This window comes from Euwallacea fornicatus, chromosome 15 (assembly GCF_040115645.1).
Source record: "Euwallacea fornicatus isolate EFF26 chromosome 15, ASM4011564v1, whole genome shotgun sequence".
Lineage (NCBI taxonomy): Eukaryota > Metazoa > Arthropoda > Insecta > Coleoptera > Curculionidae > Euwallacea > Euwallacea fornicatus.
In genome coordinates, this window is record NC_089555.1 from 3416035 (window position 1) to 3488123 (window position 72089).

The following is a 72089-nucleotide window of genomic DNA, read 5'->3' on the forward strand; positions in this document are numbered from 1 at the left end:
ATCTAGACTTATTCGATGCTGTGCTCTGCTGAATTAACCCGACTTCATTTCCTCCATGTTCTTGTTGCAACATCGTGCAAAATCCTGGCACTTCTCGCTAGTCTAATAACGCTAAGACCGACTCAACCATATTCATAATTTACCCGGCGTGCAGTGGATATGCCTCAGATTCATATAATAGATATTCAAAATGTTATACGGCACTTTGCTCCTGAAGTTATTTTATTTATGGCTCGTTCATGACTCCGATATTTCCCACTTAATCACTAGTTTTGCGCATTGGATTTATGGCCACATTCGGTCGGTATGCTGATTTTTCAAGATTTTGAACGTCGGCGGCCGGATTGCAAATAGACCTCGGATTCGATAGCAAAAAACCGTAATTGACCGTTGAATTTGAATTGTAAAAATGACGGCATGACAGAATGGAAAAAATTACCCACAATGGCTGTTCAGTTGCAAATTATAACGCGGACTGTACGCCAGTTTTTGTGACGATGTCGGCTGCTTTGAGCCACTTGCATACATATCTTCAACATTTAAATAATTTATATGTATGTACGCATTGGAGAGTCACTTTTTCAATTGTGCCGCAAACAATGCGTCGGACGAAGACATGACGAAGAGATGACGAAGAGATGTGACGGAAACTTGATGACGGACTCTTCGGATTTTGAAGCAGAGGCGTCCGGCAAGGCCTTTAGCTAACAGCAACCCCCGTCCCCCTTCAACCCCACACGCTTATCGTGAAGCTTTAAATCTAAATCTACTTAACGTTATGCAAGTTACCGAATGAAGTAGTCTTTGGTTTGATCGTGGAACCTCCTAAGTCGAGCAATTTCGCCTTAGCCTAAATGGCCGCCCCTGGAGCGTAATGAATCGGCAGCAAAAAACTGCACCTCGAAAGTACCGAAAAAAGTAAACGAAGAAAGAATGGCAAGAAATGAAGAAAATAAGGTAAAAAGCATAAAATCGCCGCTGCAAAAAATCGCCTTTTTCTGTTTGTGAGAACCGCACGTTGCTTGTAAGTATTTGTTCTTAATTGAAACTCAAATCTTGATAGCTGCTGTTGAAGATTGGCACGTTTCTTCATTCTGTACAGTCCTTAAACCTCCAGATTGCTTAATGGTTTATGTATCAGAAGCAAAAAAAACTATTTCCTGGTATGACAATTCGTTTAAGAAATTTAGGATTTTTTTCTCCATGGCGGTAGAGACCAAATGCTCTCTGTCCACCGCGCATTGTTTAATATTTATGAAAATATAAGTTCAACGGATCCGTCTCTCGTCTCATAACTCCTTGTCATTCAGCAAGTTTTTATCCGCATCTTGAAAATCATTATAATGAGCTGCATTATGCAATTAAATAAACATGGGAGCCCCATTTCGAATTTAAAATTAGTTTTTTGCTTCTGAATTTGTATTTCAGTAATTTTAATTAAGAAAAATATTGTTTTATGGTAATTCGCGGCTGAGAGATGACGAGAGAAAGTTTATTTGCTGTATCTTGAAGATTAGCTCAATGACGAATAAAGGAAAAAGATTTTAAAATTCGCTGCTTTGACACAGTTCCAATTTCATGCAAAACACGTTTTGACTGAAGTGTAGTTCAAAAAAATGTTTGTGCCTCTCCGAGATCTCCCTTCACTGCAGGCTTCAATCGCCATAAGTAGTGAAGGTAGCAACGGCTACTGGTGGACTCCTCTTCGAGGACACGATTGCTGTCTTAGCTACCACGAGTGCTCTCCTCGGGTGCTTACGGAAACTGTAGAGGCTCCGATGGTTCGGGTTCTGACAACCTTTGAAACCCATCGATCAACAGAAACCATCATTAGTCACGTTATATTCTCGCATTAGTCCGTGGGGTCAAGGACTCTAAAAAAAATCGTCGTATCGCAATGAGTGAATTGGGGGGGTCAACAAATCCCCCAGAGGCCTAATAACAGAACTCCAACCATCTGCTTTACAACTGCTAGTAGCCCAACCAACCGATCTCAATCTCCGAAAGGCTAGTCCCGACGGGGAAAATTAATTTTTTACAAAGTTGTAAAATTTGTTTATTAAGATGTAAACGGCACCTAAATAGACATACAATTAATTTCTCATGTATCGGCGTTCCCTAGGTCTTTGTGTGCCGCAAGAAAACCGCCATCAACAGCATGCGAAAAGAATTTTTATAGCATTTTGTGGTCTGCAATGTTGTTCAGTAATTTTGCATTTTATTAACAAATTGCGCCAATTCACTGGCAATTAAAATAGATTTGAATGGTTTATATGGGCGGTCTGCAAGCACTTAAGACAAAGGTAATTTTTATCGTGTGGAATTACCCCCGTTTTTAAATTGCAAAATGTTAATACTGCCGCTAGTAAGGCTGGCCAGTTCGTCGGAATATGAGTTAATTGTTTCGAAGGAAAACAACAGTACCGACATAGTATGTTTATTACCCCGATCCCAGATCATTAAAAAAATAGCTTTTGAATACTAATTGTGAAATTGATTCTAAATTAGCAACTATTGAATCGGCCAATGCTGGGGGAAACCCTAAAAATCGCTCAATTTAACAGTTAGCTATGTTGAAAAATTCAAATTTTCTTCATCATATATACTATTAGCTCTAATTGCCTGTAATGCACTGAACCATTATAATAGCGCCATGAGGGCGCACCTTGCAGAGCGAGAAGGGCATAGTCTGACTTATTTAAATCACCGAAGTTTTTGTTAAATTAAAAAAAAAAAAACAAAAAAACAAAAAGGCGTTTTGTGTCGGGATATGATTCTATTTATTCGGTCGTTTAGGGCTCAACATTGTAGGCGTTAAACTGAATTAAAAATTTCCTCGACAGATGTTATGCGATTTTGCACTTCTTTACGGTGTACAGGTACAGAAAACCACTCCGAGCTCATCATTACCGAAGGAAGAACATTTTTTGTCATAGTTTTTCTTGCAGAATTTGAAGATTGTTCCATTTTTTTCTCCAGCAGTCAAGATTTCAACATCTGCGAAGCACAATGGATATGGAGTATTCGAAACGTGTATCGAACTTACTGCCTCGAGCTATCTCGGGCCGGAGCGGGTTAACAGAATCACCTTGCGCGGCGCTAGTCAGATTCAAATTCTATTAAGGATATACTCCCTTCTGGCTGAATCTATTGTCTTCATTTTTCTCTTGCTTCCTGGTTTCTGTGGATCGTAGCAGCCACTTCAGCCTATAGTTTAACTCCAATTCGAGTATTCTATTGCGCTGGTTGTCAAAGGATCTCTCCCTTGGGCCTAAAGAGGTTTTTTCTGTTAAAACCTCCCCTGCAGCCCGCTGCTGTACCGACACCAAGTGGTCCTGGATGTTGTTCTTCAAACTGAGATCGTTTTTTTGCTCTTCGATTTATGAACTGAAGTTAACTAGGAGGATCTGCTACTAATGGTATTTGCGGTAAATAATGTCGAAGATTTTGCACGGATACCTGTTTTTCAAGAGTTCCAAGAAATCTATGGTCGAAAATTTAATAGGATTAAGAATATTAAAAAGTGGGTAAGTAAATCTGACGTTTACCAAATTTTTTGACATTTTTGTGATTTCCTAAGGGACTTTGGTACCTTCAAGATATGGTACTTGACCGAATTGACCAACGCATTGTTCAAATCGTTCAGAAACTTGTAAAGGAACAGTTTACCAAGAAGGCTCTTTGAATATCATAATGCAGTCGTATGACGGCTATCTTTTAAGTTTTACATATCAAGAATGTTTCGTTCACCGATATATACCCGAAAGAAGGATGATACATAAGATTATTTTTAACGTATTAGGGGTACAAATAAGTTTCCGCCGTTTTCTATAAAAAAATTGGAATTAATTGTGAAAGAACGGGATATTACGTTTTATTCAAAGTATTGCCCATCAACGGCCACTACTTTTTCCCATCTTTCTGGCAGCATTCGGATACCACGGCGAAAAAACTCTTCATCTTTTGAAGCTATCCATGAATCGACCCAATTTTTGGTATCTTCATATGATGTAAAGCGCTGCTCAGACAGACCGTGTGCCATTGATCGAAACAAGTGGTAGTCGGATGGGGCAAGGTCTGGTGAATATGGCGGGTGGGGTAGGACTTCCCAATTAAGTGTTTCCAAATAGGTTTTAACCGGTGCCGCAACATGCGGACGAGCATTATCATGTAGGAGAATAATCTTGTCATGTCTAGAGTAGTAATGAGCGCGTTTTTCCTTGAGTGCTCGGCTCAATCTCATTAATTGTGTTCGGTAGAGAGTTCCAGTAATAGTTTCGTTCGATTTGAGCAACTCATAATATACAACACCAAGTTGATCCCACCAAATACACAACATGAGTTTTTTTCCATGAATATTTGATTTGGCTACTGATGTTGAAACATGGCCAGGTGGACCCCATGATTTCTTCTTCTTTGGGTTATCATAATGGATCCATTTTTCATCCCAGTGACTACACGATGCAAAAAACCCTTTGTTTTATGCCTGGCAAGCAGCATTTCACTCATGCAAAATCGGCGTTCGACGTCTCTGGGTTTCAGTTCATAAGGAACCCAATTCCCTTGTTTTTGAATCATTCCCAACATTTTTAAACGATGTGAAATTGCTTGTTGCGTCACTTCTAATGTAAGTGCAAGTTCTTTTTGTGTTTGAGACGAATCTTCCTCCAATAACACTTCCAATTCCGTATCTTCGTACGTTTTCGGCCTTCCACTGCGTCCTTTGTCTTCCACGTTAAACTCACCGTTTTTAAACTTGTGAAACCCCTCACGACAACTTCTCTCACTCAAAGCAGCCTCACCATATGCTTCTACAAGCAATCGATGCGCCTCAGCTGCAGATTTCTTCAAATTAAAGAAGTAAATCAAAAGTTCCCGCAAATGACGCTTATTCGGCACAAAACTTGACATTTTTGCAAGAAAAAAAAATGTGATGCTGATACGAAACCACTAATACTTCTAGGTTATGTTGTTACTAGTTGATCAAACTTGCGATAGTAAGATTTACATCTAGCAATTTCAGCATAACCTTCTGGTGGGACCATGCTTTGTTAAACGGCGGAAACTTATTTGTACCCCTAATATTTCAACACATACATTACTATACAAAGTGTTACACATTTCGACATATCGTCATTTGTCCAAATTCGCTGCTTACCTCCATATAAGTAATAATAAAAATTTAGTAAAACATTTCATGAGGCAGTAGAAGTAATGAAGGCTGAAATGAGGGTAGGAGTAATCACCACAGAGATATAACGAGGAAGCCAACGTTATATCAGAAACGGTGGTTCTCATTTCAAGCATGAAAATTAATCATAAGTAAATAGTATAATTAATGCGCAAATAATAATTACTTATTAATTTTGTATTCAACTTGTTAAACCACCAAATGAATATTTCTGATCTTTTTTTAATTAAATACCTCATACAACATTAAGTCTGCGTCTTTCACTACATCATTGAAAAGAGCAATGGTCAAAGAAGTGTTTAATGATATTTGAACGACTTTGCCATTTGCATCTTTCTTTTTATTCGCTTATAAAGTTGGGGTTTGATATTTAAGAAATTGATTTTTGGAATTTTAAAAGACCACTATTTTTCCCATATGTAGACCCCATTACGTGTTTGATTTCGATAAAATACATATCCAAGTTTATACGAAAAAGATAGGGTCAAATCAAATATTTCTGCAAATTCTTATTATAACTTATATGGAAGTAAGTAACGAATTGGCAAAATTTGAAAAAATTACGATATCTTGAAATTCGTAACACTTTGTATATAGTAAATGGAAATAAAATGACAAATGCCTTCAAAATCATCTTATCCACCACGCTTTTTCGGACGTGCATCAGTGAACCAAACACCCTGCAGAACTGAAATAAAAGGGTAGATAGCTGTCAAAGGCTTTATTGTTTTTCGAAATATTCTCCATGAAAATCAATGCCCTTCCACATGCGTTGGAACCATTTGTGGAACCAGTTATTATATTCGTTCGTTGGTACTGTCAAAATGACGATTTTGAATGCGTTAATTGCTTCTGGCAACTGGGACCTTTGACCGGGCAGACTCCCTTCTTGATTTTCAGAAAGGCAAAGAAATCATTAGGGTTTAGGTCGGGACTGCACCAAGGATAGTTTAATAATTCAAAGTTTTGTTGGGATCAAAATTCCATTGTCTTGCAAACTGTATACGGACTTGCATTATCTTGGTGTAGGATAATTCGCCGTTTGGGATTGCTTTTTCTACATTTGGCGATGACTTTTGTCAAATCAATAGTTGTATGCAAATTGGCAGTAACGGGTCTTTGATCATGTGGGCTACATTGCCTAATTTTGAGTCGAATGTTGCCACCCTCTTTTTGGACACACTTTGAAATCGGATGGTTTTCTTCATCTTGGAACACCCAAAAAGACAACTAGCGCTTATGTTCGGATTCGCATAATTAAATCCACAATTCACCACCACTGACGATGTTGGACATGTTTTTAAAGTTTCCTGTATTGAAGCGATCTAGAGTTTCTTGACACCAGTTGACATGAGCTTTTTTCCGTTTTTCTTGTGTTTTCACGTGTGCGCTTCCGTGTTTCTTCGATCAACAGATGTGGTATCTAACGAAACACTATATTTTGAAAGCCAATTCTTCATGCGAAGTTTTTTAAATTAAGGACTTCGAAATCACCAACGACGCCTCAATCTCGCAATATGACACATGTCGATCTTCTTTGATGTTTTCCTCGACGGCTCCAGTTTTTGGTGCACCTGTCCTACCATCGTCGCTGAGACTCATCAGTTCACGTTTGAATTCTCCATACCAACAAAAAAATGTCAACTGATGAAGTGGTTCATTATCGCAAACAGAAACGAACTCAACGAGAGATTCTTGTTGCGATAATTGTCGAAAGTTTTCTCGATTTAATTTCATTGTTCGAACAATTGGTCAACTTTGACAACTGACTGTATCTACAATGTTCTACGCATCGCACTGAAACTATAGATTTAGGATAGCCAAAGGTTGACGTTAAATTTTATTAGTGACATTTTAATAGTGCTGTCATCTATGTACCTATATGGAAAACATAAAAGACCGCTTCTATGGTGTTATGCACTAGTGTCCTTTGTAGTTTATTACTCTTTAGTTCACCCCAGAGAAGAGCCACCACTTCGAGGTGAATCAGTATAAAATCTGAGTGTTTGCATGGGTATTAAAAGAGATCCAGTGTGGGCTACATTCCAGGTCTCAGAAACTATGAAAAGGAATAGAACACAGTCTTGGCAACTGTATAGTTATAATAAAAATTAAGATTAACTGGCAAATAGACATTTGTTGCAAATTCAGAGCAAGAAATTGGATCTATGCCATTCTGGATTCAAGTTTCATTTAAAAGCAAAACAGAGATTACCAGGCTTTTGTATTTTCCCTCCCATCTCTCTATAACTTAATTGCAATTTTTCAGTTTGGACTATTTTCTTTGTGTTGTTGTAAAACCTTATAGACATAAAAAGAAGGTTTTCTGCCAGATATTCCCTCACAAACTTTTCCCTCCTCGGAACTCAACCAAGCATCAAGTCCCCATACGGTCGAAAGCACGCTCTCCCATCAACCCAAAAAGCTGATGCGGAATATACAAAGCTCCGTATCAAAGATTTATGAAACAAAGTTATTTTGACGTGAAACCGAAACGAGATATCCTTTCCATCTAAGTTTTTCCCTCCATTTTCCGCTTTTGTATGAGGAAGAAAATAATAACTGGCCGCAAAAAGTTCCCTGAAAAATGACATACCGCAGCGGTCCATCGTAAAACAGAGTTATTCCTTCATATGAGCGATCCAAGATGGGACATTTACATACGACCTTTGTGTTTACAAGAATAGATTAAAAGCGATTACACGGTTTAGGTCGCCTATAATGCATTCACGTGGCGTGTGATACAGAGTATCACGTTTCTGGTGTAAAGAACGCATGTTACAGAGGGATCAGCCACCAAATCGTCTCTTTGAAGTCGCCGGCGGTTCTTAGGCCCGTTAACATGTAAAATACATGTTATCTGGGTGAGAGATTGGTGTGTATGTGAGATGCATTTATAAGTTTTGAGGTTACAGTAAAGTTTCTCACTGAGAGTTTAGGATTAAAGAAAAGAGTGTTAAGGAATGAAAATTATTGGCAGCGGCTTCCAACTTCAAATTTCTGTATCAACTTACTAAATATAATAAGCGAGTTCAATATAAACAATTAGCAAGTGACAACGTGGAAAATAAATGCTTTTTTCTGCATCACCTCTAGATTTTGAAACATTTGGGCATTTTTGTCGAATGTGGCATTGAAGCAAACAAATCTATTTCGTTATTTCTCATAGGCAAGGTTAGGAAAGACTCACTCGTGAGTTACCCATGAGTTTGAGATTGAAAAGTGGTTATTTATTTTTGATTCATGCTCACGATTTATCCACAACACTCATTTGATTTAGACTCACTCTCATAAGTGAGTTGTTTTCAAATAATTCATGTGTCAATTCTATAACTCACATATTCACGACCTATATTGTATAAAAGACACTAACGTTAAAAATTGAAAACAGGCAAAATTAAAAAGTTTAATGCTTACAAAAAGAGCAGAAAAAATCTTTAAGCTTAATTTTTATTCGTATTTATGATATAAATTAATTTAAAACATTAAGTACATAAGTGAAAAAGCGTTCACTGAGTCGCGCGTGAACAACCGCGCGTGATTCGTGAATCTTCCTGAACCCTGGCGCATGAGCGATTCACCTGTGAGTGACCATCTTGAATTTTGTGAATGACGTGTAAATCTCAAAGTAATTTGCGAATTGTATTTTATAACTCAAGAGTGAGTTTTTTCAAATTCTGCTTATAGGACAGGCCGACGACGATTTTCGCATTGGAGAGAAAAAGTACAGGTGTGGAAAAAAGCACGTTAGATCCTCACTTGCAGGCACGAACAATTATACTCTATCCAAATATTTGAAGGAATTAGTCATCACGATAGGTCCCACAAAAATATATTTGTATATAGGGTGAATCGGAAGGATTATGCCAAACTTCAGAACCGTATTGTACATGAAAAATAAATTTAAAAGAACTGAAATATTGTTATACGGTTTTTATTTGTGTAGAAGTTCTAGTGCAAATAATTTTTTTCTAGCATTCTACTTACTACAAAACTACTTTTTTTGTTATCCGTTATTTGTATATCTCTAAGTTTTCAACAATATTTGCGATATCGAAAAGCTTTCCAGTGCGAACACATTATCTGAATGATCTAGAGAACAATCTTAGAAGAAGTAGAAAATATTCTAGATCTAGCAGAAGAAAATGGAACGGTCAGCCCATGAAGAATTGATACTCAATTGGGTATTCCACAAAAAAGAGTAAAAAACATAGTCCACGAGCAATCCTTATATCTATATCATGTATGGAGAATACAGCACCTACAATCGAAAGATTATGCTAAACGTAGGAAATTTTATAGATCGATCAATAATAATCATAGTGTTGTATCAAGCATTAGCAACATTCGAATGACGAAAACTTTCAACATAAGTTTTCAGTGTGATATGATTGAGAGTTTTTTAATTGCCCATTTTATTTTGGAGACTCGCCTCACAGGAGAACACCACTTGAAATTCACTCAAAATGAATTACAGGGACTTCTAGAGAATGTTCCTTTAAACATTCTATTCTAAATGTATTATCAGCACGATGGAGCTCCTGCACATTCTGCTCGACATCTTGAGCAACATTTAGACGAAAGATTCCCAGAACGTTGATTGACGAAGATTAGTCACGGTGGCACTCCTATTAGTTGGCCTCCAAGATCTCCAGACCTTATACCATTAGACTATTGTTTGTCAGCTGGTTTATACATGGGGTGAACCAGAATAAAAGTGGACGCTCTTGTTGAACCAATTCAACATATTAGAAATGCTGCAGCTGGTATTAAAGGAATACTTGAAACAATCAGAAGCGCAATGGATGGTCTTCATCGACAAAGGAGACAATGTTTGAAAGTCAATGACGGTATTTTGATCATTTATTTATCTAACACTATCATAATCAATATGCTAATTTATTAAACTTCTTATGAAATTTGTGAGTTTTAAAAATTTTATGTTTTAATATTATGTACTTTATCACTTGTAAAAAAATGAAAATCGAATAACAACATTTCAGTTTTTTAAATTTATTTTTCAAGTACAATACGCTCCTGAAGTTTAACATGATCGTCTCGACTCGCCCTGTATAGGTAAACACATTTTTCCATTAGAGTGGGTCAAAGCTTTTGTTAAATGGTAAAAGGTCAAATAAATTCAATATCATCAAATTTCTTTAGTGTTTTTTGTCAGCAGCGATGTTCTACTCTTCATGACATTTTTACCACATATAGTTTCATCAACTTTAGGAATATCCTGAGATTCCATTTTTACCACAAACTTTCAACCATTCAAAAATAAGAGCAACTACCTTACTCGTAACTACTACCTGTATAGATTTGTGTATTTTAATAGAAAACATGTTTATTAAGGTATTTAATTAAAAAAAACTTTGTGAGAAAGACATTGTATTGAAATTTTGGATTAATATGAGAGACTCAAAAATTTATATTACTTTGAATCACTGTACGGTTTGTGGACCATCATAGACAGATTTCGTAAATCTTCGTACGATCTCTCACGATGACTAATTTCTTCAGTATTTAGATGTTATATACGTAAATTTATGTAAACTTCAAGAGCTTCCGTTCAGATTTTCGTGAATGAATAGCAAAAATAAAACCCAAATTTTGAATTTTCCATTTTCCAATGAAAAATGTGTTGTTTTTAAAGTAAAATTATTTCGTGCCCCATTTACAAAACAAACCCCAAAGTGAGGGACATCCGAAGAATTCTGGCACCGAATCGCCCCATTGTTTTTCCCAAAATATTAATATCTCCGGTTCGTCTTTTTATCCGGGATTTTCGAGTCCGGAAAAGCGGGTATGATATAGTGCCTTCGTTTCCCATTCAGGGAATACGCACACAACGTCGACGCTCATATAGCGTCTTTCCTGCTGACTCGCCTGATTTATGACCGTTTCAGGATTACCACCGCCGCGCCTGTCTGGACCTATTGTTTTATTCCAGACGTCGAGGTTGGAAATGTAGAGATTCCTGCGACTGCTAATTAGACCACGCCAGTTAAGCTGAAGAATAATAAAATGGCTGCTGAGGAGAAAAACCGGTATACATTAGACATTAACCGTGAAGATCTATGGTGGAGCAAAAACCGCCACAAATGTAAATAAAACCAAATAGATTCAAAAATATGCACATAAAAATATCCAGCGCTTTGAAGAATTGGCTGGCGGAAAAAGGGCAGAAGCAAGAAATGGACATAACTATAAAGCATAGCTGTTAAATGGTCATTAGATACAATTAACATCGACGGGAATTTCGCGTAGTGGTTAAATATCTCATAAACTACATTGATTTGTTAGTGCGGGAAAAACGACCTCAAAGAGCGCAGGTTTTTCTTGGTGACTTAATTTAATGAGAGCAGCGAATTTCTACATTATAGAACAAATTGTATAATAGTTTAAATTAAAAAAAAAACGTTTAATTTTAACCGTTCGTTTACACGCTTGACGACGACTAATCATCAGCATCCCGGCGGGGAAAAACCACGCCCGTAATACACAGCGAAGTAAAGCAGATCTTTTTGGTTAAATTTGTTTAATGAAGCATTAAAAGCGTTTTTGTTTTCTCACGATGCTACTTTACATTTTCACGGTTCATCTATATTTATAAACTGCGTTCTTCGACTTGATGGGTTTCTTCAGTACCAGCGAAAAACAATGAATTGGTATTACGGTAGCTCAAGTCCACCTTCTACCAGCTGTATACAATTTGTTCAAACTACGTGTCCAAAGCACGTAATTTTTGCCATTTTTACACACTTTGGGCGCCGATAGCTCGAGAACACGTGGAACAATTACTTTGAAACGTCCCCATGAGCTCTTTAAGCCCGTCTAAACTGGATTGCAATACCTATTTAAAGTTCTGCGGGAAGGGATCAGAGAAAGGAAGATCCCAGAAACTGTATTTCCGATATTTCTTTCTCTCAAATGAGCTATTCGAAGTCCGTATACCGTGTGTCCCCGAATAGGTGAATCGATTCTTGCAGCAGATAAACAATTTTTGATTTGAATTTTAATTTTTTGGGGTTCAACCCTGCTACGTTGAGAAGTAATTTCTAAAATAATTTTACTTTTAGAAAATCAAATATGTCTTGGAAATTTTCAAAAACCTATTTTTCCGTAAAGTGTCTTTTCTGTGTCAAATAGGGCATTTTGCTATTGAGTAAAGTTGTTTAGAATAGAAATCTAAGCCCATACGCCAAACTTAAACTTCCTGGGGCAACTTTTATTTCTCACATTTTGTTGTAATTCCCAAATCACAGGATTATCTTTAATCAATTTTGGATCTATTAAAATGACAAACTATTATCATTAGATGGATTAAAAAATGTATAATCTCATATTAAACTTAAAGCTCCACTAAATGCCTTCTTTAACACACACATTTTTCACTACATTGTCGAAATTCTTTAAATGCTGCCTGTAGGTGTTGCCTAAAAATTAATCGAACTGCCTGTGTTATCCTGCTCTTTAATATTTCTGCATCGTTTGAAATGTGTTCTTCGTAAACTATTTGTTTCATTCTTGTCCACACAAAAAAATCCGTTATCATTAGGTCTGGGAATCTGGGTGGCCAAGTTGTCCGGGTCGTCCTACCAACCCTTCTTTTACGAAATCTTTCAGCCAAAAATAGTTTGATATAAGATTATACATTTTCTATTTTATCTCATGGTAATAGTTTATAATATTAATAAATCGACAATTGATAAAACTAAAATTTTATAATTTTGGAAATGCAACAAAGTGTGAGCAATCAAAGTTACCCGAGGAATTTCAAATTTGGTGTATGGATTTAGGTCCCGATTCTAAACAACTTTTTTTAGTAGCACTATGTCGTGTTTGACACCGAAAATACACTTTATTCTACAGGAAAACAGTTTTATTGAAAATTTCGAAGACATACTCGATTTTCTCAGAGTGAAATCGTGTTAGAAATTAATTTTTAGCCCAGCAGAACGAAACCTCTAAAAATTAAAATTTAAGTCAACATTTTTTTACCTTATACAAGAGTCGGTTCACTTGTCCGGGGACACACGGTAGAATCCAGACTTGCCATTAGAGCGGAAAGTAGCACCTTTCACTCATAAACGACCAACGACCTCCTTAACAAAAACAATTTCTACAATACCGAACGCAATGGAAAACCACTACAATTTTAAGTGTGTCATCCAGCTTCAACGGATCAATTGACTACTGAAATGCTCGATTACTCGACTATTATAAATTCATCTTTTTCTTTCATTCATGCTTTTGCTGCCTCGAGCTAATCAATTGGTCGTGATTAAGTTTTTGCCCATGGCCGGAGTAAATGGTATGACCGCACAATTTTTCGGAAAAAAAAATCAAGTTCATCAGAAAGAATGAGAGAGACGGGGTTCACCCTGTTGGGTAGATTATGGGCATATGCGGGCTCATTAAAGGCACCAAACAAGAAACGCTGTCGATTAAATTTTTGCTCGTTTACCTCGAATTGGAAGAAAAAGTGTACGGTTAGAGATGGATATGCGCAGAGATAATAATATTTTCTAGTGGTGAGCTTAAAAACAAGCTACTTAGCAGACCATGTAGGATCTAAGAGCCCATAAAATTTTATGAATGAATATGCCACGAGATATGGCAGTTTAGATACTGTCTTGTGTGGAACGTGGGAAAATGAGACGAATGCATCATTGTCGCAGGAAACACATTATTTGATTTCAAGCATTCCCGATCGATGCATTTTAAATATGAATTTGGCATCATCAACTTTATGAGCTTTTTGTGATGTTATCAATCTCAATTTCCATCCAAAAAGGCGCGATTGGTTACGTCAAATTATTTTAAATTACATTCTGGCACCCATTCATCTATGCGTGAATACGTAATGATGCATGAACGATGCGATGATGATATTTAAATATCGCCCAAGGGCCATTATAATATACCTACTTGTTGATTAGGTCTCGCATCAATCCCCGGCTTCCTGCTAATTTCTGCAGCAAACTAAGTGAATTTTCTTCTTGCTGCAACAGTACAAGAAAACTAATTACCCACCGGCGAAATTTAAACAGAAACAATACAAATTAAGGTCCTGTACAAACCTACCTCTACGGAAGACAAACCGAAGTTTCAAAGGGGGGCCAATCAAGTCCCGGATTGAATTGTGTCCATTGTTGACATTGTAGAATACACATTCGATTCATTAGGTGGACGTGGGGCGTTGGCTTTCTTTATATTCCTGCCTTCGCATCACAATCAGGAAGTCCTGAAAAATATATTTACATTGGACCGTCGGGATGGATCGGATTTCAATTCCGCTGAAAGCCTCGTTTTAGTTCCTAAAAAATCAATATGATCACGTGGGAAATTGTGGATATTTGAATGTTTCGGAAAAGTGTTGATTTTAATACCAAAAAGCAGGAGCTTTTATAGCGATAATCCAGGAATCATCTAAGGGAAAAATATACTTACCATCTTGAACCCAACCTTGTGGAGCCTCTTTTACGACGAGATCCTCGGAGGAACCCCAGAGGAAGACGTGCAAATGGTGGCACATGTGGACGATTAGAAGATCTGAAAGATTACACGAATTATCAACAGACAGAAGTGCTAGAAGAGAGGGGCATAAAATTACGAGGATAGTCTCAGAAGTACCCGACTAAATGCTTGAAGGAAAAAAAAATTGGAAAATATTACGTTATTTCTCAACGTAGTTTCCTGTGAGGTTGACCCACTTTTCCGAGAGGTCATCTATGACTTCCATACCATGTTTATAGTAAAAAAATTCGAATGGTTCAAAATAGGTATCAACTTTGGATTCCACCTCTTCATTATTGGCAAATCTCTTTTCAAGTTGCGAAACAGAAAATAATCTGAGAGGGGTAAATCTGGGGAATAGGGTGGGCGAGGAAAAAGTTCCAAACTAATGGATTTTGGCTATCGCGATGACGGAAGTGTGGAATGGTGCGTTCTTCTGACGAAACAAGACTTTCTTTTTCGCCAAATGCGGTCACTTTTTCCTAATTCCTTCACTCAAATGTTGCAATTTGTATAAGATTCTGCGTTTATTGGTTTTCCTTTAGGGAGATAGTCAATAAAAATTATCCCACACGCAACCCAAAAAACTGACGCCATCACTTTTCCTGCATATGGGGCGGTTTTCGCCATCTTCGGTGCCGATTCTCCCGTTTGAGTCCATTATTTTGACTGCTCTTTTGTTTCAGGTGTGGAACAATGGACCCATATTTCATCCATCGTTGTGAATAGACGGAAAAATTTGGCTTTATGGCTGCGAAACTTTGCCAAACACTCCCTTGAAACGGCCTCACGGCGCTGTCTTGCACACAGGATTCTCACGTTTAATCCTTCGGTCAAATGCCCAGTACTTTTTGGAATTCCCGTTTGCCAGTACGGTTTTGTGGATTTTCACCACAATTTCTGGAGTGATCAGATCTGGAGGGTCGGTCATTGGGTCGATCACTGAGGAGTTCGTCTTTGCAGCTGGTACGGTCGCGTTTGAGGTCTGTCACCTACTATTTTACAGTTGTTCACGAAGTACCAGGTTCCTCTAGAGCAAAATCTAGATGTTAGGTAAGCTGAGACCTTCAAAATGACAGTAGTGAATCACGTATCGATGACCGATTTTTCGCATTTTCACAAAATCTCCAAAAGTATTCACTAGAAACGCCTCGAAAACAATTCAACGTAGCACCCTAAAACTTTGGACTTACGCTTTTTAAGGTTAGGTCTTTGTAATATAATAAAAAAATCATCACTTATATGACCAATGGGGCACTCCCAGAACTGCCCTCGTACCTAGATCTAAGACAGGGACGTCCTGGTGCTATTGAATGTTTAACTGGTGCAATTTCGAGCACTGGGTCAAAATTGCCCTAAAAAAATCCTAGAACTCTTTAAATGAAAAGCGACAAATTTCCTTCTGCTTACACCCAAATTACCGCACGTGCTGCAAGGAAAGAAATTCTAATACCGCAACATTCAAAAATTCCATAATATTATAAGTAAGGCGCCTTCGGCTCAAACGCCTCCCGAATCTTAAAGAGTCTGCAGGATCCTGCAGGATTTGCGGGACACATGTGGCCGACATGGAGCGTGTATTCCATGCGTTGTCAGTTTCAAAACGGAAAATGTTTCCACCCCTATTTTGTGTAAGCTTCTTGCCTCGTGAATCCACAGGGGAGAAATTTTCTTAACATTTCAGACGCAGGATTATATCTCGTGTATAAAGCCACAAGAGGAGAGTTTCCCTGGTTATTAAGGCCCACCTAACATGAATATGAATGATTAACGGAAATGGCTCGTATCGCATCAAGTGTCCGTCGTCGAAGAAGAAACGCAGTTTCGGTTAGTTGGCATGAGACTAACGAGTAATATAAACGCAACTTTGAATAAACAAGCAGAGATATTTTAGCCTTAATACGGCCATTTATTAATGCTCAATGTTTCCATCCCATTGTTATCTTTCCCATTAAAATTAAAAGGCGTGAAATGCCCTTTAAAGGAGTTTTATTCGAGGAACCGAGTTTTCCTGGTGCTCGATCCATCATAGTCCCAATCCGAAAATCACCAGTGAAAACAATAAGCGACAAATCGTCTAAGGAGCACCAGAAAGGGCATTCAAAGCGTAGGTCCACAGGGGGGGCCCCATTTTGATGGAAAACCGGGGGTTGAGGTCCTACGAGGATTCCGGACAAGCTCCCCGCAGTCCCCAAGGTTCGATCTGCAGGAAATCATGCAGGACCGAGGTTTCCTCCTGGTGGAAATGTATGATTTATTCGAGTGTCAGGAAACGAGGGGCGTTATCATAATTATTGGAATAAAATTGTTACGAGTGATAGATTGCGGCCATCGACAATCGATTTTCTGTCTCACGTTGAAGGGTCTTTCTGCGAGAGTAAAATAACTCGAAAAATATTTGCATGTGTTCAAATTTAAAATGCTTCTTATGCGTTTTGCTGAGGAGAAACTTCGCAGTAGTTCAAAAAGGGCTCTTATTCACCTCAATTGAGTCTTGAATCGAAAATCGGAACCTCGATCTCGAAGACAGCAAGCACGCTTCGGAGTGTGCGACCGTGACGTAGCATCATCGCACGCGAACGGGAAAATAACTATTATGTACCATCGGAAATTTTTCGAAGTCTTCTATGAACTTGAGACTGCCGATAGAACTTCAAAAAGTCAATACGTACCCCATGTATGGGACCAAAAAATATCCTTCACCAGACACTGTCACACCAACCCTTTCACTAACCTCGTACCCTTTCGAAACATAAAAATCCTAACCCTATGCAGAGTATAAACTGAAAAAATCGGCCACCCCTTCTCCTGCCTTTGCACCCCTTTTATGTATGTAAATCGCCCCTTCCAATAAAAAAGCGCCGAGTTATGTATGTAAAATACCCTTTTTGAATGAGATGGCGCAAGCCCGTACCTTAAGGGAGAATTTTCTTGGCCAATACCGACTCGGCATTTCCACCCTATTTTAAATTGTAAATTCGCTCCTGCTCGAGGGGAAAAGCGTGATTGAACGATTAAAAGTTGAAGCCAATTACGGCTCCATTTTGCTGCCATCGACAGGGTCGCTGCAGCAGAGATTTCAATTTCTTGATACTATTAAATCACTCGATTTAAGTTAATTTTTAGGACGATTGTGCCATGGCGAAGTTTCCATCCCTCAACTCCCAGGCCATTTTCCTCGACGGGAAAAACGCCCATACATGCTTGAAGGGATAATAAATCACGTATAATGCAGTCAAAAACAAGCCAAATCGACACTTTTTAAGCTCATCTTCTCTCTATAGAAGATGATTTTGCAAAATCCGGGCCTTTCAAGCCCGGAAAGCGGAGGCGCCTGTAAGTAAATCGGGGAAAAAATTGATAATGTGTAAGTCAAGTTAGGATGGAGAAGGGCCATTTATCATTCTTTATAAATTCCGCATCGGTTTGGGAATATCGGGATGGAAAGTTAAATATGATATAATAAATTGTAGCTTTTTGGGCCCTTTTCATGATTAATACTTGGACAGTGACACCGCTAATTACACCACTGTAATGGAAGAAATAACGGTACATAGAAGTCTAATTAAAACCATATAAAACAGTCAAAACATGAAAAAAAAGTGGTGCTCACCCGAATGAATAGTAATCATTATAATTATTTTAGTAACCGCGTTATAAAACTGCTATATAAGGAATCATTAACCTCTTAAATTAGCCGGAGTGATATTATGTAGCATGCAATTTGCAAGCGAACATTGCTTAATTAGATTCGAAATCTTTATAGTATTTTTAATATGGGTGTATTCTAATAGACACATTAGACTTGAGCAGAAAAAATTGCCTTTTAAATTCCCTCATTGTAAATTTTTATTGTAAGTTTTATGGTAATTACTTCGATCACGAACACAGGTTGGCTTTGACCAGAGCCGCAAAGCAATTAAACATAAAATAGGCAAAAAGAGATTCATTTTGTTTATTAATGCCCCTCTTCCTAGTTAATTGTAGCAGTTCTAGATCTTCTCAGTTCAGTACTGATGAAATACTTGAGTGACTCATCATTCTACACTTTTTTTTTTTTGGGCTTATCGGTTTCGATATATTGTTGTTTTAGTATGTAACGGACGTTATTTCGGTGCTTTTTAAAATCTCATGATGAAACCCCATTTTTCTGCTTTAAATTGTTTCGGTTTTGTGAGGAGGAGGAGAAGGAGGGGGGGTTAGAAAATAAAAAATAGGCAAAAATAACATCGCACAAGTAGTCTTACTCTTTTATAAGCTTGCACCAACCGGGTTGAAATATCTCTTTTCCGTTTTGACTTACAAGGTGGACACATATCATTACGTACAGGATGTTCAAATAAGGGAGGACGTCGGCTATATCTGGGGAACTACTTATTATGGAGTCTTGAGAAAAAAATATTATGACTAAATCAGTCATTAGAAATCTCTGGAACGTATTTTCAAGTTAGTAACTATACCCCTAGAGGGCATTGTTACATGACTTTCGAATAAAATGCTATTTTTTGTCAAATTTTTCCGAAAAACGTATATTTTAGACGTAAAACGACGATTTTTAAAACGATTTTCCATATCTTTTGTATAAAAAAATGTTTTTTTTAGACTAAAGAATTGGAAATTCGAACTGCAGTGTGGATATCTCCTAACGTAATTGATACTACAGTATTTGAGATCCTATTTTTTACGTCTTCTTCTGTAATCGCACTACTTTGAAGAAATAGGTCTCTTAATCTACTCTATAAATAAAAATTCAAATACGTAAGATGTAGTGAACTTGCCCGCCAAGGAAAACATATAATAAAATAAACAAAAACATCAATAAAATGATTTTATCCACAAATATGACGTTAAGTGAAATGGTTATTCATTTGTTTCAAATATGTGACGTTGACGAGTACAGATGCGTTCACGTCCTACTTGATTCATAAGCGAGGCTTGTTTACTTTATCCGTAAGAAAATTATTTTTTCAAATTGTCATAATTTACTACTACGAAAAAATATTTGCACAGGATTTTGACTATACTGAATAGAAATTAACGTTCGTTCGAATGGTGCAACAAAAATTATACCTTTCAATCTGAACTTTTCGAAATAACTTGAAAAATTACCATGGCTTTCAAATAGCGCCACCTAGCGGTTTCTGTGTCATACTAACGTAACCTGCTAAAAGACCTTTCTAATAAGGTATTAAGTTCTAGTTTTGTGCTTAGCTAATGTCGAAAAAACTACATTTTTTGAACTGACATTAAAAGCTTCTCCCACTCTTTAGTTTAAGAAAAAACTCTTCCAGCAAAAGTTGTAGTAAGTTGTCACAAAAATTGATATTTTATATTTGAAATATACGTTTTCTGAATAAATTTTGCTGAAAATCTCATTTTATTGATTAGTCATGTGAAAACGAATTTTTATTCTTAGAAATAACTTAAAAATGCAAATAATAAAATGTTGGAGAGACATATAGGATTATTATTGATGACTGCATATGCTGAAAGATAAGGACCATCTTAAATTATAATATAAGGATTGACCGGTTTACTGTGCTTCTTTCAAAACATACAGGGTGCTACAACGGTGGTATTGGTGATGTTCAAATGTAATAAATAATATGGGAAACGCTTGATATATTCTTATCATTGCATTTTTGAGTTCGTCGTGAAATTCAACGATTATTTCATGGAATATGTCCTATTAGGATGATTAATTCTTTTCAAAGTATTCACGTTTGAAAAAATTTGTAGATAATATACAGAATGTTTTATTAAAGAAACACCATGCGTATCTTACAGCCTGTACATTAAGCAAGAAAATTAAAAATAAACCTGAATATTTAAGACCCGCTACTGTCCTCTTCCCCATAAAGCACTGATCCAAACTTTTCCATCCAATTCAAATCCCATGTTTTTGGTGTTCCCAGAATTTTTAAAAATAAAATTTCAGAGCATCATTCAGAAATAAAATTTAAACAGAAAAAGCAATTTCACACAAAAGTGTCGAAAAGAAAGTATTCCTATTCCTTAATTCCACAGATGGTCTTTTATTAAAGTTGCATAACGAAGAAGAGCTGCTGGAGAAATAAGCAAACTTAAAACAGTACAAATAAACCAAATTTAGTATTTCAAGTTTTATTTGTGAAAAAAGTTGAAACTTCCCGCCGCCGGGGCCTCAGCAATATTTTATAAGACCTGGGAAATTTAGACGGTAAGATATTACGCAGGAAAAGCAAAATATTCAGTGGCGCACCTACCAGAAAGAAAAAGAATGCCATGACAGGTATATATTGTCGGGAGAATTGGCCAAAAATAGAATTACAGCGTTTCCTAAGTAATTCTAAAAAAGCCCTACATTTTAAGCCTAAATAAATGGCAACGATACTTTGTTCTTTTGTTTATTGACCACGTATGGCATAGTCAGCAATGACGTTGTTTGACGGAAGCTGTCAAACTGCAAACCGAGTTTCCGTGTCTAAAACGTTTCCTTCAAACCTACTGAATTATCACTGATATTTTAACCTGAAATATCCGAATTTAACCCGAGCTAACCTGATCATCCCTCGAAAAGAGCTATCCAAAAAGCTCACAAATTGCCACCTACGGCTATGACTGAATACAAAACAAAAGGAAGGGGTGGCTCGGGGAGGCGCTTTGTTCCACGTAAATTGAATTTGAAAATTGGCCCCGTCTCCGTGCACTTGGCTTCCCTAGATATGATACACTGCGCTCCGTTTTTATTTCCCCTCCCCCTCCCCCCCAAATGGCTACATTCCCCCGACCCTGTCGCCCTTCTTAACTGTATTATTTTAAAATATCACCTCTAGTCTTAAAGGTTTTTGAAATTGTTTCTGCGTTTCGTTGCGAAGGCCGTTCATTCATTAAGGCCGGCAATAAAACTCGCATCAAGTTAAGGCATCAGCTCTTTTACACCACGCGCCCCCCGTTTGTCAGCTATGGGGTCCGCAACCACCCCTCATCCCCCTTACCCCACCTGCACGAACGGTCCACGCGCTGCAGCCAGACTGAGGGTGAATCTCTCAATATCGAGTGTGTTGCCAAATTTCATTTTTCGACCCTAAATTAACATGTTAAGGTGGTTTGAGATTTTTCGAGTTTATTCTGGAGATAACCAAAATTGTGCCAAGAGGCGAAGGACAATTTCAAAACGTTGTCCCTCCGCGATGGATTTCGCGAATATGTGCTCTAAACTACGTGATAGTGACAACGTTGTTATCGATCAGAAGGAGCGTAAGGGCAGTCCAATCAAACCCTGTGCGTGACAACTCTCACTCTTCGAGCCCTTTTTGCATCCCTTCGTTCCTTATGCGCCGCACGAGCCCCCTCCCCCGCCCGACACGACCCCTCGAGACGTGTTTCCGCTTTCGTCCGCCGCTACCCTTTTTGTCTCCCCACATCCCTTTCAATCGCTACCCCTTGCAAAAATTTCTATAATGCGATATATAATATGATGAAATGTTGCTCGGCCTTTGTCCCTCCCGGCAGCATTGTTTGTTTCTGTCAAGATGTGCTTCGGAACGTCCCTACGTGGTTGCCCTATGTCTCTGCATACCGAATAAATATGAAGTTACCTCCGTGGCCATTTTCATAATTATTCATTTAGCGTGTCGAATGACCAAAGAAACTAAACGAAATTATTTCTTCAGGTTGGTTTGATGAGAACCTCGAAGGAGAACAATTCGGCGCCCTGTTTAACATTCAACTCGAGATGAGGCGGCTTTGTCAGCAACACAATTGACTAACGAAGGCTCATTAGCTTCAAGGTGGACGTCGCCGGTGGACTACTTGATTATCGAGTAACCATTAAAGTTAAGAGATCACCGATTGCGTATTGTGGTTTAATTCCTCGACAGTCGTGGACGCAGCAAAAATCCACCCCCATGCATTCTAAAGTTGTTCACGGATTATAAAGTTTGGGAATGAAGTCCGCAAATCCGCGCTGATATATTCGACAATATCCCGGATATTCCCCCAACATTTCCACTGAGAAAAACTATGAAAAAATGATGCAGAACCCCGGGCACGTTCATATTATTGATGCCCCTCGTCGCACCCGGATATATAAAACTTTTTAAAATAATGCTTTCTGGCGTCCAGATAAATAGAGGCGCTCTCTTCACTCAGCAGGGGATTAGGCTATGTACGGGGGCAGGATTGGATAAAAGATCCAGAGATATACGTGTCGGTATATACCCACTGAATTACCTAATTAAGACCTTCCTACCTTATGGCATAATCGCGGCAAATAAATCTATCAAAACCAAATGAAGGGGCACGAGCCATATGCCGCAGGGTGGCCATCGCCATTGGAAGCCCATCTAAAATAATTGCCGTATAAATTTCCATCTGACAGGTAGGACACGTGACCGGAGTAATAGGTGTCATTTGGCACATGCAGTGTTCAGTCAACAACATCGGAAAAGTTACCGGGATGTTTTTCCGTGGAAACCTCATTTGTAGTGAAAATTTTCAGGATGTCTAATTAATTGTGATGTTTCGTCAAGCGTTTATGATCCAAAATTTCGCGTCTTCAGCTGAAGTTGGCACTTGATCATAAGCGATATGTTTCAAATGTGTCCACGAAAAAAAATCTAGTGAAGACAAATCTGGTGATCGGGTTGGCCAATTAACTGCAGTACGACGCCCTAATCTATCTTCATGGAAAATGTTAATTTAAAAGTTCTCTAACGTTGCTGGCATAATGAGCAGCGCAGCCATGATACTGAAACTGGATGGATGGATATGGATACTCAAATTTGCTTAGCCGGGCATATGGGTAAAAAGTAGTTAAGTACATGGGCGTAGTAGAGAGTGCGTTACGATTTATGAACATTGATAACTTCTTGATATAATTATTATGAGAAATTTGACAAGACCAAACGCGTGTCTTTAAGTCTAAGATCAAAGTAACTAAAAATGTAACCTTAAATTTTTAAACTTATACTTAACATAAACAAAATCGTAATAAAATTATTTTCCAGGTTAGTTGAGTGCCAATAAAGAAATGTCTGATTACAGTTTAGACTAAACCTAAACATACATAGAAATGAATTCAAAAATGAATGACAGGTGAAGATGACCTTGAAAAAAAGACAGCATAAGAGATTGAATTCTCGAATATATCAAAAACTTCATTCGAAAATTTTGTTGTAGATATTCTCGTTTTGAATATATTTGCTTATCCCATTTATATGGAATCTCCCAATATAATAAACAAATCCACCCCACTTTGCATTAATAACGCCGACCATTCTTAAGGGGTTTCCATTCAATACTCAATTTCATCCAGAGTTATTATTGTGCTGGGGCATTCTAATGCCGAATGCAAGGTTACTGCCCCCATGTCGTTAATTTGGCTACGTTCCTAAGCCTAAACGCTCTAATGTATTCACTCACCCCATGATGAATCATCCCTCTGCAAGGGGGCCTTGACCAGCATCCTGCGAAGCCTCCCTTATGCTAATCCGGCATATTTCAGATTACGGACATGGAAGGTGGTTTATCGCCTGAAATTCACCCTAAAATGAACTTTTTTTTAACCTCAATTTAAAGGAGTGATGTTCACATGGGGTTGTGTGAGGGTGAGGAGGGGTGTTAGGGAGCAGATAGATAAATGTTTTTAGAAAGACATAAAAGTGCAATGTGCAGGAGCATTTGCTGGGGGGAGATAGCACGGATCTGAGATGTTCCTCAAAGCTCAAATGTTTTCTAGATTAATATAAATTGTTTGTAGTCACCTGTTTCAGGTGCAGTTTTAGTATCATGAAAGCTCTCGAATATACCAATGGCGGAAAAGCCGAACATCAAATGGCCAATATCACACGTCATATGGCATTGTATACACAGGGTTGGTCCTTATACAATGCTTTCATAAAGCATGGAATAACATCATTAATGTTAATGCAAACATGTTTTGGAAAAATTCTCGAACACGTCCATTGAGCTTTTAAAAAATTATTATTTTTTAATCTTGATTATATTGATGGCGTCATCACTGTCCGAGATGTGACGTCATTGGCCATTTTTTATGACAACTTCCGTTTTTTTATTCGAAACGTTAAAGAGTATATTTTTGGAATAATAAACCGTAAAAAATTAGGAGGTTACAAGAAATATTTTTTCAAAAAATAACATTGGTGTAACTTACTAAATTTACAAAAATGAAAAGCAAATTGGCAGATACGATGTTCAAACTGAGCTCCATTCGCTGCCTGACAATAAATAAGATGAAAAATAAATTCCTTTTGACCATTGTCGATGACGTCTGGAGTTATAAGTCGTATTTCTTCAGGAATTCGTATTTGTAAATAGTCAAAATTTGAGAGCTTAATGGAGTTACACATTGCTTTTTAAATATTCCCACAAAAATAGTCGAGTGGTGTCAGTTCAGGTGAACGAGCTGGCCACTTGATACCTCCTCTTCGTCTTATCCAGCGATTTAGAAACGATTCGTTTAAATATGCTCGCACAGGTGCTGCATAATGGAAAAGAGCTCCATCTTGTTGAAATAGAAAACTTAAATATCGTTCTCCAGTTTGCGCACCGTTCAAAAAATAAGGGCCCATAATCCTAGTCCGTACTGGGGCACATCAAACATTGACTTATTGAGGGTGTTGGGTATGAAAACACATCGTTCAACAGGGATCATTACAAGCCCAATAACGACAGTTTTCCCGGTTAACGTGGCCATTTAAAGTAACTATGGCTGCATTAGAAAAAAAAATTACAGAAGTTTCATTATTGTTGTAGAGTTCTAGCATTTGTTAGCAAAACGGATTTCGATTATTTAAATAATCTTCGGAGAGCTCATGAATTAATTGCACTTTATACGCATAGTACTTATTCTTTCTAAATATTTTGTGCATAATGAAAATATCCCTATTAAATAGAGATGGAACGTCGTTTATTGTGGAATGTCGATCATGAATCTGCAATCAAAATATTAATTTCTTCGTCTTCTGATATCGAGAATCTTAAATCTCAGACACGTCCAAACGCTCAAAACTTTTTTTCAATTTTTGAAATTGTGCTTTAGTGAACTGGTTACGGATCAAGATGATCGTATTAAATAATTCTGCAAATTCTGTTTGGATACACGCCTCATCTCAAATCCGATCATGCAGAGGATCTCAATTCTTTCCTTTTCGGTTAGCTTAGCTATTTTTATTAAAGAAATCTAAATGGTAAGTACTACACAAATACTTATACACTCAAAAGGTAAAATTATTGGTTTTCTTATTTCAATGCTATTTTTCTAAAAAAATTTCTTATGTAACTTCCTAATTTTTTTTCATGGTTTAAACTAAAAAAATATGCCCTTTAATATTTTGAATAAAAAAACGGGAGTTGTCACTTAAAAAAATGACCGATGACATCATCAATATGACCAATATTAAAAAAATATATTTTTTACAAACTAAATCAACGTATCCGAGGATTTTTCATACTTTACGAAAGCATTATATTAAAACAACGTCTGCAACTTTTATTATTAAAAAAAAGGACTAAAACTTTAAATACAAAAGTTGTAGGATTTAATCTAAATCGCCAGAAAATATTACGTATCACAACATACATGTTGATTATTGCAAAGTAAAAAAAGAACTTAAAGCCGATAAATTTATAATGGAACACCCTATATATTTTATAAAAGGCAAATAAACCTGTATTTTCTGACTTAAAAAGTATACAGGGTAAGTCAGGAAGATTGTGCCAAATTTCAGGAGCGTATTGTATCTGAAAAATAAATGTAAAAAAACTTAAATGTTGTTATTCGATTTTCATTTGTTATAGCGCATACGTATTTTTTTAACTAGCGGTCTATTTACCATAAAAATATCTTTATTATTAGCGGTACTGGTACTGATTTGAGTTCAATCAGTGTATTCCAAAATACCAAACATTTATTCGAATTTAGAATATGCAAATGTGGTGTTTGTTTATGGTTTTTGTAATGGAAATACTAAAGCTGCTGCTAAAGAATATCATGGAAGATTTCCACATAAAAGTGATCTCTCCAAAAACGTATTTACCCGCGTTTTCAACAATTTGTACAACATCGGAAAGTTTTCCAGTGCGTACATATCTTTTGGATGATCTAGCGAACGAAACTTGGAAATAGTAGAAGATATTCTAGAGCTACTAAACGGAGATGCAACGACCAGCTCTCGAAAAATTACTACTCAATTAGGCATTCCACAAAAAAATGTTATAAACATATTCCATGAGTAATGTTTATATGCATGTCATGTATGGAGATGACAGCATCTAAAACCGATAGATTGTGCTAAAGGTAGGGAATTTTGTGGATATACCAATAATAATCATAGTGTTGTATCAAGCATTAGCAACAATCGAGTGTAGAAAATTTTCAACATAAGTTTGCGGTAAATGTGTGGTATGGTATGATTAAGAATGTTTTAATTAGTCATTTTATTTTGAAGAATCGCCTCACAGGAACAAACTACTTGAATTTTAGTCAAAATTAATTACAGGGACTTCTAGAGAATGTTCCTTTAAACATTCGAAATCACATGTACCATTAGCACGATGGAGCTTCTGCATAGTTCACTCGACAGGTTAAGAAACATTTGAACGAAAGATTCCCAGGATGTTGAATTGGTCGCGGTTATATTAGTTGACCTCCAAGATTTCCAGACCTTACACCATTAGACTATTGTTTGCCGGGCTGGTTTATATATGAGGTGAATCAGAGTAAAAGTGGACACTCGAGATGCACTAATTCAGCGTATTAGGAATGCTGCAGCTGATATGAAAGAAAGACATGAAACAATTAGGAGCGCAACGAATGCTCTTCATAGGCGAAGCACAAAAAGTTTGGAAGTAAATGGTGATATTTTTAAACATTTATATACGGAACGTTATGATAATTAAATTTTTAAATTATGAAGTTCCTTATAAAATTTATGAATTTTAAAAATTTTATGTTTTAGTTTTATTTACGTCATGACTTGTAAACAAATCAAATTCATATGACAACATTTGAGTTATTTTACATTTACTTTTCATGTACACTTCGATCCTTCCGACTCAGTTTCTATAGGTAAACACATCTTCTCATTATAGTGTCAAAGCTCTCGTTGAATGGTAAAAGGTCAAATAAATTCAATACCATCAAATTTCTTTAGCGTGTTTTGTTAGCGGCGATTTTCTATTTTTCGTGATACTTTCTCCAGGTACAGTTTCTTTAACTTTAGGAATATCTTGAGGTTCCATTTTCCCACAAACTTTCAAGCGTTCAAAAATAAGACCAACTACCTTACTCGCAACTATTGCCTATATAGAATTGTGGATTCTAATGGAAAACATACTTGTTAAGGTATTTAATTAAGCCTTAAATACCTCGACAATAGCTTAAGGCGTAAAACTTTTTTTTATATGTAATAAAAGTAGTGGGCGTCATCTAAATACACGGACCAACCCTGTACGGAGTCAACTCAGCGGTGTGTTTGCCAGATCTGTGATATTTTGAGGGGATAAAAAATCGCCGTTAGTTGAAAGTTTCACACTCATCTGCCCTTTACTCTGCTTTCCTGCAGGAATTCGGAATCACTGAAGCAGATAAATTAAAAGAACTAAATATCCTGAATTTTTTGGCGTCAACGTACAAAAGATCCAGACTTTTGTGCTCCCCCATTGAACCTGCTCGCTTGTTACGTTATTGCTTTTAGTCCGTTTCTTCAGGTGTAAAATTCCCTCTAATGCTGTGAGTAAAGATAAAATGTTAAAGTTTATAGTTGGAAGTGTTTCAAGCAATTTGGAAGGAGGAAAATATAATCTAGCGTTTCCCTTATTCCTTATTCATTGGTCAGCATTGGACACACAGGCAGGTCCCCAGCGCCCCGTAAACCTGACTCAATTTTCATTCTAAAAACGATGAGGGGGGCTTCGCCCTCTCGAAATGTCAAAAATAGTTCGCGGTTTATGGGCAATTTGATGAGGGTCCAATGGAGCTCCCTTCAAGAATACAAATCTCTCGATTTAAAAAAGTATTTCTTTAGTTTTTAACAATATATTTCCCTGCTTATTTCAAATAAGAGAAAACAAGCGTCGTGACTTATTTATTGCCACCCTATTCGTAGCTTGTATACGGTCCCTTTGATGTCCCGAGGTCTGACGGGAATCCAGAAGTAACAACTTTTATTGGACTCCAATATTTATAACCAAAAGGCGATTGCTTTCCGCAAGAAATTCTCAAATGTGTAGTCGAGATCAAAAGAAAAACGAATATCCAATTTCAGGAGCTGCAATATAGAAGATGCCTTATACATAATCTGATTTGGTGCGGCCAAATTGGATCGCTTTTCGATCTAAGCAAATGTTTTTGTTCTGGATTATGTTTATAATGAAGAGCCCTAGGAGATACGAGAGTTGTACAATAAAGGATTTCTTAGCATTGAAAGTAGGAATCAGTGGGGCGGCAAAAAAGGGGGGTGGCGAGGGCGCATAGGGAGTGTCGTCGGTCGAGTGCGAGGTCGAGATTAGACTAGCGATGTCGACCCCCCTGGAAAATCCAATCTTGATCTGCTATTGCATTCCTACAATGACACTTTTCCAACGGCCCGTTTCGTTTGTTTGATACTCTTTGTTTAGAGACGGCGGTCGAAATGAATTCTCTTTGTCAATCTTCCCTTTGAATTGCGACGAGAGGAATTTCAACGGAATTAAAATACCTTTCGGGGGATTTATTGAAAAGTTCCTTCCTTTTAGGTAATGAATCCGAAGGAGCACAAAGATACTGCAGTTAAAAGGAAACAAGTGAAATAACAAGGAATTAATTTGAAAGTTACTCTTCGACTTCGATCAAACCGTACTAAAAAGCACGGAAAATGTGTTCACCATTTCATCGAGAAACATACATAACAATTCAGAATAAATTGAAATAAAGCCGAAGTTAACCAGCAGAAAATTGAATCTTTCAGTCAAGGATATTATCACAACATGGGCAGCCCAGATAAAAAGTCGTGGAACAAAAAAAATTGCTAGTCCCCGATATTATAGGGTCATTACTACTTTGTAGATACGGCAAAGCGGGTCCTTCCTCTGCCTTGAATCTATATGTATTCGCAGGACCGCTATAATAAGGGCGATATTCCTGTTTGGGGGGTCGCCTTTGTAATATCCAATACAGGACTGGATTTAGAGAATTCACCGCATTTATTTATTCATTCTAGATTTTTAAAAATCGTTCCAAATTTTTATAGAAGTCCTAAAGGTAGAATGATTATTGTTACAGCAAAATCTGTTTTAACCTTGAAATTTAAGGGGCTCAGTCCGTTCCTGTCCGTTAAGAAAATTAACGATACCTAACGAAAAGTCCTTTCTCCCGGAATAAGGAAAATCCGGAGGGTGGAAACAACCCGGCTTAAGTAGAGGGTTCTTATCTTGCAGAAACAGACTTTTTAGACTAACGAAGCCGCTCAGGCCGGGACCTTTTATTCTGATTGTCCGGCATTATCCTATGGTGTGCATTTTAGCTGATAACCCGAAACAGGTCCTAGTAATGAGGGTTCCTTTCCACCCTGATGTTTCCTTCTCTCTTGAATGTGCTGAACTGATGGGCGCGGCTTAGTCTCAAGTTTATTGGGCCAAACATCAATGAATCATAAGACGATTTTTAAGCCTGGATGGCTGTATTTTTTTAATGCGTTTTCGTAAGGAAATCAATCAAATGAAAACCTGTTTATCTGAGCAACTTAAAAAATAAAACATTTTTGTGCCAGGAACGTTTGTTATTTTAAATCCCCGCCCTAAAAAACACAGGGCCAGCCACCATAGAGGTAAAAACACTGTTGTATTTCCAATCTCGTTTGCAAAGTTTATGTAGTTTCATATTCCAGTTACATAGTTAGTTTCGAGCTAAAAAATGCTATTGTGAGAGGTTTAAAGTCGGCTTTTAAATGCCATTTAAATCGGCAAATAACTATCAGTTTTACACGTCGATGTTCCAGAAGCCCCGGGCTCCATTGGCAAAGCAAAGTAAATATCCAGAAGTTATTCGATTTTCTGGCATAAACGGCGTTATTCAGAATTCCAGCTCCCCCAGCGTTCATTTAAAAAACATCAAAAGAAGAATAAAATGCGACGTGAAAGCGTCCCAAATGTGATAACCCCAGAATAAAATTTACTTTTTAATGGAAAAGCTCCGCAAATATTTTCTATTCATTCGGGGCCCCCGTATATCCGAATTAGAAGGAAGGGGGTGCACGGAGTCGATTTTTATGTTTACTTTCGCTTTACATTTAAGTAAGGATAATTTTTTTTAATGGGGGGGCGATGGTCAAGAGGAGTTAATGGAAAGTCGCTTTTGATTTCGGAGTGAAGGAGTTCAAGATAATTTGAATTAGGCGCAAATTGCGGCTTCCCAAATGGAAGGGTCTTTAGATACAGTGTGGCAAAACCCATTTTTTAGAAGTTTTATCTAAGGGCACGTTCCGCTCTTCGATAGGCCCTTGGGACAAAACCGAGGGCCCTCCCTCCATAATCTTCCATTCGTGCTGCCTCAGGATAAAAAAGTGCACCATGTTAAAGGAACACTTGGGGTGAAAGCTTCTTATGGCATTAGCGAAATTGGAAAAATATTTGGATACGATTTCCTGTATGTGCGAAGCCTGAGGATTATCGGAAAAATGTGCTTTTGTATTTTTAATAAAAGTGATGGTTAAAGCGCGATTCTAAAGCGACGAAACATCTTGAAAGATCGCCAGCGACATCACAAACAGGGGTGAAAACATTGGGGGTGCAAACCCGGCTCATACAGTATTCAACACGGAAAGATATCCCGCATTAATGCGAAGGTCCAACGGAATCCCAATCCTGGAGAATATGTATTAGACTGCAACCAACGAGGAAGTGTATCCAGAAGGGCCCGTTCGTTTTCCTGAAAAATCACTGTCTTAAGCGTTAAATACGGATTCTCTGTTCCTGGAAGGTCGTGGAGTTCCGGGATCTCACCGGCCAAATTTAGCCCATAACTCAGGAATAAATTCGTATAATATTGGAGGAATATCTCCCCGAAATGACTTTTACGGACAAGTAATGTTCGCTCGTTTATTTTCATAAAATTGTAAATCCTCAAGTGTATTGCGGGCTTTGGAGCTTCAAGAATAAGGGAACAATTTTTAGCAGAAATAGCTCTTCAGGTTTTCTGGAACATAATATGAATATCTATACGTTTGCCGGAAAGGTTCCTTTATCCATAAAACACCCAATTCTGAGAAAACCCGTTCCGAAAAAACTTAAACCTTTATGGGACCTTTCGCTTTCGGGCGATATTTCATTCTTTTTGTCAATTTTACGTCCTTTGTCGTAAAGTATCCCTGTTGAAAACAAAAGTTATCAATCCATTTGGTCGGAGATGAATACATTGAGTCTTCGATAAGACAATTTGGAAAGGGCCTGCGGAGGCTACTAGGAAAATTAATTCAGTGGCGTGCGGTGTCATTCCTTATCCACGCCTGAATCCGTGAAATATGCCAGGTCCATATAGAAATATCGCCAACTGGAAAATGGAACTTTTCCGCGTCCTTGCGGAGAAGGTGTATTTTCCCGTGCGCTTGGTGTTCCTATTCGGCGTTGTATAATCAAAAGACATTTTTACTAAATCTAGAAGATTCTATAGAACACATTGATGTAATTCAATAGAACGCCACTGTGAAGCAGAGTGTAATACGGGCTTTCCATGGATATTTTTATGTAGCAATTTTCCGGCCCTCCAGCTATCGGTTTGTGTCCGAGGAGATGACGAGAGGTCGGGGGTTAAGTAACTTCTGCAGGCCCCACGTCTCGATCCCTTTTTTATTTTTTATCTTTAAACGTCATGAGCGATTATTATTGCTCTGGCTTTTAGTCAGTTTGCCCTTTAAGGGGGTGATGAAGTTCGAATTAGTATCAAAATTTTCGTTTTGTTACGAATCACTTGAAATATTTACGCCCACAGGAGTAATTTAGATGATACACAGGCAAATGTCTTATTTTCAATAAGGTGGCGATGGTAAATATTAACTGACAGCTTTCGAAGTAGATGATTGTATTGTTTTGTGCAAATAGCCCGAAGTGCTCTCTCTGTCTCTCTTTTATTCATAGGGCTTAAAAGATAAATTTAGAATTTTGAGGTTAATATTAGTGAGAAATAAGTTCATTTATCTTTTATTTTATAATAATAACCGTCATACGTTTATAAAAAATAACTGAAAAGAGTGTTGGTTATGTTTTTACGATTTTTTTTTGTATTCTTATTAAGTATTCGCAATGTATTTATGATTTTTTTCATTAAGTTGAATGAACAATTTGTAAAAAATCGCAGTTGTAAGTTTGAATTGGTAAGCATCATGTAATCAAGTAAATAGGCCTGCTTAGGTTCCCCAAAATAAGCCTCTAAATATGATCCATAACTGAAACAAGCCTCCTTTATTCTATGCCTACAAATACGTATTTTATACTATAAAGTAAATTACACTCAATATAAAAGAAATAGATAAAACTCCAAAGAAGCTCAGAATAAGAAAGACATAGGAGGCTTACCACTGCAAATGGGAATTACTTAATCAAGATAGCCCCTCTTACTGTTTTGTATGACTTTGGTTAATGATTTTAAACACCTATAATGTTCAGGTTTTGACTAAGTTTGTAAGTTCTAAAACTTATAAAATAATGTTGATGCTTAGAAATTTTTTTCTTCCTCAAAGAAGCACAATATGTTTAACAGTAGGAGGATGAATAGATTTCAGGCAAATTTAAGTTCTTATTATTTAGCTTTTTTAGTAGAAGCTCATTTAAAAGTACAGAAAGCATTGTATAAGATATTGCTCCTTAACAATCTTATATTCTTGATCATTTCTGTGCTCTTATTATACTTAAAGCAGTTTCTCAACCAAACCAAGTAACTTTAGCAACTTCTAAGACTTACCTTAAATTCACATTAAATGTCAACTTCCAATTTTTTTGCCTTTCAAATAAATCCACATTTGTAATACACATTCACTGAGCCACCCACCTCAACCCTTGCTCACTTCCACCCCTTCACTACCTCAAAATTTAAATGCTCGACAATCTCAAGCTGTTTTTTAGAAAGTGGGGGGGATGACAGGGAGTGCCAACTCGATATCGAACTGCCTCGAAGAGTTTAAATAAAACTGCCCCAACAGGGCTGTTCCGGAGTGGGGGTTGACTACGAATAAGGTTTGCTTATATTAAAATCAGCCTTTCACTAGGGATTTAACCCTTATTTTTTATTGTGATGGCAGAGAGGGAAAGGGTTTTTTTATAAAGGGGGTGACAAACCCCTTTTTTAGGCAAGGGTGGTGTCAGTACATATAGAGATGCTGAGCTGAAAGGATGGAAATCTACTGCAGAAAATTTTGCTTATAGTCAGAATGGTTCAAAACATAAAATTAATAAGTAAAAATGTTGCATTTCTTTGTGTTCTTTTGTTCTTTTAATGAAATTGATACTTTCTATATCTTTTATATGTATAGGGAAGAAAAAAACGCTCATTGTCTAAAACTTTATTTACTGGTAGAAGGATTTCCCCAATTTTTGGACTCACCCTATACAGCCTCTTTGCTGTTTAGACAAGAGAAACCTAGTTTTGGTATCATAATGATACATCTAATAGTAACAATACTGCTAGAGAATATTTCAAAATCGAATCAAAAATGTTGTGGATCCATTTAAAGTTTCAATTTTCCCAATAATTCCATTTCTGTATTAATCACGTATCGGCGCGGCTTAGAAGAAAGCAACAGCAGCAGAAACTGGTGGAAATATCTATAATAAATCTGGATAGGAATAAAGGGAGGCAGGCAGAAAGAAAACGTAATTACGAGGAGATATAATTACAACGGAAAGTTGCACAAAGTTTTGCGCTTCTTTCATAATTGATTGTCTTATTAAAGATGAGTTAGCCAGAACTGGAGTCGCTTTTGTCTAATCCAGGCTTTAGACCATCGAAGCTTATGGAGTTGAATTATGGGGCAATGAAAAGAAGCCTTTGCTCATAAAAATCCCTTAGTGTCTCGTAAGTATTCGCAATACTCAATTATTGTAGACACAGCATGATCACAAGCGGTGATTTCTAAGTGATTTTTGCAATTTTCCCCTAGTCTAGACCCCCCAATCGGCAAGAATGAGGTTGCTAGGGACAACACCCATCCAAGATTCAACTACTTAGTTCTTGCAGAATTCATATCTTAATTGGATTACTTCACACCTGCGTCGTACATGGCCATCAGCGATTGCCAGAGAGATAACAACATTATCCCCCCTTTCTTTGCTTAAATTATGCAGCCAAAATTGCACTTGCACAAGTCTCCTGTAAGAAAGGATTAAGTTGCGCTGCTGTAATAAACCATTTTGTAACCCCCATGTCACTATGGGAGAATGTAATGCGAAACAAGGGTGAAAGACGACTGAAAATCGGATTCAACGACGCGAATTAAAAATGAAATCTCACCCTGCGGGGTGGTTTATGCTACATTACCCCCGGCTAAGGCAGTGCATTTCGTTCCAAATCGCAAAAATTCGCAGATTTGGCCAATTTACTGGACGTTGGAAGTAAAGGGCGCAGTGGAGCGTTGCTTTTTGATAATAATAAAAGGGTCGCTTTGTGCCATTACTGCAACCCGAAGGAATTTAAAGGTATTAATAGACGCTTTTGAAACTATATATATTTCCCCAGGAAATGGTTCTTACACAGCAGACGTCCCTGTTTATCTCCCCATCATCTGCGAGGCCAATCAATAACGGCATAATGAAATAAAACCCGAAGGGGTGAGGGCGGGGGAAATTAGCCGACATCATTTGCTTTGGCAGCTGCCCGATGCAGGGGGGGAAACTTTTTGTTTTGCTTTTACTTCCAGTTTCTCATTTCAACTCCAGATATGATTTCCTTTTCTTCCCAGTTAATGGCCGGCATAAAGCCCTCGATATTTTTAGTAAAACTCTAAACGTCATTGTTTAAGATTTATGATGCATTAATAAAGCACATTAAAGGGAGAATAAATACTGTACAGATACTTATAATTTTTCAATTAAGAAGAGACTTTAGTTATACTCTTGAGAAATATATGCTATTATAGCTCAGGCATCTCATCTGACAAAGAAACAGCTGTGTTTTTAAGTTTGAAGTTTTGACGTACCATTCACATTGGCGGGAAATGTTGGGCTTTTTTTATTTATACCGTTTTTTATCTATCTTTGTGCTTGCTTTTAATTCAATTGGAAAATTCTGTGCTGAATCACAGGCGCTGTTATCGAATTCACTAATTTCAATTAAAGTGGCCGGTTTAAAGTCAAAATGGTGCCGAAGCCGGTCCAAAAGATGTATGTTATTAAAAGAGGTAACTACACACGTGTTACAAAAGCTCATTTGAATTTTGGAGCTTTCGAAACTTACATTCGCATTTTTGCTTGCAGGGGGAAAAGAGGAAGAAGTTCATTTGGATAAAATCACCTCCAGAATACAGAAGCTGTGTTATGGGTTAAATAAAGATTTTGTCGATCCGGTAAGCAAAAACTCTTTATTCATGGACCCAGTGTAATTGTATCTCCTTAGCTGGCCATTACGTTGAAAGTTATCAATGGTCTCTATCCTGGGGTTACCACAGTGGAACTGGATACATTAGCTGCTGAAACAGCAGCTACCATGACCATCGACCATCCAGATTATGCCATTCTCGCAGCCAGAATTGCTGTCTCAAATCTACATAAGGAAACCAAGAAGCATTTTAGTGGTATGCAAAAAGAGATTAATAAAATTATTGTATTATATTTTCAAATTTTTCTACTTTGACCTGAACAATCAACTGCTTTTCTTTTAGAGGTTGTGTCTGATTTATATCACATGATTAATGAGAAGACCAAACGCCCAACTCCTATGATATCAGAAAAGCATTACAACATTATAATGAAAAATGCTGATCAGTTAAACTCTCATATTATTTATGACAGGGATTTTTCTTATAATTATTTTGGGTTCAAGACTCTAGAGAGATCTTACTTGTTGAAAATCAATGGAAAAATTGTTGAGAGACCTCAGCACATGTTGATGAGAGTATCTGTAGGTAGGTTTAACCTGATAATGCTTAAATCATTATTAATCTTTATTAAAGCTAAAAATATTCAGGGATTCATGGTGAAGATATTGATGCAGCAATAGAAACTTACAACTATCTCTCTGAGAAATATTTCACTCATGCAAGTCCCACTCTTTTCAATGCTGCAACTCCAAGGCCTCAACTCTCATCATGCTTTTTATTAATGATGCCTGATGACAGCATTGAGGGCATTTATAAGTGCCTCACTCAATGTGCTTTTATATCGAAGAGTGCTGGAGGAATTGGTGTCAATGTTCACAATATCAGATCCAAAGGTAGCTTACTTTAGCTAAGTTGATTAGTAATTATACAAATTATATAATAGGAACATATATTGCTGGGACAAATGGTATTTCCAACGGCCTTGTGCCAATGCTCAGAGTTTTTAATGCAACTGCAAAATATGTGGATCAAGGTGGTAATAAGAGACCTGGGGCATTTGCCATTTACCTTGAGCCATGGCATGCAGATGTGTTTGAGTTTTTGAATCTTAGAAAAAATACAGGAAAAGAGGAATTAAGAGCTAGAGACTTGTTTTATGCATTATGGATTCCAGACTTGTTTATGAAGAGAGTAGAATCAAATGGAGTTTGGTCTTTAATGTGTCCCCACGAGTCTCCAGGTTTGTCTGACTGTTATGCAGAGAAATTTGAGGAGCTGTATGAGAAATATGAGAAGGATAAGCGTTTTGTTAGGTATATGTTTCACTTTAAATAGATAAAAATTAATGTAAATCCAGTAATTCTAATAAATAATTGTAGGCAGGTGCCAGCTCAGGATTTATGGCGAGCAATTATAGCCTCTCAGGTGGAAACTGGAACTCCCTATATGCTTTATAAAGACGCCTGTAATAAAAAATCGAACCAAAAGAATTTGGGTGTAATTAAAAGCAGTAACTTGTGCACAGAAGTTTTGGAATACTCTTCACCTGATGAAATAGCAGTGTGCAATCTGGCCTCAATTGCAGTTAACATGTTTGTTTCCTCAGATAGGAAGAGCTTTGATTTTGAGAGACTGAAACAGGTTACCAAAGTGGTAACGAGGAATTTAGATAAGATTATTGATGTTAATTTTTACCCTGTTCCTGAGACTTACACATCCAATATGAGGCACAGACCAATTGGAATTGGAATTCAAGGTATGTATTATTTTATTAAGTATATGTTTAAGTGTTTCTAATTAATTTATTTATAGGTTTGGCTGACGCGTTCTTCCTCATGCACATGCCCTTTGATAGTTCTGAAGCAGCGCTCTTAAATAAACAAATATTTGAAACTTTGTATTACGGGGCTTTAGAGGCAAGCTGCGAGTTAAGCGAAAAACTAGGCAAATATTCCAGTTATGAAGGTTCACCAGTAAGTCAAGGAATTCTTCAATATGACATGTGGAATGTAACGCCTTCACCTTTATGGGATTGGGACATTTTAAAAGCGAAAATTGCCAAACATGGATTGCGAAATTCTCTACTAATAGCTCCAATGCCTACTGCCTCTACTGCCCAAATTTTGGGAAACAATGAAAGTATTGAGCCTTATACCACTAATATTTATACAAGAAGGGTTTTGTCCGGGGAATTTCAAGTGGTAAATCATCATTTACTTAAAGATTTGACCGAGCGTGGTTTATGGGATGATGTTATGAAGAATCAGATTCTGGCTAATCACGGCTCTATTCAGAACATCCCTGGGATCCCCAACGATTTGAAAGCAATCTACAAAACGGTATGGGAAATATCACAAAAAGTGATATTGGACATGGCGGCCGATAGAGGCGCTTTTATCGATCAAAGTCAAAGCTTAAATATCCACATAGAGAAGCCCAGCTATGGAGTTTTGTCTTCCATGCACTTTTACGGCTGGAAGAAGGGTCTAAAGACGGGAATGTACTATTTGAGAACCAAGCCGGCGGCTAATCCCATTCAATTTACCGTTGACAAATCAAAATTGCTGGTTAAAAATGATGGTTCCAAGGCGGAGAGTAAGAACGGTTTTACCGATGAGAATAAAGTAGATAAATTGGCCAATAGCGAAGAGGAAAATATGGCTTCATTGGTGTGTTCCTTGAACAATCCTGAGGGATGTGAGGTATGCAGTGCCTAACTTGAGTAATGATTTAGTGTATTACAAAATTTTAATTGGTATCTGTCTGGTAGTTCCGCAGGAATGGGTATAGTTTAAAGTCTGAAGTTAGTTTTATGCCAGCCTCTTATAGCCAAATGTTTTTGTTGAAGACTAACATCTCGGAAAATAATACTTTAGACAATATTTAATATTGTGTCGAATATGCTTTTATTTATATTTTTTTGGATTTGTTGACCTAAATAATAATTTAGACTGAGATATCTGAAGATTTTATATTTTCGGTTTGTCTTATTTCAGTTTTCTCGGTCTTAAGAGCATGTACGCATAGTTGAATATATTTTCATGTATATTTGGGTGGTATTATTTCGTTATATTTTAAAGTAGTTGAACTACAAGATTGGCGTTAAGTCTTTACTGTTTTACGAAGTATCCCAACTATTAATTGTTAAACTTTAATGACGATTTCTACATAGAAAAATAATAGTAGCTTGCTATATAGGTTATATGTCAAAAATACTTCGTAACATAAATACAGTGCGTTAAAGTTTTGGTAGAAAGTTATTAATTTATTAATTTTTTTTCAAACCGCCTGATATATGGGGTTTTTCGTTTGGCGATATACATACGAAAGAGAGTGGTAGATAAGATGATGAAGGTATTTGATCACCTATACTATTATACAGTGTCGTCTATTTCGCAATATCGTCATTTTTTCGCATTTTACCAAATTCGCTGCTTATTTCTAAGTGAGTTACAATAAAAATTTAATGGAATATTTGACTTAACTATCCTTTTCCGGATCAACTTGAATATGTATTTTATCGAAATTAAACATGTAATAAGATTTATATACAACACCGGACATAAATTAAGCAACTTCTAAAAAACGTTCCAAATTTTAATACATAATAACATTAATAAACATAAAGATTAAAAATTAGACTATAGTTTTATCAGATACTAATTATATATAATAATACTACATTACAAGATTACTATTTCTAACGGTTTAAAAAATTTCAATATTTCGTTATATTTAGCACGACATAAAATAAGCAACTATTTTTGTTAGTAAACAGAAGATTATCAATATACCGAATATTTCCCTTATTTTTATCATTTTATTAATTTTCAATTGTGTAAACATATGGCAACGAAAAAGTATATCCAATGATTTAAGAAAATTAGTAATTGATAAACACAAATAAGGATTACCACAAAAAGTGATTGCTGAATATTTGAATTTACACAAATCTATCGTGAGTCGAATAATTAGCAAGTTTAATAAGGATGGAACTTATAGAAGACGTTTTAGTACAGGGAGGCTGCGAAAAACGTCAATTCTAGAGGACGGAAACATAGTAACAATTTGTAAATCGGGTCCTACATTAACTGAACTACAAATAAAAAAAAAATGAAGCTACAAACTATGTCCATAAGAACAATTCAACGAAGATTCTGTGAAAAAGGTTTATTTGCACGTCGTCCTGCCAAAAAGCCTTTAATTTCGGAGAAAAATAGGAAAGTACGACTTGAGTTTGCCAGAGAATATCTCGACCGTCAGCAAAAACATGACAATGTATTATTTAATGATGAAATCAAAATAAATATTCTGAATGTGTTGAGTGGGTAAGAATGCCAGTTAATGCTAGATTTGATCCACAATATACTGTAGGAACAGTAAAATATAAAGGAGGATCAAATAGGGGATTTTTCTGTCATAGATGTATGGGCTCACTATTTTGCATAAAAGAAAAAATGAATGCTGAGAGTTATAAAAATATCCTTAAAGACGTTATGCTGCCATATAGAGAAGAACGTATGCAACTTACACTGTTTTCCAACAAGTTAACGACCAAAACACTCCGTTAAGAGTGAAAAAGTGGTTTGAGGATGAAAAAATAACTGTTATAAAATGGCCTGCTCAATCATCGGCTCTTAATCCAATTGAGAATGTGTGCGACGATTTAAAAAGGAATAATGAGAATCAAAAGTTTTACAACAAGCAAGAACTGCTTGATCATATTTAGAATTTTTTGAATGATACTGAAGAAAAAAAGAATTAGAAATTTGATGAATTTTATGCCAGTTAGGTGTCTTGAAGTGATAAAAAAAAGGATATTACGAGAAATATGAATTTAAACAATTTTTGTTAAGATTAAAATAAAAATTTAGAAATTTTGTGGAACTTTAAAGACATTTCATCATTTTTTTGTATTATTTATATGTATCGTTAGTAAATAATAAAACTATGGTTTAATTTTAGATCTTTATGATTTTGTAACAAAATTTGAAACGCTTTTCAAAAGTTAATTAATTTATGTCCGGTACTGTATGAAAAAAATTGGAGTTCTTTAAAACGCCAAAAATGAATTTCTTGAACATCAAACCTCGACTTGGTAAGCGAATAAAAAGAAAAATGCAGATGGAAAAGTTGTTTGAATATCTTTAGAAACTTATTTGACTATTACTCTTTTCAATGATGCATTCAAATATCTAGATTTATTGTTTCATAAGATGTTTAATCAAAAAACAAACAAAAAATGCAGAAAAATTTCGGATCGTGATTTACCAAATTAAATAAAAAATTAATAGATTATTATTATTTATGCACGAATTATACTATTTACTAATGATTAATTTTCATGCTCGAATTGAAACCTACCATTTCTTTTACAGCGTCGACATCTTCGTCGCTTATCTGTAGTGGTTACTTTTAATCTCATTTCAGCCTTCATTACTTCTGCTACCTAATTAATTTTTTAGATGAGGAATTTCTTCATTCGTCCCCAGATACGCTAGTCGACTGGGGTCGAATCCAGAGATCCAGCAGTCCCTAATATCGGTCCATTTTGGCCTATCTATTTTTCAGGAAATTTATTATTTAAAACTTCCTTATTGTTCTTCGATTATGGTAAAATGATGATTAAGTATGATCTCCACCTTTACATCTAACAGTACTTCGTCTAAAATATCTGGTAAATTATTTCCTAAAAATTCTAATTAATTTTCACCTTTAGAATTGTCTGACAAAGAATATGGGTCAATCAAAACCCTGCTTGTTTTACTAACCCATGCTTTTACGTTAAATTTACGTTGAAACGAAGTTTCTTTTTTTAAATGCAGATTTTCTTTAGCTCAATTATGCAATTTTTTCGATTCATCTTACATGCCGATAGCGAAGATGAAAATTTTCTGTGAAGTATTTTATAGACAGACGAATCTAAATTTTCGCGTGAAGAGATTACCAATTTTCATAACTTGCATTATTGAATTAAAGAGAGTTCGCATATGGTACAAAAGCTTCGTTTCAATATGAATTTCATGTAAACGTACGGGCTGATATACGCAGGCTTTTGATTGGCTCATATTTTTTTATTAAACAATGTAAATGGCGATAATTATTTAAAATTTTTAAGAAATAATTTGACAGATATCTTAGATGAATTACGTTTAAATATAAGAGCGAAAATCATATTTCAAAACGATGGATATCCCGTTCATTATCAAATAACATTAATTAAGTTTTTAAATAATAAATTTCTTGAAAAATGGAGGGGCGAAATAAACCGATATTATGGTCTGCCAGATTTCTAGATCTGACTCCAGTCGACTATTATATCTGGGAACAAATGAAGGAATTAGCATACAACGAGCAAATTCATGATCGAGACCATGTCACCCAAAAAATTAATGGGGCAACAGAAGTAATGAAGGCTGAAATGAAGCTAGGAGCAACCGCTACAGAGATGCGATGAAGATGCCGAGGTTGTATTAGAAAAGATGGTTCTCATTTGGAGCATGAAAACTAATTATAAGTAAATAATATAATTAATGCATAGATAATAATTACTCATTAATTTTTTTTGCACCTAAAAAAATTAAATATCTTATACAACATTCAATCTGCGTCATTCACTATATCGTTGGAAAGACCAATAGTTAATAGAGTTTTTAAAGATATTTAAACGACTCTTCCAGTTACATCATTCTTTTTATTTGTTTATAAAATGGTGATTTGATATTAGGATTTTGATTTTTGGAATTTTAAAGGACCACTATTTTTCTCATATGTAGATCTCATTACATATTTGATATCGATAAAATATACTTATATCGAAGTTTATACAAAAAAAAGATGGAGTTAGATTAAATGTTCCACTAAATTTTTATTTTAACTTACACGGAGGTAAGCAGTGAAGTTGGTAAAATTCGTAAAAATAATGATATATCGAAATGTATAATAGTTTGTGTAATAATATATGAGGTCAATCACGTTCAAAACCATTTTGTCTATCATCCTCTTTCAGATGTGTATCGGAGAACCAAACACTCCGTATTTTATTGCAATTTTGTAGGCGTTATTCACATCAATCAACTAGTTTTTTTATGGTAAATATAATATTTGGTTGTAACAGTAGCGTGCGCCTGGGCACTGTCTTGAATATAAAGGAAAAAACGTACGACACTGGGTTTTGTTGAAAAAAAAATCATATTTGTTGTCTGTATTCATTTGTGAATAAAAAGATACTTAATCCTTTTTTGAGAAACATTTTATTTTAGTCAAAAAAATGAAATCGTCCTAATGTATGAACAGTTCTTTTTTTTTTAATAGAGTAAATTGAAACTGTGAATGACTAACAAATTGTTAAACATTATTGAATATCATAGCCATTACTCAAAATGCAATCCATCGAATTTAATGCATTTTTGACATCGACAAAGTGAACAAAAGTTAGCACTAGAGAAAAACGTGAATTTTATTTCAAGAAAAATCAGTGCCGTACGTTTTTCCTCTAAATATATTCAAGGTAGTTCCCGTGCGCATCCTACTGCTAAAATGTAATATTATATTTTATTTTATAAAATTAGTTGTTTAATATGATTGTTTCCGGCAAAATTGCAATAAAATATATCAATCAGTGTATGAGAAATCAATAAATTTGTAGTTTTCAACGAAAACTTGAACTCAGTATTTCTATTACGAAACATTTTTGGGAAACAATCTCTCTAGCAAACTACGGTAGTTTTTTGTATAGAAATTGCGCCTAAAGTTTGATCCCCCAAAAGTTGGGACACTCTGTATAGTGCGGCTGTACCCAAAAAGCACAATTTTTGAACAAAATGGATTGTTGTTCGCTGCTACTGCCTGAAAACGTGCGGACTGTTACTACTAGGCTCCTTTTTAACTCCAAAACTTTTCTATCGGGAACCACTTTGCGAAAACATCCAGTAACTTACACTTCGTAAAGTTGGCTTAACTTCCCAGTATTGAATGCCATTAGAGTTTGATATATGGAAAAATTACGTGAAGTATCGTTTCAAGTCGACCCCAAATTTGATACCTTCGTATCCCTAATATGTCCTTTATTCTGGACGTCAAGAGCGATTACGTAAATTTCCTAATAAAACCCTCATTTCCCGTTAAAAACAAGAATTGCGGCATGTCTATATAACTGTTTATTCCACTAAGAAAACGAGCTCGGCAACGTGCCGAATCCAAACTACATAACCGACCACATGTTTCCAACTATCAACTATGCTAATGAGAGGAAGTACCCTGTTCGGGTCCACAAAATGCGACATGATTCCAACGTGTACAACAGTTACGACGAGTGGTTTGTCACAAGAACTCAGAAAAACGCTGCTGGACCTAAACCGCTGCGTCGATCTCACAAGAACCACAAAAACATTTTGGATAAATTAGAAGAGACGTACTGGGCCACTTGAAAACCTAAAAAGAGTGTTTTGCCCAAACCAAAATTGAAATTCATTTTAACAAATGTGGGGAACTGCTGGGGTTTTTCAGACACCAAGACCATATTCCAATAACCAAAAGGTTTGAACAATAAGAGTACACGATTTCTCCTAAAATATTCTTTAATTGCTGATGTTTTTTAGTAATGCACCAGCATGGATTTAACAAACTTGCCGTAGATGTAAACGACAACGTTACCAAATACTTCAAAGTCAAGCGCTTCGAAACTAGTAGTTCAGATACAATACATCAGGAAAAATTTAGCAGGAACTCTTCGGAGAACTGTGAGGAAACTGGAAACAAAAAGTTGACGAGGCCTAGCAATCCCTGCAGAATGAGAGTTTACAAACAATATTCAGTTTTCCAGGAAACTCAGACCGAGATGCATGGCCCTGTTGTTTTGTAGGAAAGCAGGGATCAGATTTTAGAGGAGAAAACTGAAGTTGCATCTGCAAATGAACAAGATCTTCAGCAGCAAAAATCAAAGCCAAACCTAGGAAGAATAAAGGAAAACTTAAGGCCATTGAAAATGAACCTGGGCCTTATAGTAGATTGCAGCTATTTGGGCGATGTAAGGATTCCACGGAAATTATCAAAAAGAAGTAAGAACAAGAGACGGCGAAAGAACACCTCGAGCAGCATAAATGCATTAGATTATATAGAAAATCGGCGACATACTCAGTATACATTAAAGGAGGCATCTACACATTGAAGTCTTGCTTGAAAAATGAGGGGTCTTTTAGATTGAGAGCGCCTGATAGTACTTTTTTTGTTACTTACAGTTCATTTTTAAATAAAAAGCTCCTCTAAGTAAATTAATTTTTTTTAATTGGAATTGACAACATAGTTGCGTATCATTCAATTCTTATGAAGCCATGTTTTTAAATTCCTTATTTTCTCGTATAAGATTCCCTCATTGCAAAGCGATTAAGAATAGATTTAAGAGCTTAACAGAATCTTCGACAGATGTAGAAGAAATTCTGTAATTCCAACTTTTGCGCACAATCAACGAGAGGAGTTCCGAAACGGTGATTACTCAACATCACGAAATATCTTTAAATTACATATTTTTCAAATTAAATCGAAGCAGTTTAACACCGGGAAAAACCAATTAACAGTTGAAAATTCGTCTCGTGTGTGTCACTTTCGTTTCTGACCAATGAGAACATTTAGCTAATTCTAACATAGTTCTGCAGAAAAAGATTTCTTATGTCTGCAGACAGCGCGACAGTCTATTTAATTGCTTTCTTCCTCTGAGTTCACGTGCAAGACAAAGGTAGAAAAATGGTAAGATGTGAATTTAATTTTCTTTAGATTGAAAACTGTCGCGTCTTCATAGCAGAATTCCACTTGAATTGGAAATTAATTGCGATTCTAAAATCGCGTTTAAAAGGAATTTTAATAAACCAGAACAAAAAAGCAGATTATAAAATATCTTTAATGAATCAAATAGTGAATGTAAAACTAAAGTTATTAAAATTATTATAATTTTTGCAACATACGGTAATATGTGCGATATCTTTAGGCATATAGAAATTTCCATTTTATAAGCTTCCCAAAAAGTATTATGGACTATGTTAAGATAAGTATTATTTAGTCTAAAACAAAGCACAGTTTTGAAGTAGGTGTAGGTATCACACAAAAAAAAAACAAACATATACAGAGCCGTTACCAGTAGTTGCATCTTGCATCACTGATTTCTATATGACTACTTGCTTTTATCACAAAAATTAATTTTATAAAGCGCACATCACGTGCCAAAAATACTTAACAAATATATCACTGAATCCTAAGCTATGTAATAGAGGACTTATTCCCCTCTGGTGGTGAAACGATGTTGAGAAACGAGGGGTGAACTCTTAGTTTGAACTAAAGGTAGTAAAGTTATAGAATTTTAAAAACGTAATTAAATTTCCGTATGTACAAAAGTTTAAACTGTTTGTAGAGAGGATTGGTTTTAACAATAGATTGTTCTTATAAGAAAATACCTTTCAACAATATTTTTTTGGAACACAACGATATCATTTTGATTATAGTAAACAGCTGAAGTTTGTTCTGCCTTATTGAGGTTGTGTTCCAGTATAAGTAACCCTCTACTTACAGTACCTTTATCCACATTTCTACATGCCAACTAGGATCTGATTTTCATGCCTTACATTTAAAATTTTGTGTAAGGCCCGATCAATCGGCATCTGTACGTAGTATCACATACAGAACATTAAATTGTACCCTTAAAATTAACTTCGATCGAGATCATTTCAACGTTATCATCCCTTGAGTCACTAAACGCTAAAAGATTATACAAAAATCTTACATCGAACATTAATCCAGTTACCATCTGCAAGACTACAGCGAAACTGTAGTTATGAAGAAGTTAACGCCTGTCTAATAAGAACGCCTCGTTGATAAAATAGGGCCAGTACCAAACCAATAGAAAAACCAGTCTTATTATGTAAAAAAAACTCACATCAGCCGCCATATTTTATCAAGGGCTAAAACAATCACAATTTTGAGACTTTATGTCCAATATTTACACACTTTTTTTTTACAAAATTATGAGGTCCATAAGGCGCTAGATTTACATACCTACGAAAGGGAAATAGAATTTTCACATCCAGTATTACACTGGGTGTGTACATTTCTATATCACTAGTAAGTTTCCTGCCATTCATGGTTTTAAGTGGAGCAAATCAGCGCTCTTTCGTTACAATTTATAAACCAAATATTTATTATTTCTTTGCCTTTTTTAATTTAAAACATTCCCTGGTCATTTATAGATCTAACAGCTACATGAATCAGTTCTACAACACAAACTGTGTTACGTTACTTCTTTACAATCGGTCTCCAGAGGAATTAAAGTACCCTCACTAAAGAAACTTTTAGAGAAATTTAGTTTGTATTAATATTTTTAAGCAGGTTTTTTTGAGTTTTTGTACTTATATTCATTTGCAGCGGGGCCATGGCCTCGGTTTATTGAAATTGAAAGTTAATGTTGTTTAGTCAATAAGCACATTTCTATTGCCAGCAAAAAATTTCTAATGAAAATGTACCCACTGAGTGCCATTGCTCGTTACATACAACTATGAGGTTAATTAAAAGCTTCTAGAAAAATACTACGCACACATCATTTTTTCAAGTTTTTAAGACAAATTTAGTCTATATCACAAAACAAAGAATTCGTTTGTATTTCGCCCGTCAATGATGAGGGTGAAGAAATACCGATTCAACCCTTGGGGCCGGAAAAGTGCACTTAATTTGAAGATTTCTAATAGAGGTGTGTAAGTCGTTTTCGCCAAAATAACAAGAATATATCTTGCCACTATGGTGAATCATTATGATGAATAGTTTTATTAAAAAATTGTATTTATGGTTTGAAATGTCTAACTGTGCCACTAAAAAAATTTTGAGGTCATAAAGAACGTAGTTTAGTTATGTTCCTCCCAAGAATTTTGAAAACTCGAAGGTTATTTTGCATCTCGGATAATAATTTTGCATTTCTTACTTTAGAATAATTTTTTGTATACGAATATTCATTACAAGTCAAGGGACCAACAACCGTCAAATCTTGAATCGATTTACAGGCGAAATATCACACAAAAAATTTTGAAAGACAACATACAAGGTATATAAAACATCCCAGCCACTCTCGCACTATTTTATATAATACATTGCCTATCTGCTGTCGCCAACGGCCGATTCTTCTGCGTGTTCTTCGTCCATAACTTCCTGGTGTTCGCTGGTGATGGTGCAGGTTGGGCCGCTGCAAGAAACTGCCCCACTCGGTTCGTTTTCTTGCTGAGGAATTGAGCGTTCGACTTCGGAAGGCCATTGAGATGGAAGGCTGAGAGGCCGGGGGGTTAGTCCGGAGTCCGGGGGCTGTGCTGGCTCGAGCCCCTCGAGCCCGTTTCACCAACAGAAGACTGAAAGTTCGCCCGTGTGCTCGTCAGACGGTCTCCAAGCTGTCGCCGACCGAGCTTTCAACTAAAATAATGAAGAGTTTTTGATGTTGAGGATTTACATTGAAAGTAGTTTAATGGCAGACACGTAATTAAGACTCAAAGTCGAATTAAATATTCCCGCTCTTCTGTGTGCTGTTCCAAGAAAAAAAACCAAAAGAAGTCGTCCCGTCGTCGCGCAGTTTTTAATCCGGGCGCGGTTGTTTTGTATCTTTTTTGTCATTATCCGGTGAAAAGTGCTGAAAAACGCGTTCTGCCTACTTCAAATATTTTTCGAGCACTCGAAATCGCGATATGACTTCGTGCTGAAATGACCCGCTTCCAGGATCCGGGGAACTTTGCTTTTATCTTTTTTTTGGCCGTATTGTTTGTTGCCTGGGTGCGGACTCTTTCGGGATTACAAGAAACGTTTTGTCGCTTATATAGTCCCTTTACCTGCTGCATTTTTTCAAAATCCAAATACGGCCTCTGCAAATGCGAATGCCTCACGTGCCTGGACCTTTTCCTAGGGGAAACTTCGTAATGCACTAATTTCGATGGAGGACTGGCTTTTTTCAACACAGTCCTCCTTCCTGGTTTCACAGCCTCAAGGGGTGGGGAGGTTCGAAATCTCACTGGGGTTGCTCTACTTGCTAACAGATTATGGACCTGCAATATTTCCATAACAACACTACGTTCACTTTAGCATATGCGGAACCTCATGCCTCATCATCAGAAGATCCGGAATGTTCTATCACGTGACCACCTTCCCCATAACTCTTCAAATATGGCGAACAGGAAGATGGAGGACTAAGATTGCTATAGTGCGACATATTCTCCTCGTTCTCAGGTCGATACCTAGGATAAATAGGTATACATTTAATTAACTAGTGTTACTACTAACTGGTGGTAGCTTACTTGTAATTATCTCCGACCTGAGACCACTTTCGTTTTTCCGCCAAGCCCACAGATGCTGCTCTGAGAGGCCTAGAAGTTGTTTTTTCGCATTTGGGGTTGCAATTGATCCCCTCGAGCTCTTCTTCGGATGAATGCGGATCGTGGGGATCAGGAGCTGGACTTTCCATAGAACAGCCGGTGTCTGCGGGGGAGACGCTGCACATCCTGTCGGTCACGACTGCAAAAGGAGCACTCATCATGTCGTGACAGGAATTTACACAATGGTGAGGTGTGTCAATGGTATGTACGTGATCGATATAAATTGAGCGAAAATTTCGTTTGAATAATGCAAATTAAAACGTCGTAATAAGGCAATTGCGTGGCAATAAAACTAGAGTTAACCGTCTTGTGCTACAATAATTAACATCTTTGGATTGATGAATAGTTAAAAACGTGTACGTGATATTTACTACGACAAAAGTAGTTCTGTGTAGGTGGTACGAGTTCTGCCGGCTGAACACGTAAATCAAATTTCATTGTTTTTGCCGGTCGTACCCACGTCGCTATTTCGCTGTTTACCGTGCTGATTTAAGTTCATGGACACATCAGAACGGTTCTCTTCGGTTTCAAGTTCACCTTTCATCAGTAAGTCGTACGATGAGTTTTAAAAATAAACATTACACCAGCTGGTTTCATAACACGATTAGCATCGATTCAATTAGGTATCTATTCCCGGAATAGTTTAGAGTTCTCCCTGAAAACGCTCTACACTGCGAAATCTTGTCTCTCAGCCAATTTTACCTACTCCCAGATACATCGTAGTAAATTCCTGGCAGTTATTTAGATGTGACACCGAAACTGGAAAGTCTGAAGCGAGGAAATTTTACCCCTTCATTAGATGGAATACGATTACATTCAAATTATCGCTGATGGAAATCCTCACAGAGTTTTCCAGGAACTGCGGTTTTCTAATATGCTTTCCCGAAATGGCTTTTAAACCCCGTTGATAACACGGGCAGGCACATTTCCTCCTTCGTTTAAGAAGTTCAGGAAGCGAAAAAATTACCTGCCAAATAATTTCATGACTGACTAAATCCGTTAAAACGTTCAAATTTACTCTGCCAACTCAATCACCTACACGCGCGAATTGTTGTTTGTTATCAAATTTGGCATAAGACCATTTTTAAACGAGAGAGAATGTTTGTCTAAGGTTCATTCACCTCCACATTCTGCTCCACTTATATTATTAATTCGTGTTTGACATTACTCAAGTACTATGGGCGGAAGGCCTAATGCCAAAAAACTATTTTTAAAGGTTTATTTTCAATCCGAACACCTGTATCATGATAAACGGACTGTTAAATGGTTTTTAAGGATTTCGGTGATATCTAGAGCGTAAACAGAAATGCCTGAAAAGGTTAGGAAGTTGAAATTTCGTGATTTCTCCTCGAGCAAGTACCCCGACCATCAAAACAGGAATCACTTTGAGCCATTCCTTAGATCAATTGCTCCGCGCGTTCCCGTGAAAGTCCGTCGTCCATAGTGAAGGACGTGAACCTTCAATTCGCTAATAAAAAGAGAAGCTTGTAGGACGCAGCAGGCAAACGGGTCTTTTTGGTGATACACGGCATTCCGGAAAAGTTGTGTCGATCTTAAGGCGGATATTGCAGTGAACAGTTTGCGTAGAAAGCCCTAGTCAGCAATAAGGCGTTTTGGCTCCAGTGTTATTTTCGTTCCATGGACTTCCACGTTCAAATTAAGTGAATACAACAAAAATGAATACTACTTTGTCTTCCGACTTTCTAACCTATTGGACAATGTATAAGTTCCTATGGGTGTATGGGATAGAATGTGGTTCCAACATCACGGTGCACCTGTGCCTATATTCTGCAGGACCATCTGAACCAACATTTTTCGGCGCTAAGAATCGGAAGCGGCGGACCTATCAAGTGGCCAAAACGAAGTCTTGATTTAAACCCCTTGGATTTTTCAACCTCTAGAGTTACATTAAGTCGTTGGTGTATAAAATTCTTGTACCTATCCAAGAGGTATTATTAGATAGTCCCCCTTTTCTTGTAGGAAGGTCTGCACATCTTACGACGGTTATGCGATTGAATGATTTAAAGACCAAATTTATGTGACCTTGTTGAAGGTTGTCCTTTTGAAGGAGCTTACATTACGTTTCTGAACGAAAATGATAGTGAAGCCAAAATGGTTCGTTTTTGATTAGGGGTTTCTATGCAAAAATTGTTTATCCTAATGTCTCCTATAACCTCTTTAAGTTTGGTACGACCTTTTTGAAACGGCTTGTATTGGTTATAAGCTCGCCCCTGGGTCTTGCAAGAAGAACGAGAACCATCTTATATTGTCGGGTGGTGAAACGCATTGAGAATGAAATATACGCAGAACTTCTATTTCCGAATCCAGTTAACCTTGTTTTAAATATTCACCCCAGAACCGTGGAAACAATAAACTTTTCCTCTCTATGAGGACACCGGTACGAATAAAACAAAAGGCCAGATGCATGCAAAATTCGGACGTGACCGAAAACATGAACAAAACCGTTTTGAGTGGCGAGTTTATTTTCTTTAGTAATCAAAACCGATCTCTTGTGCAAGACCGATAAAATTTTGGCATTAACATTCGTTTATGTTATTGCTACATTCACAAGCCAGCAGATATTTTCACACATATTGTTTGTTTTGCAGATAAAAGTATTAATTTTAGAGTGTATACGAGATAAAATGCGTGTGTGTCAACAAATACCAAACGGAGCAGTTTTTAGACCAAAACGATCCGCCTGGATGTAACCAAGCGACACATAAAAAGCCTCCTCTTGTGCTACAAGACGTGCCCTCACGGCGTTTAAATCATCAATCACCTCTGGTCTCTTTTGACACACTTCCTCCCCTTTTTCCAGAAGTTCATATTTACGGTGAACTCCATTTAATTTCTTGATTAACAAAGGGATTTTTTCAATAATAAACCGCTTATTTTGCAGTATTTTATTGTTTCGTTGTAGCATTCTAAGGCAACGTTAATAATTGTGACTGATAAGAGCTGTTGTTGACCCTGCATCGGCTGGGGGTATTTATTGTTCGTGACAGCATGTCTGGATTATGTGAAAAATACATATTTACGATGATGCCGTAACAGAGAGTAGAAAGAAACTGGTTTCCATTCACTAGCAGAAATAACCGGAACAGATCAAATAAAAGCCACTGTAGGGCTTAACGCGACTTCTTTCATCTTTGTAGTATGTAGGTACCAGGAGAGAATACATACTTCAAAAGCACAATAGCGGCGATTTTCTATATGTGGATGCTCTTGTGGGGCCCTTGAAACCGTAAATAAAATTCTTGGAAGGAGCTTAATAAGTCCAGCTAGTAGTTGACTGAACAACATGCGTAAAGGTGGTTTAAAAATAATTTTCTAAATGCATTTTAAGGCCACTGTGACAGTCTCAGTTTGGTCGGAAACTTTATTTAACCGGACGAAATTCTAGGGCTAAACCGATTAACCACGGGTCACTAGCTAGGACAAATTATGTAAATCAGTTAAGAGTGAGTCGCGCCGGCAAAATTTAATTCGGTATTTTATACGATTAGGTAACACAATGTTGAACACAAACAATGGCTGTTCACGTACAAATAAACGTGCAAATTGCATACACATTTTAATGTTTTTTCTCTTTATCTATAGCTGAAGCTAGACAGATTTCTTTTGCATACACACCCGACAAGTTAAAGGTGCTGGCTGGTGACAATTCTCTTACTACGTATATCCCATTTAAATAAATTAACGTTAATCATCAGCCCGGTGGAAGATACGCTTTATTAGGCGAGTTTACACCCGGCTGGTGTTTTTGGTAGGAAAAAATCGACTTCGAATTAATTAAAATTAATGGCCGTCGACTGTGCAATAATAGATTTTCGGCTCGGTTAGACCCGGAGTTGGTTAACCAGGGGAAAGCCGGTTAAAATTGGATTTTATTAAATGGTGGAGTCCCAGAGGCCAGGTTAGTTCAGTCTGAATTTTTGCTATAATGATTAGTCAAGTCTCCCCTAGTTGCTACTAAATTTGAGGAGATACCGCTAATCTGATTTTTTCGCCTGTTCAATTTGCACTGCGATTGCACCATGCGATTTTGTAAGGCAGGATTATGTATAAAATCGCCGTGTACATTGCAAAAACGAATCTTCGGTTTTTAAACTAAATCGTCAGAACATCGAGTGGTGGCAATAAATTAGGCAAACATGCGCCATGTGTGGTAAAAAGGCTTGCAAGGTCAAGTTTTGGCAAGTACAATGCCAGATGTTCGTAAAAGCTGCATTTACATGCTTTAATATTTTATTCCTATTCATACCCTATTTGATTCACTAATGCGCGTAAAAACTAAGCTGCAATGTACGTGTATCGGAGATTTGGTAGTTGATAAGTTTGTAGTATTCTGGTATTAGAATTAGTAATAAGATAGCGGTAAGCAAATGATAGAGCCATCTTGGGATGAAGCATTGACGAACGAGGTTACTATCACCGCTACTAAATGGCCAAGTGTCGGGGAATCTCCTTGGGGATTGGGGTACCTCTCCAGAACTGAAAAGGAAATGGATGAGAAGAAAATGGACAGTTGAGATATAGGAGGGCATAAGCCCGGCCGAGTAGTGGTAAATTCGTTAGTTTGCCTTTTTGTATTTTGTTAATAAAATAACATGTCTTGCCTACGGAGAATGTTCCCAATATTATTTTGATACATATATTGTATATATAGATACAGTATCAGACAAAATTAGAAAACTTTTTAATTTCACATTTTTGACATATCTGTTATTTTTATAAAAGCTCTAAATATTAATCAATTAATGCATATAAGTTTGATTTCGTCTGAATTTAAACTAAATATTTCTTTGAACAACTTTAACATAACAATTTTTTAATGCCACAGAATGAAATCAACTGAAGGATAACTTCTTACAAAATAAAAGTAAGACTATCAAAACTAATATTTTATTCAGTATGCCTAATTATTGTGTATTATTGATGACTTCCTGGCATCTGTGTGGCATGAAAGAAATGAGATAATTAATTATATCATCATCTATTGCATTCCAAGCTATCTGCACTTCTTCGAACAACTGTTGGCTATTTCTTATTTCTCGGCGACAAATTGTTTTTTCTTCTATCTCTTATACATTTTCTATGAGATTTAAGTCTGGAGACTGAGCAGGCCAATGAGAATATTTTTTAGCGAATCATTCCTTTATTATTTTAACGCTATGGGTAGTCATTATCGTGCTGGTATTTCCCACTCTGAATCTCGACTCTGATCTATATATTCATATGTATTCATAGTTCCAGTAATCATATAAAAAGGACCTATTTCATAAGCTGAAAAGTAGCCCTCAACCATTATTCTGCTTCCACCATGCTTTACGGTAGTAACCACCTACATATGTATGTGGGATCAGGTATTTTCCATAGAATGTTTTATTCACTGTGACCATTACTTCCAAAAACACAAATTTTTGTTTCGTTGGAAAAAAAGAACTTGTTTCCTATCATGTGGAGGAATGAAGTTAAAATGACGCGTTACAAACATCACCCTTGCATCTCCATTTTTTTTCGAAAGAAAAGGTTTTTTGGCTGGACGTTTTGCTCGTAAATCGCTTTCAAGAAGCCTCCTTGTACAGTCCTAGATGTCACGTTTAAGTTACCCATTGAAACTAAAATGCGGTTTGCAGACAGTTTCAGATCTGCTAAACTGGGGCGTTTGATGCGTCGATCAGATTTTTTAAATGTTTTTCGTAGTCTTCCACAACGTTTTATATTCACTACACACCTTCGAATTTCATAATTTCTAATTGTTTTTAAAATAATATTTTCTCCCACACCAAAGGCATCTGTTATTTTTTTTAGCAATTTTTCTTTTTTAGGTCCTACTGAATAATAAATACCGTGGGGAATTTTAAGTGAAACATCCACTTCGAAACCGAGTGAAATTCCAAAAAAATGTGCTTTTAACTTTATAGCACGCATTTTTTGGATTTTTTATACTTAAGGTCACAAGACCTAAAAACCCCTCGAAAGTAAACAAATAGTACCCTCATGAACAAAATGCGTTGTAGCATTCATTATTATATTTTTGCACTTTTATATAGTTGCTCTTCTTTTTTCCCATACTTTACATCTATAGAAACGAATTAAAAGCAAAATGTGGCAAAATAATCTTCATGCAGAAAAGGACTGGAAAGTTGTATTAAAAACGTTTTAAGTCGCGATTACACATTAAAACATTCTAATTGTGTCTGCATTAATATCTTAATCAGTTTGGTTCAGATGAGGAGTATTCAAACTGTGCAGTTAAAACTTTGAGAAACGTTCAAAAATAAGAAATGAAACGCAATGCTTTTTAATAAAATCCCACTTCGCTTTAACAGTAAACAAGTGTGAATCATACACAGGTTAAAAGGGTCATCTACGATGAATATGCGAACCGCATTTAATAAGTAGAAGAAAGTTAACTTCGATGATTATCAGGAGAAATTTAAATTATGGTTATATCTGAATAACGGATTAAACTCGATTTTGGTTCGACGTTAATATGCAAATTCCCCGTTCAAGGTTTGTTTGGTAAATGATATGCAGGTAAATCAGCGTTAAAGTGTCTTAATAAAGTTCTGTTCAATTTCATGTTTGCGACTTGCACAAAACTGCCTTTGATGTCGACCATCGTGCACACCCGAATTATTAGAATTATGTACTCTCCAACCAGTTTTCGTTGCCAAAACTGGTCTGATGAGTGATGCCAAACTCTTTTGTTCGCAAATAATATGAATTGCTAATTTTTCTGATATGTATTTACAAATAGGTACATGAGAACGTGACCAACGTTATGCCTTTTTTAACCATGTATTAGCGTGAGGAAAGTCTCTAATAAGCGCCCTTAAATAATTGTATTTAGGCTGACAAATGAGCTTTACACTTTGCACCTCTTTCCTCATCTACATCAAGATAAAAATGATTAATTATTATATAACCGCATGCCTATTATTAACTACATACTTGTGTAGACACTTAACTTTAAATGTTCCATTTGGAGACCTGTTGTCTGTCATGTCCAAACAGGTTATTAATCACTTACAATAAAGAGGTTATCATTATTTTGTCCACCGTACATCCAAACTGTTATGTCTTAATGATTCTGGCATACATCAATATATTTTACTTACTAGATGGAGGTAGGTCCACAGGATCCAAGTCCTCATCACTTTCGGTTCCTGAGTCATGATCTTCATCTCCCTAGAACAATTAGAAACATTTTTAAAGAATATTTATAAAAGGAGTTTGCAGATTATTAAATAAAACTCGTCAACCTCGGAAATTTGAATTTGATGACATTTGTGGCATGATCAAAATGGAGTTAGATGATAGAAAAATGAAACACTTGTTGGGACATAGATAAAATTGTCGTTAAAATTTGAATAAAATGTCCTACAATCTGATACATATTAACTCGTTTTTCACTCCACCTTACTAATGATTCATGCACATTGTGCTTCAATCAATTTCAAGTACTGTCCTTATGCAACATGCAGGAACCTACAAAGTGCTTCATTATGGCACGTTATTATGTAAATCAGCATAAGGCATTAAGATGTATTCTAGATTCCTGAATTTAAACGGGAGCAATTTGCAAGACGATTCCGACTTTCCTTTGTTCCCGGCGTTGTGTCAAAATAGCCGATCAGGAAAGGTAGGTGGTGATATTGATTTTTAAATATTTTTGTTTGTTCGTGTCCATTGAGTCGGACTGGACTGTCCCGAATTTCGTGCCAGGTGATTAATATCTAGTCCCAAATGGAGCAGTGTAGAAAATGGCCCCGTATATATGCACACATCCAACCATAAGCGCTAGACAGGTTTCTCGCTCGCTTAGCAGGATTTAGAAAGCAGAAAAATGACAGCAGGCCCTGAACCGTGCATTCCTTTGTTCGGATGCTCAACTGTTTCGACCCGCAGCAGCCATTTTTTCTACGCTTTCTGTGACCTTCAGCGAGGTTACTATGATTTTACACACCAAAATAAAAACAAAGACGGTTCCACCGCTGGGAACCGGATCGGTATACGCACCTTTTGATTATGGTTTTCCTCGTTTATTGAATGAGTTTTGAGTTTGTGCGTGAGAAATTTTAGCATGTCTCTTTTCCTGCTTCCCGACGGATTCGCCACTTTGAGGGATTTGTAAGCCGTTACGGACGGAAACGGAACGAAAAACGCAGAATTTCGAACGGAAACGACACGGGAAAGTGCAGGTTTACAAGGTATACACTGCCATTACGGATTGTCTTAGGCCACGAACTGTTCTTTACCGGGTTCTTACTACTACTGATTTGTACGAAAACCTAGTTCAGCTGATCTCCACTATCACAGCGGATTCGTCCATTGTTACTACGGGGGATAGTGTCACAAGTGGCACCCTTGAAAATCTCTTTAAAACAACCTGCACAGTCACCAGTTTCACTCCACCACATGGAAACCTCCTCGTCCTTCAAAACACGACAGGAACTTAGTTAAAACACATGGTACAGCTAAAATATCGAGTCAACTCATAAGTAGCCTCCCCTTTTCTGTCAAAATGGATTCGCCCTACTTCCATTGATGACAAGGTAGGCCCGGTTCCTGGCTGTCTGTGATTGGCCAGTGTTTACTATGCATTCATGTTCGCCCACATAACTATTATCTGTCTTTGTCACACGCAGTGGTTGCATAACGTATAACGAGTTGGCTCGAAACTCGGCCGCACCACATTTGGCAACCTCGCGTATCTCGCGCCCGCTTACGTCAGGTTGACGATGGTCCGGTCCGGCTCGAAGGACCAAAAATTCGTCGATGTCTACGTGGAAATGCGATAGGAATTGTGAGAATTCATCTGGAATTTTGTAGCTGTTTTTATTAAAATAATCGTCTGGAATGAAACTAAAACAAAGGATATTCGAATATATTTTTCAATTCGTGGCGATAAAATAGAAAACAATAAAATATATTAAAGATAATATTCATTTTGTCTGTTAACTTTTGGAAATTCTTCACATTTTGGTGAATGCAATTTTCCTTGCTTTCCTCCTTATTAATCCTTGAACATTTAAAGAATTACCAGCTGGCGATACAAAGAACCTCTTTGAGATTTATGGAATTCCAAGAGCCGTTTTTCACAATCAAACGACCTTTATAAATTAGGAAAATTTCTATTTATGCGAAATGAATACAATATGAATTAAATTAATGCTTGAAGTTGTTTCTTAATTTCTTGATATCTTGGTGAATAGACACTTCCTTAAACGCAGTCCAGAATATCATTACATATCACAAGTTCTTTCTTTTAGTTTATTTCATTCTCTAAGGATCACAAATCAGATGTTATCCACATTCTAGGTATTTTTGACAATGTGAAATTAGCGAATCCCACGTACTATGAATTTAATTCTGTAAGTTTTTTCTAAGGAACAAACTATTACATCGTAAATTGCAAACATTCACACAAACTATCTTCTGCAATACCAAATCTTTCATTTATCTCCGGCACCAATTTCCTTTTATCCATTCCTCCATTTTTATCCCAAAAAAAACCAATCAAGCTTTGTTAATACATCAAAATCGCCAAATCGGCTGGGAAATACTAGTGATGGAGACAGTTTAACTGAAAATAATATGAAATCGTACGCTGAAGAATTATTTCAGTTAATGTGCCTTTAGAGTATACTTTTCCGGAAGATCTTTAAAATTCCAACTGTTTTTTCAGCATAAAAATTTCACTGATGGTAATGTGAACTATTAAAGAGAAATTCAAAATATTACTCGTTAGCAAAATCTTTGAATTCCTCAGAAATTAATGGCGTATTGTCCGCAATCATCATTTCAAGGGTGTCAAACAGGCAAAATATGCCTCTATAACATTAAATTACCTTTTTATTATGATTAAATATACATTTCATGAAATGATAAGGAAATATTGAAAATATGGACCCAAGAACGCAAAGGATGAGGGAATGGAATTAATAATAATTTGTAAGTTGTGGATTGCGATTGAGTTTTAGTTAGGTTGGTTGTTCTCAATTGCTATAAAAGTGAAGCTTCAAATGTCACCATTTAAGACGTATCCGCCTCACGTGTGTTAAAAATTGCGTCTTTTAATAATAATAAAGTAACACTGCTTCGTTTACGTAGTTATTTTCCATTTTTCTAGAAGTATTTTCATAAATATCAGTACATGCCCATTTTAGGGATAAAATTTAATTCTACTACTTCGTATACCGACTTTTAGAAAATTACTTTGAATGAAATGCAACAGGATTGTAAATGTGTACTGTGGCAGAGGAGTAATACCGTCGTGAGACGAAAGAAATCGCAGAAGTTACAAATACTTAAGATTAATTATTGTGTACTTTAATTGAGTAATACATAATTAGTTTCTCTTATTAACATCGATGTTCATTAAACTTCTGAGGAATTAGTTGTAAAGAATCTTATAGGAATTGCCATATTTTTCATTCACCATTCAGTCAAGATTTCATAGATCTCAGTAAAAATTCTATAAATGTAGTATTATTATTGTCATTTAATTTACTACTTATTTAATGTAATTTAACACATCATGTTTATTGTAATTAAAACCTTTTAAAATTTAAAAACAAATGTTTTTTTGAATCAAGAACTAAAACCGGATTTAACGTGCTCGCAGATTAATGGTTAAGTGCATAGTATTATTGGAAAAAATATGAATGAATAATCTTTGAAGACGTGTAAACTCACACTGGAGCATACAATAATCTAAGGCAAATAATATTACTAGCAAAATCTAAAATTTAAAACATGGGAAGTGTAGTGGAGTACTGGGCAAAACATCACATATTGCAAATAAACACATTTCTCCTATAATAACACCCAGTCAATATTGCTATATCTATCTTTGATAGGTTTCCTGTATTTGCGGATGGCAGCCTAGCGTTCTGTGATCAGATGTGGATTTTACTTCCAACTAATAAAAATTTGAAGTTTCATTTCACAAAAAACCCATCTTAATCAACTTAAAGACGCTCTGACCCGCATGTTATACCCACAACTAAAAGTTATTTATACCCACATTTAAGAAGTTCTCATTTTGCTCTATCCTCCACCTAGACTTTCCAAATACAACAATCCTCCGTACATATAGGTTTTCATACACATATACTAGATATTTCTCCCCGTAACGCATTGTGGTTGATCGGTTAGTTGAAAATTGAGCCAATGTTTCTCATTCAATTCCGTGTCTAAATACAAAGACCAAACACACCAATCGCATCGCGAACAGTGCTATGTAGTATGGCTTGTCCAATCAGGCGCAAGTGAGTGAATATTTTTAGTGTAAATAATAATAAATAAATAAAATAATACATATAAGTTACGTGTATCTAATAAATTATTCGCATGCAAACAAATATATAGGGTATATTTTTTTAATACTACGGCTATCCCTGTCGTAAGATTGGAATATTGCGTATTCTCTCTTTTTGCTGCTCGCAAATATCATCAATCACACCAATGATTCGGCTTTAAAAATGCTCGTATTGTTTCCATTATAACACCATAGAATTGTACATTTGCTCTATGACTTTAATCACATAAATTTGATAACCCCATATAAGAAATAATTAAACGTGTATATTTGCAATCATTTGTAACAATTTCCGGTTCCAAAAGTCAATTTTTCAATTTTATTTGTAGAGAGGGTGCTCAAGATGGGGACCAATTGGGAGATGAAGCAGGGATGCTCTATGGAGAGTACTTGATGCTCGACAAGGTTCTTGGGGCGCAACGAATGCTCAGTGTTCAAAATCAGGAGCCTGTCCATGATGAGCATCTCTTCATTATTACTCATCAAGGTAATTCCACGGCGAATTCCAATAAGATTGCGATCAGTCAAAAAATAACAAAGAGTAGTTCTCTATAGGGGGGATAGAGTAACAAACCCTTAACCATAAATCACAAGCCCAGTAAACCATTTAGTCCCAAAGCTATTCCCGTTTTTCCCCCGCTGGAGTTTTACAGCTTTAGCAACTTTTAATCGGTTCTCTTTTATATATAACGATGGGTTAAAGTTTCGAGACAGTGTTGATGGTGAAATTATTTAAAACCGACTCATTGCTCACTCCATTCATCAACTCAATTCGACATTATCAGTGAACTCGTCTATGTAAGATATCTAAATGTGTTTGCCATTCTATTATTCGCAATTTGCATGCACTTATAACAAAGTACAACTATTATAAACGGGCAAGTTATACAGAACAATACAGCCTTGAAGCCTGGTTTCAAATTATCCCTTTGCATGTAATCCAACACATAAATGGGGCGTAATATACTAGGACAAGTGCGAACTTGTGAAAGGGTGTGTATGCTTGATCGCAGTAATTCTTCATAAGAGGAAGAACAGCAAAACATTATTGTTGTTTGTTCAATTTGCCAGTTTAGGAATTCAATAATAGTGGAACGGTTGCACAAATGATTTTATCTTCGAATTTTTATTTTTAATTCGGTGTTTTTGATTGAGAAATAGACGAGTTTCATTTATTGACCAATTAAAAACCTAAACTTAATCGAAAATGTCACGAGCATAATTTGAAATAATTGTTCGAGATTTCGTAAATGGAAACTTCTTTCAACTACAATTGCAGTAAAAATGTGACTTTCTAACGACTATAAATAAGGAACGGTAAGGCGGAAAGTGGCCAGGAAGCCACATTTCAAGGTTTGTATTACGCTAATTTTTGCATTGAAAGGAAAGGGAATTAACCCAGTTAAATTTATCTCCGAGCCTGTTTTATTACGTAACGTCTCATATTAAGGGATAATAAAAAAAAATCATCTGCAACTCTTTTGTGCTCCGCTCCCATCGATCTGGCATTCAATCATCGCGAATTCTACAAGGACCAAGTTGAGGGTCATAAGTAAACATAGGGGCGATATTACAGCAACTATAAATCCCGACCCTCCTTCTTCACAGGTCGTCCAACACTGAAACCCATACACGTCATAAACCACGTGATTCCATTGTGAACCCTCACGTTCAAAATGTGAAAGGCTTTAAACGAGGAATTCGTCTTAAGGTAAAAAATAATTATGCGAATAAATTGCAACTAGTACTTGGGCCTAAGGATAACCTACCTGTTAACGTTTAGTAAAACATTTAAACTTACCATGAACGTAAATAATGGAAATGTTATTAACAGTGTTGGCAACAGGGCGCGTTGCCGCCATATTTGTTGCGTATGTGTTTGTTTTGATATCATGCCATTCTCATTCCGCCATTTTATTTTGTTGTGGAAAATGGGTTTACTTAAATACCACCCAATTTCCGTCGTATTCTACAAAAGTTCTCGTTTTACTGGTGATTTCTTTACCACAAACTATTCTTTTAAGACCAAAGGCTAGTATGAATATACTTCACGTTTATTATTAATATTTTTTGTTATGCGAAACCAGTTAATTAGCCGGTTTAAGGAGTTTGTTCCTTCTTTAATAGTATTTTGATAAGTCAATACAGCCATAACAGTCCTTTGTTGTCATTAAACGCCGTCAGAGAAGTACATATGTTTATAATTTTTATTAAATTTCCCAAATTGTGTTTTACAAAGGATGTCCTTAACATAACTGTATTACTAAATGTAAAAATAAGACGTTCTAGAGAAAATTATTTGTACAAGGTGTTAGGAAAGGTCATGTCATAAATTCTAAAGGTTATAGAGGAGGTATAAATAATTCCAGTATTTCATATAGAAAACAATTTGTAGTGGCCTTCGTAATCAAATTATTCGCTTTTAAAGTGAGATGTTAAAAAATGTATTTTTGCTGCAACTTTCAATTATCATAGTGAAAAAAGTTGGACGCTTTCAACAGCTCATAGTAGTGCTTATTTTCGTATCTATGTAAATAGGCGTTTCATATGTATTTCTTATATCGGAGAAGTCAAAATTCTTCATTCAGTCTCATTAATTCTTTTAGTGATTTAACAAAATCAATATTTTTTCGTAGTTTCATCGTTTTATAATTTTCCCATAAAAAAGGAATGCCTTGCTTTAATCAATGTTTTGTACCATTTTTTAGAAAATCACATTTTATTATCAACATGCACCATACATGGAAACTGTTTGAAATCAAATGAAACAACAATTTATTATAAAAAAAACTGATGTGTATTACAGCTAGAGTTATCAAGAATGTTTAATATGAGCATCTTCGATTGTATAGAGTAAGATAGGAGCTTCAGTATTACCTTCTGCAAGTCCGAACGTTAGATGCATGTGTGCACACTCCTCGTTGCTAAAGTCTAAGATATTTTAAAATAGACAATGTTGATGATTTTTGATAACTTTAGCTGTAATACATGCAATTTTTTTAAAATAATAAACTACTATTTAATTGTATTTTATATCATTGGCATGAATGGTGCACTTTGATAATAAAATGTGCTTTTCTCAAAAATGGCACAAGATATTGATTAATGCAAGAGATGCATTTTTTTATAGAAAATTATGACAGAATCAAGCTATGAAAAAAATCCTGATTTCGTCAACTCATTAGAAAACGAATAAGTCTACATGAGAAATTTTGACTGAACGATTAACTTGGTATCGAAGGCCGTTAGGATGTTTTTATATGAAGTACTAGCATTATTTGAATTTCCCCTAATAACCTCTAGAGTAATTTATGATATGACATTTTCGGACAACCTGCATATGTATACATAATGTTGTTTTGTTTTGTCGGTATAGGGCACTAAAGTTCTCAAATTAATGTTGTTTTTTGGAAATCACTGTTAAACGTTTTTATCGATTTTCACTAATTTTGGAGCTAAGAATCACTACCTTAATTGACGTGTTTCGACGCAAGCAGGATTTTTTTCAATGCGCGGAAATGTTATAAATGGAGCGTGAATCGTAAATAAGAGTTTCTATTTCTGTTACCCACTGTATGAACGACTTCAATTGTTTCTCTGCCATTAGCTGACTTTATTTTGAAAATTTTTTGTCTCATAAAAAATTTTCGTCAAACATATGGTTTCTCTATAGAAAAAAAAATTTCGACACCTCGCAATTCATCATTGTTGTGAAAACAACGTTAAAAGAAAGCCCGACACGATGCCCAAAGTTACCGATTATTTAGAATAAAAACTTTTTTCATGTTTTCGTTCCGACGAAACAGCAATGATGAATTGCAAGGTTTCGTAAATAATTTTTTTGTGGAAAAACTATATGTCTGGCAAAAATTTTACAAGACACAAAAATGTTTCAAACTAAAGTCAGCAGTAGCAGAGAAAAAATTAGAGCAAGTCGTATAAGGAGGAACAAAATTACAAACTTTTATTTATGAATTAGGCGCCATTTTTAATATTTCTACTCATTACAAAAAAGATCCTGCTTACGTTCAAATACGGCAGTTTAATAGCAACTATTAATTTCAAAATTAATGAAAATCAATAAAAACGTTTAGAAATTATTTCCAAAAAAACGATATTAATTTGAGAATTTTCTCGCTTTGTGATGGCAAAACGAAACAACTTTGGATATAGGTAAGTTTGTCTAGAATGCTTTATTTTTGTTTAAGAAATTTTGGGCCAAGGATTATGCCGTCATTTTAGGGAGACCCTGTTTATTATAGGGTGTCTTATTTAAAGCTGTAATTCAAGATTAGTCAAAAACGATACGTTATATGAAAAGTTTCAAATAAAAGTTGTCTGGTAAAAAGGGGGACATGTCATGAGGATAGTGCTTTTTAGTCAAAACGTCAATTAAAGGTTGTTTCAAGGGTAACTTTTTTTCAAATGGCAACCCTGTTTTTTTACAGGTTTTTGTAGACCTTCAAAAAATGAATATCTTTCAATTGAACAATTTTTTTATTAGACCTTTTGGCACAATATTATCTTTAATTTTTATCTCATTTATGAGGTAGTTGAAATTATTGTATTTTTATTGTAGAAAAGTTTTGCAGTGTATATTCTGTTCAAAACTTAAAAAATCCTTCTATCTAATCAAAAAAAACTTATTTCTATTAAAAAGAAACATATATTTTTTTTACTCTGAAAAATTAATTTAAAATCCTGATTTGAGAAATTTATGGAAGCAAATGTTCAAAAGAATGTCCTTCCTGCTCCAAACACGTCTCAACTTTTATTCGGAAAAAATTGTTTACTTTGCGCAACATCTCCCCACTTATCAATTGACACGTATTTTCAATTCTCCTTTTCATATCGTCTGCAATTGTTGGTACTTCTTCATAAACTTTGTCCTTTAAAAAACACCAGAGGAAAAAATCTGATGACGTCAGATCAGGATACCTAGGAAGCCAGTTCACTGGACTGTCTCGTCCAATCCATCGTCCATTTTATCCAGAATCTCAAGAGATTTTCTAGAAAAATGAGCTGAACAGCCGTCATGCTGACACCACCCGTCTAATCGCAAGTGAAATGTTTTCTAACAATTCCGGAAGATTATTACGCAAGAAATTGCGGTACACTTCTCATTCAAGTTTCCTTCAATGAAGATACGTCCAATTAAGTATTCTCCAATAATACAATTCCCCAATATTCACTGACCATGATGACCACATGACTTTGATATTCAACTTCCCTAAACTAGTGTGGGTTACTGCACCATGGTTTGTGAATGTGAATTCGTATGAAAACAAACGTTGGAGAAGAAATTTGTATTTTGATTTAATTATTGCCTTGCCTAATTACAAAAATTGACTCGGTTTTCAAAATAAGTTCCATGAAGTTCCTGATGTAAAAAAATGTGTTAGAGATGGTATTTATTCACCTTCAAAATTCTTTGAACACTTGTCTTTGATTTTCCCGTGTTAGCAGCAACTTGACGACAACTTACATGGGGATCGAAGGCAACAGCTGCAAGAACTGCAATTTGATTGCCTTCAGGTGTTGCACTTCGGGAGCGATTGCAGTTTTTTGTTTCCAACGATTTCGTTTCATTGAAATTTTTAATGACAATATTGAAAGTCGTCTAACAGACAACTCTTTCATCCGGAAATCTTTCAGCATAAAGTTCAACTGTCCGACTAACATTTCTTTCAGCCTTTTCATATATAAAAATTATTTGTCATTTTTCATCCAAAGTGTAGCGATACATTTCAATTGTTGAATTTTGAAACGGAAAGAATAATTTTTGAATAATTTCACACAAAACAATTAAATTAATTGTCGAAAAAAATATCGAATTTCTGTAGACGTTGTTATAAGGTAGACTCTAACAGGATATTTACGAAAATATTATTTTCATAGAAATAAATTTTTTTATTAGATAGAAAAAATTTTACGAGTTTTAAACAGAATATGGATGGCAAAACCCTTCTAGAAAAAAATAATTTCGACTATCTCAAAAATTTGACAAAAATCAAGAATAGCTCTGCAGCAAAACGTCCAATAAAAAAATAGTCAAATAAAAAAATAGTCAAATAAAATATCTTCACTTTTTAAGGTCTACAAGGATCTGTAAAAAATTTCGGAGTTGCCATTTGAAAAAAAAGTTGCCCTTGAAATGACCTTAAAATGACGTATTGACTAAAAGTCCCTATCTTCATGTCATGACCTCCTCTCTCCGGGATAACTTTTATTTGAAACTTTTTTATATTACGTACCGTTTTTGAGTAATCTTTATTAATAGCTTTAAATGGAACACCCTGTATATAGGATTTCCCACGATATAATTTACAGTAACCATTTCACAACCCTGTAGAAATTTTAAGAAAGGTTTTAATAGAACCATGTATGATTATGTTGGAACGACAAATTGTGATCTATATGTCAACGAACAGATTGTGATAAAGAATTTATTTACATTTTAATTACATTTTAAACTACACATTTTTTACACACATACAACTACAATTCATTTATTTTACATTTTAAAATTTAATTTAGTTCAAATTAGTTTTATTAATATCGCCAAATTATTTATTGATTCTGTTGGTTCTTATATATTCTGTGAAATCATACTAATATGCAGTTACGGTTTTTTTCTGACTAATATAGTAATATGATGCTTAATTATGGAGAATGTCGTAAGAATAGGCGTGACTTAGTCCGGTTGTAACATGAGCGTATTCAAAATCGAGTTCCAATTTAAAATGTGAGTTTTCGTAAGTTGGAAGAGCAAATTCGTACTGGGACCTTTCCAAATTCGGCAAATAAACGATATCCATTTATTGTTAGAAATGATCTATATCTATATCTTTCAACTCGCAATATAGTCAACGAACAAAGAATTATCAATACCACTGTTCATATGATTGTTTCATTTTACACAAGGAATGATAATACTTGATTTTGAACGTAGGCTGGAATTTATTTGCTTACAAGTTGCGCTAGAGAATAATCCAACACTTCTAGACTGAATATGTTGGACAGATGAATGCAAGCTCCACAATAATGGCGTTATTAACAAGCATAATGCCCACTATTGACCAGACAACAATCCCCATCGGCATCAAGAAACACGATTCCAAACCGTACAGGGAATTAATGTTTGGTATAGTAGTTGTAATGGATCCCCGATTGGGCCTTATTTTTTTGAGGGAGCATTAAATGGACAATATTATTTATCCTTTTTACAAAGCACGCTATCCGAACTTTTGGAGGATATTTCCTTAGCAGAAAAACAAGACATGCTTTGGTAACAGGATGGCACTCCACCCCATAATTCCCGAATTGTGACCCAATATTTCAACGAAACGTTTTCACGCGAGTCTATTGGGAATAGACTATTCGTTGGCCAGCTCGATCATCCGACTTAACCCCACTGGACTTCTGCCTATGGGGTTATCTGAAAGGAATCGTTTATCAAACCTGCCGAATTAATTTAGAAGACATGAAAGATCGAATTCGAACATTTTACCGTATAGTCACGATCAATATGATACGAAAAGCTTGTACTAAGGAACTACTTCGACGATTTAAAACATGTTTGGAAGCTCATGGAGGATAATTAGAACATCTTTAATACCGTTTTCCTAGTGTAATGAGAAATGTTTATTTCCTAACCGAGCCTTATTTTTTTATGAGTGTGAAAATGAATTTTTAAATATTAAACTGAAGTGCACTTCACAACCAAGTATAGCATATGTTATATAAAATGCGCCTAGATTCCGACTAGGAACTCAAATATGCAAAAATATGCGGGGTGTATTATTTAAAAAATTGCAAGTTTCTTTGGTCATAGCTTTATGCGCCACCCTGTATATATTTTACTATCACTTCAATTTGTAGCTTCAACACAACCCTACATGTTCCTATTAAAAGCTTTTTTCAAATTTTTGGAGGGTTATGAGATATCTGTTGGAAAGTGTGTCTTGGGATACCCTGTATATTTTATAAGAAATATTGAATTAGTAATGCAACTAGTCACATCGCTGGATTTCAGCGTTGTGACGTGCATCGGTTTTATTACTGAACAACCTATAGTTAATAGTATAGAATTTCAATGCGCCGACAAAGGCCTGAATTCAGATTTTATCGAATGAGTAACTATGTGATTGGCATCAATTAATGATTAGTATTACCCAACGAGAGTTGTTATTTCAGCTTACGAATTATGGTTCAAACAAATATTATTCGAACTGGATTCGGTGAGGAATATTTTTAGCGAAGTCCTCGAGGAAACCCAAACACTGGAAATTTTGAAAAGGCTCAACCGAATAGTCCTGATTTTGAAGGTAAATCGCGCCCGCTTCATTAATGACGAATAGATTAATTTTCTCATTAAAGGTCCTCGTCGACCAAGTGATGATCCTCGAGACCATGACGCCCCTGGATTTCATGGATTTTCGCAACTATTTGCGTCCTGCCTCCGGTTTCCAAAGCCTCCAGTTTCGGCTATTGGAAAATAAATTGGGCGTGAAGGCGGAGCACAGGGTCAAGTACAACAAGAACTACACTAAGGTTTTCGGCAACGATCAGGTTCGCTTTTATTCAGCCTCGTAAATTAAAACGATATATATATTTATATATATATCGTATATATATAAATATATATATATATACATATATTTATTTATTTTTTGGTTTAGGGAGCTTTAAATCAAATAGAGTTATCTGAAAGCCAACCTTCTTTGGCCTTGTTAGTAGAGAGATGGCTAGAGAGAACTCCCGGATTGGAGGTGCAGGGATTTAATTTCTGGGGCAAATATGAAAAAGCGGTCAATCAATTATTGGAAGAGCAAAAGCAGATTGCCATGGTACGATATTTTCCATTGTGTATGAGAAATCGTGAGGGAACTGAGGCAGTTATTTGCAGTGATTAATTGTTAGTGTTTCTGCCTGAACCCGAAACAATTTAATCGCCTTGTTCGCAAAGCGTGAAGATAAATTTCTTATTTCATTACAACAAAATCTGCAACTGTCAGGTTAGCTGCAAGTGTTTTCTCGAGGAGGTAACAAGAGCTGGCACTTGCAAGCTATACAGGGGGAAAAAATAATTTTTTTATTTTGCGAATTAAGAATAAATCTCAGTTTTCGATTTGCAGACCTGAAAATTGTTCCTCAGAATTAAAGCCTCAACAGAAATTGATCCTGTTAAGGCAGTGTCGGAAGGCGAAATTTCTGTTTCAGATAAGGTTTGTTTATAAAATTCTACAGCGTTGCGCAGAAATTGCTTCAATTCTATTAGTTACCCCCAACAGGCCAAATTGCTAAAAAAAATTAAGAAAAGCCTCGATTAGCCCGGATGTTTTTTTCTATTACAACTGAATAGTACTTAGTTTGACAATTAGTATCATGCCGAGCTTGAGCTCGATAAAAAAAAGAATTTAACCGCCTTTTATCTCCAGAAAGAGCCTACAGAAGCTCTGAAGCAATACCGCTTGAATGACTTGCAAAAAAGACGTGAAGTATATGAATCGATCTTCAGGCCTGAAATCCATCAGGCGTTGCTGAATCGTGGAGAAAGACGATTTTCTCACAAGGCTCTGCAAGGTGCGCCAACAATACTGTCGATAATGATGGTTTAATTATCAATTTAATCAATTTTGTAGGAGCCATCTTGGTGACGTTTTACCGCGACGAGCCGAGATTTAGCCAGCCCTATCAAATTCTCAATCAGCTCATGGATATTGATTCTCTTATCACGAAATGGCGATGTAAGTAAATTAAAAAGACCATCAATCAAAATATCAAACAGCGAAGTTTCATTTACGCTCAAACAATGTATATAGCGTATACTGCTTCAGTTTTTCTATAGAAATTGCGATATTACGTTGCTTGCTTGGATATTGTTGCGATCTACGGAAATGCTTTATAATTTTCGATATCAATTAACGTCATTTTTCAACTGCTAATAAGAACATTTTTGCCAAAAAAGATTTTTTTGCCCATGAATTGCTTTTCAGCCAATATAAGCAACTCGAAAAAGTGCTTGTAGTTCCAGTTATCAACTGAATTTTGTTTTAGATAATCACGTTTTGATGGTTCAAAGAATGATTGGATCTTCTCAGCTGGGAACCGGAGGATCCTCCGGATATCAATACTTGCGATCTACTCTGAGGTAGGTGCTGACAGGCAAACAAGCTTTCGAAAACAATTTTTTTTCCTACTTTTCGTGTTTTCACGTATATTTCGCTGGGGTAGTTCATTTTAATTTTTCAATAAAAAAAATTACACATACGTATATGGGGTAGTTCAATTGCTATGGGCCACTATTGCTATCTTCTAAACCATAAACGTTACAAGTTCGGTTAAATTAGGCAAAATTTATCAAATTCGATGACAAGTTAAGATCTCGAGGTACTGTGGCCTAAATTTGTTCGGTGTCCGGAGTATTGGGAAAAAACGAAATTTTGCGGGCAACGTTTTTGTAACAACATTTTATTGGTTTGTCAAGCTCTACACACTAATATTAAGTTATAAAAAATTGCACTTTTCGTTTTTGAGATATCGACACTAACTTCAATTTTTTAAATACGGATTTACTTGGATTCAATTTAATAACGATCTGGATCACATGTTTACACATGCCAATTTTTTTTATTTTGTTCTACATTAGACTTTTAGGACTGGAACAAAATAAAATTCAGTTTTCAAAAAAAACAATCCTAAAAGTGTAAGAAAACGAAACATATTTTTGGAAAGTTTTCGTTTTTTCCCAATACTTCCGAAACCGAAGAAATTTTGATAACAGTGCCTCGATATTTTGTCATCAAATTTGACAACTTTCGTTTAATTTAACTGAATTTGTAACGTTTTGCGGTTTAGAAGATAGTAATAGTGCCCTATAGGAATTTGACTACCCTTATTTATATATATGTATATATAAGAATTTTCTAAACTGAAAGATGAGAACTTTTAATGTCAGTTAAGGAAATGCAATTAGCTGAACACAAAATTATATTGTAATACATCGTTAGAACTGACTTTTCGCAGCCTATGACGTCGCAATGATATCATTTCATGTTAGTTCAGCATAAAAACCGTTAGGCGGCGCAACTTGAAAAGCATGGTAGTTTTTCAAATTATTTCGGAAAACTTGAATGGAAAGGTAT

At 36.0% G+C, this 72089-nt stretch overlaps 3 protein-coding genes and 1 pseudogene across 6 annotated transcripts in view; 3 read left to right on the top strand and 1 right to left on the bottom strand.

Moving 5' to 3' along the window:
- The first annotated feature begins 32957 nt into the window (after nt 1-32957).
- Nucleotides 32958-39267, top strand: RnrL (Ribonucleoside diphosphate reductase large subunit). Of its 4 annotated transcripts, none has more exons than XM_066290772.1 (10): nt 32958-33063; nt 34639-34760; nt 34846-36081; nt 36158-36246; nt 36297-36474; nt 36562-36804; nt 36867-37112; nt 37163-37532; nt 37599-37975; nt 38032-39267. In XM_066290772.1, the coding sequence occupies exons 3-10, from the start codon at nt 36039-36041 to the stop codon at nt 38934-38936; spliced, it is 2451 nt and encodes an 816-aa protein (XP_066146869.1). In that variant the 5' UTR covers nt 32958-33063; nt 34639-34760; nt 34846-36038; the 3' UTR covers nt 38937-39267. The 4 variants fall into 4 exon arrangements, with proteins under 4 accessions (XP_066146869.1, XP_066146867.1, XP_066146868.1 ...); XM_066290770.1 differs by having other exon boundaries at nt 32961-33063; nt 33812-34760; XM_066290771.1 differs by lacking the exon at nt 32958-33063 and adding an exon at nt 33753-34558.
- A 4695-nt stretch (nt 39268-43962) lies between these two features.
- LOC136343769 (uncharacterized) lies at nt 43963-45486 on the top strand (annotated as a pseudogene).
- A 610-nt stretch (nt 45487-46096) lies between these two features.
- Nucleotides 46097-58150, bottom strand: Reph (Regulator of eph expression). The gene is made up of 6 exons (XM_066290803.1): nt 57639-58150; nt 56738-56807; nt 49530-49746; nt 49337-49469; nt 49068-49280; nt 46097-48657 (listed from the first exon to the last, which is right to left on the bottom strand). Exons 1-6 carry the CDS (start codon nt 57702-57704, stop codon nt 48583-48585), a joined length of 774 nt encoding a protein of 257 aa, XP_066146900.1. The 5' UTR covers nt 57705-58150; the 3' UTR covers nt 46097-48582.
- Nucleotides 58151-60727: 2577 nt separating this feature from the next.
- vermilion (Tryptophan 2,3-dioxygenase vermilion) overlaps nt 60728-72089 on the top strand; it is a 15097-nt gene continuing 3735 nt past the window's right edge. The window contains exons 1-8 of the mRNA XM_066290801.1: nt 60728-60892; nt 61272-61429; nt 69139-69269; nt 69322-69513; nt 69624-69791; nt 70383-70527; nt 70587-70691; nt 71002-71095. Of these exons, the coding sequence (XP_066146898.1) occupies nt 60870-60892; nt 61272-61429; nt 69139-69269; nt 69322-69513; nt 69624-69791; nt 70383-70527; nt 70587-70691; nt 71002-71095 (1016 nt within the window). The 5' untranslated portion in view covers nt 60728-60869. The remainder of the gene's footprint in view (nt 60893-61271; nt 61430-69138; nt 69270-69321; nt 69514-69623; nt 69792-70382; nt 70528-70586; nt 70692-71001; nt 71096-72089) is intronic.

What these genes read in the sequence shown, in the direction of transcription:
- RnrL (XM_066290772.1), top strand. Translation starts at nt 36,039, where the DNA reads ATGGTGCCGAAGCCGGTCCAAAAGATGTATGTTATTAAAAGAG. An exon ending in ATAAAGATTTTGTCGATCCG is followed by an intron (nt 36,247 to 36,296) that starts GTAAGCAAAAAC and finishes GTATCTCCTTAG; the next exon opens with CTGGCCATTACGTTGAAAGT. An exon ending in GTTGATGAGAGTATCTGTAG is followed by an intron (nt 36,805 to 36,866) that starts GTAGGTTTAACC and finishes AAAAATATTCAG; the next exon opens with GGATTCATGGTGAAGATATT.
- Reph (XM_066290803.1), bottom strand. Translation starts at nt 57,704, where the DNA reads ATGCTAAAATTTCTCACGCACAAACTCAAAACTCATTCAATAAACGAG. An exon ending in AGGAAAACCATAATCAAAAG is followed by an intron (nt 56,808 to 57,638) that starts GTGCGTATACCG and finishes TAATTGTTCTAG; the next exon opens with GGAGATGAAGATCATGACTC. An exon ending in CAGGTCGGAGATAATTACAA is followed by an intron (nt 49,470 to 49,529) that starts GTAAGCTACCAC and finishes TATTTATCCTAG; the next exon opens with GTATCGACCTGAGAACGAGG.